The following is a 72,089-nucleotide window of genomic DNA, read 5'->3' as shown; positions in this document are numbered from 1 at the left end:
TCTGGATTTCTCCCTTTGTGGACCAGTGTATCCCCCAAGCTCCCTTCCTGTCCTGGCATCTGCAAGCAGTAGATCTCCTTCCACCAGATTGCTGCATTCTCTCAGCCTCAGGCCTCTTCAACCCCAACCAAGGGAAAGCTTGGCTCATGCTATCAAAGGGTGGCCAATCAGAAGGGGTTGCTACTAGGCTGCCGTAGGTAATTTCAGGAAAGCAAATACTAAAACTTCTTTCCTGCAATAGTTGTGATAAATACCACCATGGCACTTTGTTGGTTTACTGTAATTATTAATTTGATGGACTTTTTAGAGATGAGCTCATGATTGTGCAGAAGGGATGGGCAGCTCAAATTGTAGGTAAATAATGCATGTACTAAAGCTTACAAATTATTACAACAACCCAAATGCAGGTGCCACACTTGATGGAGAAACACATTTGAGGACACTCTGCTGCTATCGGAAGTGAAGACAATTTGTTTCACCGTTGTTGATGTTGCACGTCCATATCTAAAGAGGAGGAGAGAAAGGAGCGTAGCAAGGTGAGGGGAGGATGAAGTAAGCAAAGTGAGCTGCTAGCAAGGGCGAGCCACCTGAGCCGCTGGAGCTGTGTGGCTCGTGACTCGCAGTATGCTGAGGTGAGGCGCTGAGGCATGAAGGATCTGCCCCAGGCTGTTTTGGTGTTCAACCTTGCTCTGGAACACCAACAAGGAGAAATTATGAGAGCAAGTTTAAACCACTGTGCTAGTAGTATAGGCACCTACAGTGGGTCCGGAGTTTAGTGTCTCTTCTCCTCGTCCCACCCACCCAGTCTATTAAATACCTGATTTCTGGGCATCATTTGGCATCTTCTGGGCATCCAGATGGGGCTGTGAGCAGTGTGGGTGCTACGATATGCAAGTTGGCAAGTAACCTGCAGTGAGCAGCTAAGCCATTACCTCCAGATAATCACAGTCAATCTCTTGTTAAACATCACAGTACAACCTTAGCGTTCAGCCTTAGCCACAGCTCTCTGCCCCGTCCCCGTGTTTCAGCTTTACTGCTTTTGCTCGGCATTATTTCTTGTTGTTTTTTATAAAATTCTATTCCATGGACTGTGGAAACCCCCTGAGGCAGCAGAAGCGTGCGCAGGTAGGGTTGGGTGAGACTTGCGGTCAAAGGGGCAGGAGGCCTGGTGTCAAGGACATCGCCAAAAGCATTGTGTCTATATGGATACGCAGTCGGAGGCTTGGCTGGGTTGATGACGGCTGAGAGCCATTGTTATACCATTAACATTCCCACCAACACCGCCATTGCCACTACTTGATTGATTTGGGGTAACTTGATGGCACCTCATTAGGTGCAGGAAGGATGTTGCTTCCCTGTGGGGCAGTCAGCGTAGGTGTTGGTGCTGCTTGCAGATTTTGTGCCCTCCCCTTATAAGGATCTAGTTCTTCAATATCTTGTACAAGCGTGTTGGATCCTAGGCAACTTTTGTGCCAGTAACTGCAGTTGTACATTTGTGGTCCTTAATCAGTGAAAAAGAGTCTGAGTAGAGTGCCTGTGATTTATTGGTTACAAATCCTGCTCCGTTAACTATATCCTGGTGAAACAAAGAAAAAGACTGATTTAATTGTTTAACTTAATCTTTTTCCTCATATGCATACTTCGAGATTTACCTTATATCGACCTTGCATATGTTATGACAGCAAAAAGGTTAAGCTCTGGGAGATTAATTACCTTAAGCTGCTGTCAAAAGACCAAATCAAATTCAATAAGGATGTAAGGTACCTCATTTGGGGTTTTTTAAGGAAAAGTCAATGATACAGGCTCGATTCTTTAGATCTGATGATGAGCACCTTAAGACGGAAGCTGATTTATTACCAATGAAATATGGTGTGAAAATAAAATTACAAAGAGATTCTCAATGGGATGGCCCTTTGGATGCACTAAAGGATAATGTTCATGACTCTTTAGGTAGTAAGATCACGCCTGATACTTCTTTACTTTTTCTCGTTAATGATCCAGGCACAGTTGTTAAAGAGCACTCAATCCAAGCCAACTCGGTTTTAGATTGGCCTGTGTCTCCACATGAGGAAAGCATGATAGTTCCACAGAGGGAATACTATAGCCTTATAGCTCGCCGTAGCAGGCTATACCGGCTATTAAAGGCCCGCTCCCTCGTTAAAGGTCCGAGCATGAAGGCGAGGGACTTCAACAAGGGACGGGACTTTAATATCCATTATAGCTCTGCTACGAAGGGCTATTAAGCTATTAGAACATTCTGCCACTGGAGGGCAGATTGTTCTAACAAATAAAACAAAGGCTTCTCGAAGCTCAGGGGATTTAAATCCTCTCGAGCTCTCAAAGACCTTAAAAAACATTAGAATGTTGCTCTGTGGGCCTTTACCGGCCCGTAGAAGCAGAGAACACTCCATTGTCTTCAATGGAGCTCCCAACATTCCAATGTTCTAATACAGAGATACCTCCCTAAAGGTAAAATATTCCCTTCCAGAGCTTTCCCCGTTAAAGGAGGCCCCTCCTGTGTGAAGTAAAAGTTTGTCAGACAGAGTTGTCCCATCAATACAGAGAAAGAGAAAGTCTTTGGAATTCTTCTGTAGGTGTCCTTGTATTAACATCTTGTCAGGGCAAAATCTCTCTGTAGCATCAGAATTAACGCTTTATTCCCAGACAAATCTCCCTGGCGACTAAGTTTGTTTTTCCAGAACCCTTCAGGGCCTTGAGAGGATTTTGTCCTCCATTACGCAATTGTTTGAAAAAACTACTGATAGCTCAGATCACAATATGGACATTTAGGGGCACATTATGATGGCGGACGGACCTGAGTCCGTCCGCCACCATAGAGTAGGAGGGAACCTCCGCTTTCCCCGTTAAAGAAGGTCCCTCCAGTGCAATTAGGATGTGACTGCCACCCTGGCGGTCACATCCTCTATTTTTAACATTGCGGCGGGTGCGGCTTCAAGCTGCACCCGCAGCAATGTTAAAAATGCACGCTTTGCATTTGTATGTAGAAAGTGGCAGGCACCGCGCGGTGCCTGCTGCTTTCTGCATACAAATGCAGGGGGGTACCATAGGTACCCCCATGTGCACCCCCCACCCCCCCCCCTTCAGCTAGGGGGCCCGCAACGGGCCCCGCTGTAAAGTTACACATGCTTTTCCACGGCGGAAAAAACCGCCGCGGAAAAGCATGTTTCTGAGCGCATCCTAATCCTAATCCTAATCTGGCTGACGTTGTCTGAGAGACACCGTCACCATATTAGTGCTTTTCCGCCGCGGTTGTAAGCCAACCGCGGCGGAAAAGCAGCGGACGGAAACCAGGACCCACCAGCCATCCTAATGTGGCGGTGGGTCTTTGGTGGGTCCGCAGAGGATTTTCCGCATCCTCCGGGCCGGCGGTGGCTTCCGCCGGCCCGGAGGATGCGGAAAATCCTCCATCATAATGAGGCCCTTAATCTGTAATTCTCAAAATACCTCCAATAACATATGCAGGAGTTGATGTAACAGCTGGTAAGCAGATTACTCATGCTAACTCTACTCAAAAGCACGATATTGCACTACAGGTAGGTTGCCCCATATCCAAATTACAGATGACTCCTCAAAAATCATAGTGGGAGGTAGACTTTTCTTCATCGGAGCTTCTCTTTACCAAGAAGGACTCCTCTCTCCAAGTCTCACCAAAGGCTGCTTGCTGTAATTACAATCCCTTTGCAATACAATCCATTGGATTTGATGTTTTTCTAAATTTTCAAACAAAAGAAAGAAGAAGAGGGTCTGATGAAAGGCCATAGTCTCCAGCTGTAAATCCCAAAAAAAGGAAAGGCAGAAAAAAAGTTTCAAGAAATCTTAGAAGTTTGAGCAAAAGAAGGGCTTGAAAATCAAATTCCCTGAGGAAACTCTTCCTACTCTGGGATCTATTAGGATGTCGGACGGATGGCCGCCGCCGGATCGGCGGCGGACATCCACCTGCGATCGCAACCCGGAAAACTGCTGGTCCCATTAGCATGGCGGTGATGACCGCGGCAGTGAGATTTTCTGCCCACCACTTTTCCACCAGTTGCAGTCCACACGCCAGCCTAGCGGACAGAACTGGACCGCCACAATGGTGCCGATGGAGGGCCAGGCTCCGCCGGTATTGTTATGATGCCGGTGGTAGCCAGCCTTTCCGCGGCGGTGGGATCGCCATGGAAAGGCATGCAGAGAATGTCTCTGGGAGCCTATTGAGGGCCCCCAATGTGTGTGGGGGGTGTGGGTGCACTGGGGGTACCCATAGTACCCCCCTACATGTCCCTGGACCAGGTGGCAAACATTGTGCAGTGCCTGCCACACAGTGCAGGGACATGCAGGACATGCTTTTTTATTTGAAAATAACAGGGACCCCCTGATTAAGGATAAGATTCCTGGGTCAGGGTAAAACAATTTGTGTAAGGTAACAAGCCCAGGCAAATATATGGAGAAAGGCAATGTAAGCAAAAAGAAATGAAATATGCACTCAAGATAACAAGAATATTCAATTTAATGAATTTGATAAAAATGATAAGAATACTTTGCCATATGTTCATTTTAAAATACATAGAGTTGAGACATTCTTTAGGTTAATAATTAAATACAGTTTGATCAACAATATTGACGATAACCCAATTGATGTGGGAAGACAAGACGGTTTCTTCTACGCGTTTCACAATCAAGGAATCGCAAATACAGAAAATTAAGAAATCCCAAAAACTTTTAGGATTTCTTGATGCATAGGATTTTGCAATTCCTAAATTGCAATTCCTTAATTTTCGCAATTTAGGAATCGCAAAATCCTACAATGATGCATGTGGACGATAATTTATAATGTCCCAGATTTTTATAACTTTTTATTACAAGGTGCCCTAACCTTTGCTTACCTAAATAGAGCAGTCCGATTCGCCCAAGGAGCTTTTTTTATTTTGGCAATCTTGTGATAGCGAGTGCCAGACTTCCACATGAACGAGCACTGTGATTGGCTGCCAGGAATACGAGAAACATGTTGCTGGCAGTCATTACAGGACTCATGAGCTTAGTCCCTGTCCTAAAGTGTGAAAAAACATAATATAATGAGTCAGGGTAGGGCTACCCTGTCCCCTTAGGCCCTGTAGGGGGAACCCAAAGGGACCCCCCCTGACAAAGCCAAAATATAAACAAAAGCACCAGTTTCAGCTGCAATCTTGGGGACACCCGCAGGATCACGCCAAAATAAAATGTCATAAATTATCTCATAAAACATTTCATGAGTGAGGTAATATTTGAGGTCATAAGCAGTGAATGGCAGGAGCGCAAGTTATAGTTTGCTCTGCTACCTATAACTGGTGAATTTCTGTGTTTTTTTAGTTCAAATCTTTATTGTTGTCACTGAAATAATCATCTAACTGTGAAGTTACTTTATTTTTTTTTAGTGAATTCAACTACTGCTGTTTGAATTCTCAATCTTCACCCTGCAAAAAATGGTGTGAAGTGCCTGCATTCTACCTCCAGATTTCCACATTTAACCATTCACGCACACACCCATTCACCCAGTCATTCTACAATGGACTCAGATATTTTGCCATTCTCCCAGTGGGAGACTCATTCCCACGGCTATATACTAATAAATCTACACCAATCAACTTTATAATCAAATAAGATGCATTTTTACTCACAAAATAGGCAGACCTTTTGGCTTTGTCTGTGTTTGTTGAAGATAGGTTTTTGAATTGCCTCATGCAAAGTAGCAAAAAATTGCCTTTTCTTGCTAAAGGGTAATCGGACAGTTCCCGATGTGCTTGCCTGACAGATTAGTGTTTGGGGCATATTTTTAGTTCTTTGTTGGCCTGTTTTACAGACTGATTGGCTGGATCTTAATGTTGATTTTTTCTGATATTACCACTGACATTGCCTGTAGCAAGCACAAATGAATAGCTTCCCATACCTTGCAAAACCCTTATATAGCTTGTCTTTACAAGTTTAAAATAGTAAAGATTTGCAAATGTGGGGGCATATTCTCAAGGATTTATCGCCGAGTTATCATCACTTTAACGCAGCCATAGTTGCAATAAATGTATCGCCCGATTCACAGGCTGGTGCTAACAGCCCATTTCACCTGCGATAGCAACCGCAAAAATCATCAACACAGATGACCCCGGCAACTATCGCTAATGAGATGCAGAGTAGGCATTCCTGTGCAAAAAGCCGCAATAACACTGCTCCACAACATGCACAATGACCAGTCTACTATAGAGTCTGAGAACTCATAGATAGCAGCTTACATTTAGGAAACTAATTATTGTAAATTTGATCTTGAACAACTGCAAATTTTTTATGTCTTAAGAGGTTGACATTATTTCCTTCACCGTTAAAAAGAAGGTTTTGCAAGTATGTGTGTGGAGGGGAATTATTTGCCATTGTCGTGTCCTGTTGAAAAATGTTCTGTTTCATAGGAAGAGATGGCTAGCAATGTAAAATTAACATCATTCTCATTTAAAGCTGGTTCTAGGGTGATTTCATGCAACAAGTATAAATGAGGTGTGATGTCTAAAAGTGGTGATGTATCCTGGCTGTATCCTGAGCCTGGCTAGCTGGTTGGTTAAACTCTGAAAAAATTGGCACTCGAATTGTGCTGAAGTGGGGTATTTAGTAGTGTGTCCCCCTCCTTGAAAATAGTTTCATGTAATATAGCGGGCTGCTGGAACAATCTGGAGAAAATGCAGAATTTCGATGTATTAGGTCCTACGGAAATTTGCTTGCAACAAACATGGTTTCCTGACACTTTTGAGGTTGAAAATGTCTCTGTAATTTATTGCAATGCTCACCTTGCAATTATAGATCGACAGAACACCCGGTTAAATGCCACAAGAAAGATATTTTCAAAATGTGTGTTTTCTAATTCAATAGAATTGATGGAGGAAAATAATATTATTCCTTTGGAGCAAGCAGGGTGTAGAGCTGGTCATTTGACCTTGGACAATATAACAGTAATCCACGTTATATTGGAAAAATATGCCAGACAATGAGGGATGCCTGTCTTTGTGGCGTTCATAGATTTCTCAACTGCTTTTGACCACGTGAGCAGGCTGACCCTTTGGAAATCATAGAGTGCCTTGAGAAAACCAGGGTTTTCTAAAACATGTTATTGCTATATACACAGCTAACTGGTGTCATGTTATTTTAGGAGGCAGGTGATGTGTGATGCCCGAAAATTCCAACCAGTAATGGTTTGAAGCAGGGATGCCTTTTGGACCACCTGCTTTTTTCTCTTAATATGGCAGACCTGCCCAATGAGCTGAGCAAGGCTAATGGTGATGCCTCAAAACTAGGCTTTTATCTTCTAGGGACACTGCTGCATGCCGCCGATATCGTTTTGCTAGACTTGATGCTCAAAGGTCTCTAAAAAATGTCCTGATCTCTTGCCAACATACTGAGATGTGCAGTTCCTGATGGTTAATATAAACATAAATAAGATTATGAGGTTCAGTCGAAAGGGGGGCAGGGGCAGACCAATACAAATTATAAGTGGTCCTATAATAATTCTACCTTAGAGGTAGCAAAGTCTTACCCTTATCTTGGAAGACATATGACTCCAAATTCAACTGATATGGAACCTATCGCACACATATTTTCAAACAAGGGATATGCATGTGGAAATGCACTGAAGTCACTTTATGGAGCAACAGGTCACAGGCACTTTAATTATCTCCTAACCATACACAAAATAAGGGTTGCATCAAATCTTTTGTATGCAATAGAGACAATAAACATTAAGCATTGGCACTTTATGCATAAGGTAGTGGGGAAGATTCTTCTGTAGTGTAGCTCCTATTTTCCCAATAGGCTCTGCGCATTGGAATAGTACCTACAGCAGTAAAGGCCTAGGCCAGACGTTAACTAGGTCTACTACTGTCGATACTAGACTTAATTTTTGGGTTTGCCAGCTAAGCTCAGAGTTCGCTAGAAACTTTCTCGAATGTTCAAGGAAGGAATTAACTCCCCTGATTAGACAAGAAGGGATTTAGTTTCTGACAACCATAGAACATGACAACTTTGCTCTCCCCTAATCAAGAGTCAATCTCAAGAGTCGTGTGAGCACAAGGCAATTATTTTACTCAGTCAGTACGTGCATTCTTAGTCTCATCAGAATGTAGAGAAAAGGAAGAGACGGGCGTGTTCAATAAAAGATGTTATTTATTGATCAGTCTCTTTTCTCGTACAAGAGAAATGGATCCATATTATTGCAATACTTATAGTTAAGTAAAGTGCATATATTAAAAGCAATAGTATAAAATAATACTGTAAAAACATTGATATGGTTTCTGAGCCATATGATGTTTAAAATGATTAAAATATATTTACATACACATATACATTTGACTAAACGTACTCAACTGGTGTTTCTAAATACGCCTACCCCGTGTACCTGACCTAAGTCTAATGCGTGGGCGGGAATAGAAAGTTACAGTTTAAGTTAAGTTTGTTTTTGCCAAGTGAATAACTAAAGAATTCTCTGTGAGGGGTTATTCAGTTCTGTACCTGGAAGTTTAGGATGGATGAGGAATGGTATCTCTTTCTCTGCTCTCGATATTCCAGGCTGCCTGCGAGGGCTGCCCGAAAGCGCCGGTGCTGGGTCTCTCGGCTTGAGATAGCAGCGCGTCTCTCAGCGCGTCAGGAAGGCGGGGCTGCTGCCAGCGGGGTCTGCTTCTGCTCTCGGCTTCGGCAAGTATGGCTGCTCCGTCTTGTCACCACGCGTGTGTTTGCATAGGGCAAGGTCGGCAATATTTATACCTTAAAGGTGCCGAGATTGACGTAAGGATGGACATAGGTACGTCAATAAAGATGTCATGCGACTTGCTCGTTAGCACATTCTTTACTAAAGTTCTCTGTGAAATCAAAACAATGGCCGCACGGATTGTCCAGGTTGTCATAGGTTTGATTTGTTATGAGAACGTCGTATGCCTTATCAGGGGCTGGAGGAATGTCGCTTGTCTAATTAGATCTCAAGCGTTATGACCTAATCAGATAACACGTTCCTGTGCCGTAGTGTGACTGCGTCAGATAACGGTATCTGCATCATGGGGGTTTTCTTGCCTCATGGGCTGACTGTTAGTTAACTTGATAGTTAGTTTAACCAGAATAGGGTCAGGAATAGGGGGACTGATTCAGAACCTATAGAAATACACGACACCCACTCCACGCTAACTATGGTCATATCTACTAATCTATGCATAGTATAACATAGTACAACATACTATAGAGTATAGTGTATACCTTACCACCCCAAAATACATAAATGCATTTCGAAATTTTCAAATATACTGAAAAATTGCAGTCATATATATTGTATGCACATAAGCTATGAATTAAATGCAAAAGTAAACACGCATTTTTATGCACTATTGCTTATTGGTATATGAGAAATACACATGAAATGGCTCTTAATATGGCTATACAGAAAGGAAGTTCGAGACCATTTCATCACATAATAAAATATTTGTGAACATCCCAGCGGGCAGCTAAAGTCTATAAAGTATCTAAAAATAGAAATTTTAGTTCTCTAGGAATAGTTTCTTACTTTAAGCAGAAGATCAGTGTCCCGGGAAAAAATATGTAGAAAAATATTTTAAGGGGCTTGCTGAAAAAAATTGCTGTCCGTGAACTGGAGTGAAATTGTTCATGTGACTTTATTTTTAAAGTTGAAGGCCGAATTCAGGGAACGCCGTGTGCGAGTTTACTCAAAAGTCTCTATTTCTGTTCCGGAGAGAACATCATATCATTCAGGCTTTCGAAAAAACTGTCAACAGCTTCATGGGAAAGTTCCACTAAGTCGGAAATAGGGGTAACCATGCATTCGTGCGCATGATTGTCTCCATTGACATTCTGATTTGTATTGCTGACAGAAGGTCGTACCTGTTCGATGTTGCTTTCATCTTGAACTTCACTACTCTTCAATCGTAGTGGTGAAGATTCCAGGAATGCCGTCATCAGGATTGGCAGCCTTTGAGGGCAGCACAAAGCGTGAACCTTGGTAGGAACCAACAGTGTATCTGCATCCACTGGCGCATCCGATTGTAGCGTCAGACAGGTGTCTAACACGCATTCTTCTCCGCATAGCAGACACCTTAGTACAGGTAAAACACACCTTTGCCACATTGGTCGAAATGATAGAAACCAAGTCATGTTTAGGTCTCTAAGCCGGGGAGAGTCCCAGGATTTTTGATATCCGGTCCCGGTATCCAATGGCTAGGATCGTATCTTCCATTGTCGCGAGAGTTTGATCTGTGACATGGGTTGCCATAACGAAAAATAAGGACTAGGAATAGGATTCCTGCAATTAGTCCCAGGATCAGGGGAAGTCCGCCAAAAATCGAATGGACGAAATCTGGAAAAATACCCAGTATGGCTTTGAATGGTGTTAATGCCATCGAAAATACTGTCTTAAATACTTTTGAGACTCCAGTGGTATCAGAAATATTTAAGATTTCGCTTAGGATTTCCGCGAAATGTACGGGGGAATTAGTTGATAATAATGTATGTATCTCTGCAGTCTGCGACTTGTAGATCATACGTTTCTTTTGATGACGTGAGCCTTGTAGGCGTCTGAAGAAGCACTGTTTTCATTCTGCTTAAAGTGTCTATTCGAATAGAAGTAATTTTCAAACTGGGCCATGCCCTTGCCTCCCTGTCTGGAAAGGAGCTGGGGAATAAAGAACGTCCACAGCACTTGACCTTCGCCGTTGTAGTGACTAGATAAGGAGTCCCGGGCATAAGACTACAACATCTGCGGTCTACAATAAGAATGTAACTCCCATTATAGAGTCTTTGAAAGAATGGTTCTATTTCAGTTGCAGGTGCGCCTTGCTGGTGACATGAAAGGTTGTATGAATTCCCTTCACAGGCTCCGTGCAAACTAATACCGTTACACAGAAGCGTGCCGCTTAGTGACATAGCACAATTGTTGCCACTAAGAAACACTTTCTGTCCTTTATTACTGACACATGCATGTGAATAGGGCAGGTTCCAAGTTGTTTTAAGGTACCCCTTTCCCAATTTCTCGTACATGCCAGCCTGTATATATTTTTGGCAGTATTGAAACCTGAAGGTTGAGATTGGAATATTTATGATTCCGTGGATTATCCATTCACTGACAGGTCGTTCTGACAATGTCATTGGTAATCTTTCTAGTTTTTCAATGCTCAAGATTGTATAATCAGCACCCTTTTGCGCCATACCGATTTGTCTATCAGTAAGGTTAAAGATTTGGAATAGTGACGTTGTGTTGATTAAACGCCAAGGCACATAGCCTGAACGCAGATTTTGTAACGTCCAGCCAAGCTGTACAATGGAACGCAATTGTGACTGACCATGTTGTAATAACAGTAAGTCTTGCGATAATATATCGATTGCTGAAGACACAATGCTGTCCAATGAAAAAATTCTGGAGGACAGAGTCATTAACCCATTGTCCACTACAGAAAGTGATTTTTCCAAATTAATACGGTCAATTTCCCGTATTCTTTCTGCTGTCTCAATTTGAGTAACCTTCCAGGCCTCATTGTATGCTGCATATACAGAGGCTGCTATGAAACGCTTTTGACGCTGTTTGCGTGGTCCCATTATGAAATCACGCAAGTCAGCACCATCAGTAAGTAAAGTTAGGTGTTGCTTAATTTCAAGCAGTGTGGAAGTCTGTAGCCATTGAAGGCATAATTTGCCCACACTGTAGGTTGTTATTATCCCTGGGTGATGTCTTTGGGGATATCTAGGGTCTGGCCTGGTCATTTTGAAACCCTGTGTTTTATTCAGGAATCTATCTTGACAGTGATTTGTATCTGTGGGCCAGATCAACCATTGTTTCCAATCAGGATGTGTTCTGTTTTGGTTTAGTATATGGTTTACGTCTATCTCTTCATCTGTATCAGAGCTATTGCTGAACATTGTTGGCTTTGGAATAGACGGTTTAATTAAATCTTTGATTTTGGCTAAGCCAAGACAGGTGGTTTGTTGAACAGTGTCATTTAAAAATATCATTTGTTCTGGGATCATGCAGGCTCTAAACAAAGCTTCTATACCCTGTACTTGCCATTCTTTTGTACCCCAAACACTTTTCAAATCAACATTTTTGTCCCAATAATCAAATCCAAATGTATTCATTTTTTCGAAGAAAGAATCTGAATATATCAATTTTGTGTTGGTTATCATGGTTTTCATTCCTGTCTTGTTTGACAATTTAAAATAAAATGTTTCAGCATTACTTATGTTAAAACCTGAAAAATATGAATATTTGTCATACACGGTTCTAGAGCTTCCTTTTGGAGGTGTAGCACAATGTTCCCATTGATTATAACTTAAAACATTTCTAGGTTGTGCAGATTTATGTAAAAAATGGTTACCATAATGGTTATAGCAATACATACTATCATAATTTGTAGAACCTTGCAAATAATCATGTTTTGTAAATTTAGCAGACATTACTAAGTCCGACATCATATTGTTGATGCTTTCGAAGTCCCAATCATCAGCAAATGAGTTTGGTTTTGCAAAATCACTCAAGGAGATCTTGATTTGGTGTGGATATTTCAGGATCTCGACCGGACCATAAATTTCATAGTCAGTGTTGTCCCAGGCTACCCCACCAGGTATAGGATTGGCTGTGAAGTTGGCTGAAGAAAGTTCTCTTTTCTCGACGTGTGAAGATGTGTGTGGTTTGAGGACCAAGTTGATGTTCTGACTTGCTGTGTCCATTTTAGCATATTTTCCCTCAATGAAGCGTCCCAAAGTAAATACCATGATGAGCCAAAGTATGAGGATAAATGCACCAAAACCCACCCAAAATTCAATCCATGGAGAAACCAGATATGTTTCTTTCAGTTGTTTCAAAAGTTCCTTAGCTTTGTCTTTAAAGGATTTTGATGATGACTGTGTCTTTGATTCACTGAAGCCGTCAGAGGAATCATCGAAGTTGATGAAGTAACCGGATGCAGTTCTGTCAATTGTTCCAATTGGTTCAGGATTATTGTTTTTTGCATTTTTACTTGGTACTTCAGTATAGATTGGTGTGTCTCTGCTAAATGTCTTTATTTGGGTTTTCAGAGGTCTGAGTTCTATTGCATTGTTGCATAGTCCTTCTTGTTCTTCTGCAGGCGTTTCGAATGTGATGAGCCTTTTTGATAGGACCTCTGTACTGGTAGCAAACCTTGGTGTTCTGCTACTTATTGGGAGTCCACTTGGCCTACTGTTTGTTATCGGCCACATGTTGTGGTTTTACCAGGTCGATGGATACAACTCTGTTCTCCTTTTTTCCAGCAAGTGGCGGTAGTACAACTGATCTTGTCCCGTTGACAGACAAGACAGGAACTGCTTTTCTGTAAGAAGGCCCAAATTCCTTCTTTACCGCGATCTTCTCCCTGACTAGATCCCCGACTTTTGGAATCCAGACAGGTCTTGCTGGGACAGTTGGTGATTCTTCAGTGGTTGTTGGCTGTTGCTTCAACTGTATGTTGCTCAGGTCTTTTCTTGTTTTGTTTAAGTCCTGCAAAATAGCCAAACGGTCTTTGACATCAAAGGTTTTTTCTATTACCACTGAAGTCTGACTATCAAGGTCAGAGATCAACATCCTAGTTCCGAATAATAATTCGTACGGACTGAATCCCTTCAGAGAATTTCTTGGCAAGTTATTTAGACTACGTTGGACACTTATTAGATGTTTGACCCACCCAGCTCCCGAACCTAATATCCTTTCTATTATAGATTGCTTTCTGCCTTGGTTTTTTCTTTACACCATCCCGTACCCTCAGGAAGGAAGTGAGAAGATTCCCGCTGGGCTGTGCTCATTTGGCCATGTTTCCCCCCCAGGCTGGATTGCCTGAGTGAAAACAATGGTCGAACGTAGCATGCTCTTAGCGTATATGCCATTTAGACTCGCGAATCTTGTATAATAGTCCGGACGTCAGCCGAGTGCTGTGGATCTACATTATAAGTGGAAACTAGCCTGTATATGTTAATCGCAAGCCATTCTTTTTACTGGTGATATTATCTGCCTTGATACAGCGAGGTATTAAACTGCTTCTCTCCCCACTGCGATCTCTGTTGCAGTTTGGGCAGTTTTTTACAAACATGGTGTAGTGCAGGCTCATGCCTGGCCACCAGTACCGTGATTGTAATTCTTCCAGAGAATCTTTTAATTTAAGGTGTCTGAGACCCTCGCCCATGTGTGCGTCTGCGATTAACAAGCTTCTCCTGTCCATGTTTGGAATCACTCTATCCCCCACTCCAGGGATTCGAGCAAAAGGGACGGAGTTTGCATCGATTATGTATGTATAATTGAGTGGATAGTTGATCGGTAACGCTGAGCAGTCGCCTTTTGATGACGTTTTCACCGCCAGCAATGTTTCACCGTCAATGTATTTTAATGTACGCTTTTTTCGATCTACGGGAGCCGATTTAGTGGCTGCCGCTGCGGCTGTTTCAGCCAATGAATTCCCTACAACGTGAACGCCATCACGTTGATGACTCAGTGAGTGAGTCACGTGAGTCTTTGGTAGTTCTTTTTGTAAAAGAGCTATTTGTTCCCAGAGCAGTCTCTGATTTATTGGTGCATCTGTGTCATCCTTGTAACCGTTCTGAATCCATGTCTGCAAATCCTTGTTATATGCTTTGACGCAGTAATATGAATCTGACACTATAAGTGTCGGGAATTCGCGATCCGCATTATCTAGCGCCATTTTCAATGCGATTATTTCAGTTTGTTGTTCTGAATTAGTTTCTACTGAGTGTGATTTTGTTAATAGAGGTCTTAGTTTACCTCCGCGCCACACTTCTTTTGTAATCTCACATGTGGGATTGTATGCATGTTCTCCCCAAACGGAGGGTTGAGCATGTCCGTCTGTATAGATTACACAGGCGTAATGTCGTAGAGGCAGAATGTCGATTGGCAGAGGATACGTCTTTTCATATTTTAGATTTTTTAATTCTTCTAGTTCTGGATCAAAGTAGTAGTATACTTTGTCCGTTGTGATTGAATTCACCCATTGTATCCATTCCGGATTCAATGTTGTTGTTGGTAAATTACACGGTGTTGTTAGTGCCTCAAAGGCTGATTCTGCTGTTCTGACTGTGATATGTCTACCGTCAGCTATGTCTTTTTCTCTAGCTATTGCGGTTTGAACTGCACGAATGATTTTTTCTGTATTACTGAATTTCTGTTCAGCTTCTGTGTACATGTGTGATTTAAATGCAATTGGTACCTTTTCTCCCTCATTAGAGGTCAGGTACGTGAATCCGCATCTCCCTGGGATGACTCGAATCACAAGGTTGCGTGTGTTATCACGTGTTTCTAATTTTGTTTTAATTAGCATGTCTGTTTGTAAGGATCTCAAAATTTCTGTGTGTGTTTCAGTCCAATTGGATCTTTTAAAGTCTGGTTTAATTAGATCATAAAGGGGTTTGACCCTTTCTGCGTAATTTGCAATGTATGTTCTTCCGAAATTTAGGAAGCCTAGAATTGACTGTAGGTTTTATTGTGTTTTAGGGGCTTGGATTACGGCACATTTCTCTAGGAAATTGTCTGCCAGGCTTTTGCCTTCACTTGATAACTCATATCCTAAGAATAGGACTGTCAGATGGGCAATTCTGGATTTTTTGAAGTTGAATTTGTAACCCTCTGCAGCGAACCCAAGTATTATGGTGTTCACTCTTTTCAAGTGGGTATCCAAGTCATCATCTGTTAAGTAAATGTCATCTACATAAGATAATGCCTCATCATCATATAGTTGTAGTAATTCTGTTACTCTCGCTGAGAATACCCCCGGGCTGTTCTTGTACCCCTGGGCTAACCGACAGAATTGCTTTTGAGTGCCATTTACTGAGAATGCAGTTAAATATCTGCTCTCTGGTGCTATGTTTTGACAAAAGAATCCATTGGAGATGTCCAAGGTTGTTTTGTATTTTTTGCGCACTATGTTATTCATTAGTGCAGCACTGTGTGAGTTTTGCACTGCAAAAGTTTTGCAACATGTGTTAAGGTGTCGGTAATCCAAAACTAGACGATATGAATTGTCTGGTTTGGAGACCGGAAACAAAGGATTGTTCATTTGTGAGGTGCAAGTTTCAATCACCCCCTGGTATTCTAGCTGATCTAGTATTTCATTTACTTGTTTTTTAGCTTCTTGCTTAATTGGGTACTGCCTTTGTGCAGTAGGTTGTGATTTTAACTGGATTTTGTGAGGAGGAGAATCCTCATCCCATCCTACATGATTTTTATATAAAGCAGGTGCTAAGGCCACTGCCCACTTTCTAGCAAGTGTGTATTTTTTATGAATCGGTATTTGATTCGAGAAGGCAGGCATAATTACTTCTTCGCCATGAGGGCACTCCCTGACAAACTCTGGTGGCCAGTCTTTTTCAGCTAGAAGGATGTCATAGCCTTTGGAGAGGTTATCCCAAAATAGTCCCCTTATTTTCCTAGTCTTATCTCCCTCTATACGTAATGTTATCTCGTATATCTTGTGGGGCTTGCTAACTCTGGTGTCTGCAGTTTCCACTTGAAGGTATTCATTCGTGTCCACTGTCTCCAGATGATTCATAAGGACTTTGCGAGCTATGCTCACCTCTGCTGCGCTGTCTAGCATTGTCTGAGCCCATTCTCCGTTTTTCAGTTGTGTCCTCAGTATTCTCGGCATTGTTAACTACCTTGATACTGGCTACCTTCTATTTTGGAAATTGTAATTTCTTTTTTAGCTGAGCAGGTTCCTTGTCTTTGGACTTGGCGTGCTCTTCTGATCGTCCTCTTCTTTCCGATTTCTGCGAGGAAGTCTGAAAAGATTGAGAGGGACGTGTATCAATGTCTTGATATCTATAAGGTTTTTTAATATTATCCCTATTTCTAAGGTTATATCTATTCCCAGGGGGGGTCACTCTGCGGTGACCTCTGTCTTTGGTTTGGAGATTTCTCTCTTCGCCTGGGAGACCTCCCTCGGGACTGGAATTTCTTTTCTTTAGGATTGGATTGTTTATTTCCATCCCAGTTCTTTTTTGGTGAATTATTATCATTAAAAAATATTTTTTCTGGACTTGTAGTCAGTTGCGGTTTTACTGCTATTCCACCTAGACTATCTCTGCCTAGTTCTTCATAGGATTTTTCTATGATTCTGGCAATTTCAGCTGGTTGGTCTGCTATATCTGTCTCTTTTAACCTCTGGCGGATCGCCACGTTTGCTGCTTCACCTTTTATGTTGGCTAATAATATAGCCGAGACCTGCTTGAAGTCTTTTAGTAATTTCATACCAAGAGTTAAAGCAGGTTCTGGACCGTATTCATCTTGAATTTGTTTTAGCACATCTGGTATTACCGAAATGGATGGAACACCATGCGTTTTTGTGTAGATGGAAGCAAAGACTGTACCCCAAGTGTCACAGTCCTCAATGTGTGGTGCGATTCCCATTGGGAGACATATAGTCAGAATCCTGTGTTTTTCTAATGGGGTGGTGTCAGGAAACACCGCCTCTATTTGGGTGATTTTCTGTGCCAACCAGAATGGTATTTGTTCCCGTTTAGCTGGAACTTTACCTAGGCAGGATTGGATGTTCTGTGGTGTAATTTTATTTGTGTTCCCCTGGTGAGGGGTCAGCTGTGGAAGTTTAATCGCTGGCTGAATTGTTGAAGTCCGCATTACATACTGAACTAATTGTCTATGAATTTTTAGTAGTTGTTTTAGCTGTATTAACAGCTCTGCTGTAGACATTCCTTCGATGTCTGGGTGTGGTGTGTATCCGGCCAAGACCGGCCACGTTGCTCCTGGTCTACCTAAAGGACCGAGCCTTGTAATGTGATTATTATGTTTTAGGGCGCCATCAAATAAGAGCAAATGCTCTTGGAATTTGAGTGGTACTTCCACCTCCTCGAAAGGAGTGTACGTTTCAGGAGGTTCCTCTACTTTGTAATAGTGGAAGTACTTTGTTACAGCATTTGCTGCTGGAAAATGTATCCATGAATAGCATACCTCTGTCTGCCGATATTCGTGTGCCTCGATTACGAATATGACTGTGCCACCTCTAGGTGTCAGTCCATTTTCTATAAGTTTTAGAGTTATAGATCTCCTTTTGATGACCGGAATGAGTATTATTTCCGCGTCTGCTGCTTGCATGGTAGCATCAGCATCTGCGAGTTCAGTTGCTAATCTAACTGCCTCTCTTTCATCATCACTCTCTGCCATTTTACAGACAGGATGGTATTATGTTTGTTTGCAGATCAGGTTTCTTTATGGAAACAGAGATTAGATGCACAATATTTTGGAACTGTTTTTATCCTTCAACGTTGACTAGACCAAGAACCATACATAGGAGTTCCCTCCTGCGAGGTTTTGGAGGATATAACCTTTCACCCACTCCAGACGTCTTTGGAGTATTTGGAAAAAGGGGTCTGAGTGAGAAAGCACGACTGAGTTACTCTAAATGTCTTACGTTAGTTTTATCGCCCTTTCCAAACGCGTTGGGCGCCATGTAGTGTAGCTCCTATTTTCCCAATAGGCTCTGCGCATTGGAATAGTACCTACAGCAGTAAAGGCCTAGGCCAGACGTTAACTAGGTCTACTACTGTCGATACTAGACTTAATTTTTGGGTTTGCCAGCTAAGCTCAGAGTTCGCTAGAAACTTTCTCGAATGTTCAAGGAAGGAATTAACTCCCCTGATTAGACAAGAAGGGATTTAGTTTCTGACAACCATAGAACATGACAACTTTGCTCTCCCCTAATCAAGAGTCAATCTCAAGAGTCGTGTGAGCACAAGGCAATTATTTTACTCAGTCAGTACGTGCATTCTTAGTCTCATCAGAATGTAGAGAAAAGGAAGAGACGGGCGTGATCAATAAAAGATGTTATTTATTGATCAGTCTCTTTTCTCGTACAAGAGAAATGGATCGATATTATTGCAATACTTATAGTTAAGTAAAGTGCATACATTAAAAGCAATAGTATAAAATAATACTGTAAAAACATTGATATGGTTTCTGAGCCATATGATGTTTAAAATGATTAAAATATATTTACATACACATATACATTTGACTAAACGTACTCAACTGGTGTTTCTAAATATGCCTACCCCGTGTACCTGACCTAAGTCTAATGCGTGGGCGGGAATAGAAAGTTACAGTTTAAGTTAAGTTTGTTTTTGCCAAGTGAATAACTAAAGAATTCTCTGTGAGGGGTTATTCAGTTCTGTACCTGGAAGTTTAGGATGGATGAGGAATGGTATCTCTTTCTCTGCTCTCGATATTCCAGGCTGCCTGCGAGGGCTGCCCGAAAGCGCCGGTGCTGGGTCTCTCGGCTTGAGATAGCAGCGCGTCTCTCAGTGCGTCAGGAAGGCGGGGCTGCTGCCAGCGGGGTCTGCTTCTGCTCTCGGCTTCGGCAAGTATGGCTGCTCCGTCTTGTCACCACGCGTGTGTTTGCATAGGGCAAGGTCGGCAATATTTATACCTTAAAGGTGCCGAGATTGACGTAAGGATGGACATAGGTACATCAATAAAGATGTCATACGACTTGCTCGTTAGCACATTCTTTACTAAAGTTCTCTGTGAAATCAAAACAATGGCCGCACGGATTGTCCAGGTTGTCATAGGTTTGATTTGTTATGAGAACGTCGTATGCCTTATCAGGGGCTGGAGGAATGTCGCTTGTCTAATTAGATCTCAAGCGTTATGACCTAATCAGATAACACGTTCCTGTGCCGTAGTGTGACTGCGTCAGATAACGGTATCTGCATCATGGGGGTTTTCTTGCCTCATGGGCTGACTGTTAGTTAACTTGATAGTTAGTTTAACCAGAATAGAGTCAGGAATAGGGGGACTGATTCAGAACCTATAGAAATACACGACACTTCACACTATTTGCACTTTAGCTTCCATGGACATGGTCTCGATAATAACACTAAGGCTTGAATTAGGATTGGTAAACACTTACATGAGAGGATTAGCCACGATTCTAAGATGTGTATAATAGTATTTTACATGGTAAGGAAAAGTCTTTCAGGAGTCCCATGGCCATGGAATTTCTCATTCCCACTACTAAAGCCCATATAGTTGTAACTAATACTTTAGCAGTACTTTAACACCTTTCCCTGACTAAATCATTGATTCAGAAAATGATCTATGTTTACCTTAAAATATTTGTTAAGCTTGCTATGGCAAATTCATCGATGGAGAATGAAATGGTTCTATGTAGCTCGAAAACTCATTTCCAATGTGTCACTCAATCATGTCAAATAGCAGTACCCCAAGCATATTTGAACTGAGACCTGGAACATGGGGTACAAAGGATTATAATGCTTTGTGGGTTGAAATGCTCACCGTTAAAAATTGTGATACATGAATGGCAGATTGTAGTTTGGGGGGAAATAATTAGCACTTCATGTTTTAATGTTATACAGACTATCGAACATTTTATATTTACCTGTCCTGTTTTAAGAGTAAACCAACAGAGATTTTTAAATCAATTTTTTAAAATTATATCATTACAACAGCTAAAGCTGCTATGGAGATGATAAATTGTCCTGTCAATTGAATAATGTGCTGTAATATATTTTCCATTTTAGCTCTTTTTTAAAGCTATATTCATTGATGTATTTTATTTATATGTCTTGTAGATCTCATTGCAATATGCAAATCTTCAACAAAAACTGTCAAACGTTATTATGATATGTTGAATTATGTTGCTAACTCACTACTGTCAAAAGTTGGACTTTATTAAAGTTTGATAAAAACCTTTCCATGTTACCCTATGGAGCTAGCATTAGTACAATGGAGAAAATCGACTTTAGCTGTTTTTCCCTTACCAGGTCATATAAAATGTACACCCACATGCATCAAGCGATTTTGGAGTCGCAAACGGTGCGAATCAGAAAAATCGGCTGTTTGCGTTTCCAAAATCACTTTTTGGGATGCATTAAACAATTTTTTAAAAGCCGCAATTTTTAGCGATTCCTAAAAATGCGATTGCATTTAAGGAATCGCATTTTTGCGATTCCTTAAATGCAATGCATGAATGTTTAAAAAAATGCAAATTCGGAAATAGGAGGAGCAAATTAACACGAGGTTGACCCTCGTGTTAATTTGCGAAATCTTTCAAAAAAGCATTTTTGAAAGTGTCATGTTACACACACACATGTCCACACACATGTCCTTTGGACATGTGTGTGTGAAACTTGCACTTAAAAAAACATTTCAAGGGTGCAGGGGGGGGTCCTTTGGACCCCCCTCAGCACCCTTGAAATGCATCAACAAATTGCAATTCGCAAAATAAAAATTGCGAAAAGGCTTTGATTCCTATGGGCCTCTAGGCCCATAGGAATCAATGTAATGCCATTCCTTAATTGCGATTCACAATCAAGGAATCGCAAATACAGAAAATTAAGAAATCCCAAAAACTTTTAGGATTTCTTGATGCATAGGATTTTGCAATTCCTAAATTGCAATTCCTTAATTTTCGCAATTTAGGAATCGCAAAATCCTACAATGATGCATGTGGACGATAATTTATAATGTCCCAGATTTTTATAACTTTTTATTACAAGGTGCCCTAACCTTTGCTTACCTAAATAGAGCAGTCCGATTCGCCCAAGGAGCTTTTATTATTTTGGCAATCTTGTGATAGCGAGTGCCAGACTTCCACATGAACGAGCACTGTGATTGGCTGCCAGGAATACGAGAAACATGTTGCTGGCAGTCATTACAGGACTCATGAGCTTAGTCCCTGTCCTAAAGTGTGAAAAAACATAATATAATGAGTCAGGGTAGGGCTACCCTGTCCCCTTAGGCCCTGTAGGGGGAACCCAAAGGGACCCCCCCTGACAAAGCCAAAATATAAACAAAAGCACCAGTTTCAGCTGCAATCTTGGGGACACCCGCAGGATCACGCCAAAATAAAATGTCATAAATTATCTCATAAAACATTTCATGAGTGAGGTAATATTTGAGGTCATAAGCAGTGAATGGCAGGAGCGCAAGTTATAGTTTGCTCTGCTACCTATAACTGGTGAATTTCTGTGTTTTTTTAGTTCAAATCTTTATTGTTGTCACTGAAATAATCATCTAACTATGAAGTTACTTTATTTTTTTTTAGTGAATTCAACTACTGCTGTTTGAATTCTCAATCTTCACCCTGCAAAAAATGGTGTGAAGTGCCTGCATTCTACCTCCAGATTTCCACATTTAACCATTCACGCACACACCCATTCACCCAGTCATTCTACAATGGACTCAGATATTTTGCCATTCTCCCAGTGGGAGACTCATTCCCACGGCTATATACTAATAAATCTACACCAATCAACTTTATAATCAAATAAGATGCATTTTTACTCACAAAATAGGCAGACCTTTTGGCTTTGTCTGTGTTTGTTGAAGATAGGTTTTTGAATTGCCTCATGCAAAGTAGCAAAAAATTGCCTTTTCTTGCTAAAGGGTAATCGGACAGTTCCCGATGTGCTTGCCTGACAGATTAGTGTTTGGGGCATATTTTTAGTTCTTTGTTGGCCTGTTTTACAGACTGATTGGCTGGATCTTAATGTTGATTTTTTCTGATATTACCACTGACATTGCCTGTAGCAAGCACAAATGAATAGCTTCCCATACCTTGCAAAACCCTTATATAGCTTGTCTTTACAAGTTTAAAATAGTAAAGATTTGCAAATGTGGGGGCATATTCTCAAGGATTTATCGCCGAGTTATCATCACTTTAACGCAGCCATAGTTGCAATAAATGTATCGCCCGATTCACAGGCTGGTGCTAACAGCCCATTTCACCTGCGATAGCAACCGCAAAAATCATCAACACAGATGACCCCGGCAACTATCGCTAATGAGATGCAGAGTAGGCATTCCTGTGCAAAAAGCCGCAATAACACTGCTCCACAACATGCACAATGACCAGCCAGATCGGCAATAAGAACTCAAAACAGGCGATATGGTGCGTTAGCAGCAGGAAATTTACACCTGCTCTGACCTGGTGTAAAGTTGAACGACAGCCTGCACCAGAAAAGGGAGCCCAGTTCAAAGCCACACCTGAAGACCAACAGATGCCATGGAGCTACTGAACATGCAGCTCGGAGCATCAACAGGGCCACAACACCCACTGCCACCACCCCCAGGCCTGCCACCCCTCCGGGACCACTCCGCACCCCCTGACCACTACAGAGGCAATGCAGACAAAGACAGCGGACCTTCAGGAAATGCACCAGCCTCACAGACTTAACACCAGAGAATGTCATTCCCACTACAGGCGCAAAAGGACAACTATCCTCTGCATCCTGAACATCATTGCCCACAGGCTGACGGTACCAACACAGTGGACAAACAACATCCCACCTCAGACAAAGCTGCTGGCTGTGCTGCACTTGTTGGCCTCTGGTACCTCTCAACCATGAACTGCCAGAGTCGGTGGAGTCTCACAGCCAGCCCTATCCAAGTTCCTCACACCTATCCTGGATGCCATCATTAGCTTGGGACCCCAGTACCTACACTTCCCCCACAATGCGCAGGAACAGCTGGAGACCAAGCAAGGCTTCTATGCCATAGCTAGCTTCCTGCATGTGTTAGGGGCAATAGACTGCACACATGTCCTATTTGTGCCCCCTGCCGACACTGCACACTATTACCACAACAGAAAGCACACGCATTCCATCAATGTGCAGGCAATAGTGGACCACCGGGGACTCTTCACCAATGTAGTTGGCAACTATCCAGGCAGCGTGCGTAATTCCTACATCTTTTGATAGTCCATCATCAACCAGCACTTCCAGGATGGCACCTACAGAAATGCACTGTCGTTGGTAAGAACCAAATGAACACACCACACACCTCAACTCCACAATCATGCAAATCACAACTCTGAATGCACATGTTACAAACTCACATACAACATGCCAAACAACATGCCCACCCACCAGACACAACACCACAAAATACTGTGGGAACCTGGGCCAACCTTGTACATAAGCCCTCTACGGCATGGCACCTCAGCCACACAATAGCAGATTGTGGGGAGAGGTGGGGACCAGGCATGTGCGAAGCAGGCAAGTGACCCATGAATGAGAATGTACACAATGCCAAGTGTGGTGTGGATGTGATGGCGAGACTGCAGCATGCAGACCACACATATATCCATGTCGACACACCCCACTGGTGTATGGAGTGTAGTGGACAGTGGATGCAACCATGGCACCACATCAGTGGGGAAGATCGCAGAAATGTAGCTTGTTACGTCCCCCCTTGTAAGCGTGAGCAGAGTGGGCTGGCCTGGCGTATGCCAGGACAGCGTGGGTGTGTGAATAAAAAGCACGTAACTCTGGGAGTGGTTCTCTTCCGAAATGCCCAATGTCTCTGCCAGGGTGGCGCCTCTCGCTAGGAGGCAGGTGCCATGAGCGGTATTGCCTGCAATCCTGTGTGCCTGCTGCACCCCGGGCCACTGGTCCCTGAACCTGACTTGTCCGCCCCTGCGCACCCAGGTCACACTGCTCACCTGCAGACACCAACGTGTGTCAAAGAGGGCCCGCCACATGCCGGTGCAAGCTCCAAGCCCAAGGGCCGCAACCTTGGCAGCCTCCTCAGACCATCACAGGCCCGCAGTACTTCTTTCTTATTGACAAACTCCACTGGCATACACAGTTGACTAGGAGGTCACACATTTGGAACTGAGTCTTGATTACACTATGGCAGAATGCATTTATTATGGCTGAGTTGATATCACTATACTCCCTTCGATGTGGTGCTATCAACTCCGTGCATAGCATTCCAACTGCAGATGTCTGTGAGCCCTTGCAGACTTCTGACTTCGGCCAACGCTGGGGTCCAGCAGGCCCCACACCAATCCAATTAAGTAAGGCAGTACTAGGCAGGACACAGCATCGTTCCAGGCTGCACACCCGCTCAGCTCTGGTGCCTTTACCTCCGTCAAACACAAATCATCTCCACATGCCATTTCTACATAGTCTGTTAGAGATCCAGCAGGAGCTAGCTGAACAACTGTTGACCCACGCTGACCGCTGCCTCTGACCAACACTGCAGTCAAGTAGGTCACACATTCGGAACTGAGTCTTGATTTCATCATGGCACAGTTCCTATCATAGTACACAAGGGGAGGAGTAAGAGGAAGAGGCGGTTCAGTCCGGAGGAGAAAAGGATCTCCGTTACGGAGGTGAACGAACACTACCAACAACTGGTGCCACTAACTCTGATCCTTGTAAGCAGAAGACACGTGGCTGTGGGCCACTGCTGACCGCTGCCTTCGGCACACACTGTGGTCAAGTAGGTCACACAATTGGAACTTTGTCTTGATCCCCTCATGGTAGGATTCATATCATCGCAGACTGCATCCCCTCCAGCTCTGGTGCCACTGACTCTGTGCCACGGAAGTCATGGACACTCTCTGGTTGAGCTCTGGTTGCATCTGAGTCTATGGCCTGGGGTTGTCTACATCAACATATATCTGATACTGACATGGTGGTACAAAGGTGTCTGTAGCATTCAACTCCTCCATATGCCTGTTTGTGCTTGCTCCTGCCCTCTACATCATGCCCTGGAAGGACACCATCCACTCTCCCCCTTAACACTAGACAACATTCTTCTTGGACATCAATGAGGACCCGCTCAGATCTCGTGGCCCTACCTCAGTGCATCGCGAGTCACCATCCCGCGCGGTGTGCTTGTGCCGGCCGCAGTGTATCCAGGGCCACTAACTCTGTGCAGCTCAAGTCATGGACCCTTGCTGTTTGTACTTTGAACTTCTGATTGTCTGATCACTGTTGTAGTTGTTGCCAGCACCAACTGACCCCTGAGGGGTGGTTACACTCACCCCAACCCATCCAGCACAGGCGTCACTGGACATGTGACCCTGGCAATAAAGGTGTTGGGCACACGTGCCTGTAGCCAGTGCCACACACTGTATAAGTGTGTCTGTGTGGTCATTATGTATGCATGAGGGCCCCAGGCCCTACCACATGGCAATGTGCTGTGTACAGCAGACGCAAACATGTCATAGCAAGCTGTGGGGTAGACCTGGGACATGTAGCTCTGTCGTACCTCCCTGTGAGCGTAAACGAAGTGGATCGGTGTACCGGTGTACCGCAGTACAGCAAAGGGCTGTGGTTATTCAACACGTGGCTCTGGGTGGGGGTAAGTTTAGGCGTTGCCAAGGAATAAAGTAATGCATGTGTCTCTGTTGTAGTGTCTGCGTCACCCGTCACGCAATATACAATGTTGCTATATAGCATGCCCCCGAAGTGCGGGCTTGGCTAAAGAGGTAAATGAGGGAGCGCAAGCCCACTCGCGGATCATACATGCCAACTGTTGTGTGTGTTGCTATTACCACAGCATAAGCAAAAGGTCTAATCTCAAATGCATGGTGACGCCAGCCAGGCATGAACTCTACATCTGTGTCCGTCCTGTCATTACCATAGGCCCACACACACGTGGCCACCCACCTTCAGCGCACAACGTCACTGTGACATTGTCAGGCTTCTGGACATGTGCAGACAGGCATGACAATGGTGTGCCTTGGGAGTGCAGGTGATGCAACCGCTCTGCGCACACTAGTGAATAGGCTTGGGGGAGGGAAGAGCAGCAGTGAGGCTATGTGATACACATTGATGCGGCACATTTGCTACATGCAGTACACGTCATACAAGAATCACTGAGTCACACATGTCTCACACCAATGTACCAGTGAGCCTGCCAACACATCATGCAGAATGAACCATTGACTCATATCTCTGTGCACTGTCACAGGTGATCAAGGATATGCACTCTGCGCTTGGATGATTACACCCCTCCGAGCCCGGAAAACACAGACCCAAAAGCAGTACAATTTGGCCCACAAACTCACCAGGGGCATCGTGGAACACACATTTGGCGCGTTGAAGTCATGTTTCAGGTGCCTGGACTTCACATGTGGAAGGCTCCTGTACAGGCCAGACATCGTGTGCAAGATGATAGTTGCATGTTGTGTGTTGCACAATGTATATGTAAACAGCAATGCCCCGTGGATACAAGTACCAGATGCACCGGACGATGATGATAAAGATGAGGCAGGTGGACCACACCCCACTGCATCCGCAGCAGGAATAGCCCAGACTAACACCATCATTGACAATTTCTTCACATGAGCATGTTACATTGTGAAAATCCTTAGCAATCATGGGACGGTACAAAATAACCACAGACACAGCGTGTGTAAATAAGTGCATTCCTAGACACATTGCCTGGGTGCATGTCACTCATCTGTAAGTGCACATAACTCAGGCACGTGTGAGTGCGACATGTAGTGCTGACAATTATATGAATTTGTTGATGGATGGTGGGTCTGTCACCTCTGGGCAGTGAGGCTATTTAGGGTGTCACGTATTCGACCTGCAGTTCTGTGTGTCACAGTTAGTGCGGAATCCCACTCGTTGGCGTTTCACATGTGCCACAAATCATTCAATTTTGGCTGTCATTTGTGACCTACAAGTGACAACAGTGCTCCTTTTCGGGGTCAGATGTGTGCAACCATGATGCAGGGATGCACCCTGTGACTCAAGTCCCACAACATGGACAACATGTACGTATGTGGGAGTCACTGCCCCAACATTCGTCCACGCTTACATGATTGATTGACCATGGACATGACACGTCTGGATGAAGGAAGTGTTGATTGTCCCTTTACAATTGTGCAGGGGAGATCCGGTTTCACAGTGTGTTCCATATATGTTTCCACATTGGCCCAAGTCACATGCAGACTGCATGTCAATGTGCATTTTGACTTTTTTTTAGGAGATGCCTATGGTCATTTGTTCGACGTCAGTGGTGAGAGGTTGTGCTCGTACATTGTCATCTCACTGTTATTTTACTCTGCTTTTATGGAGCCTTTTCCCACATGACGCGTGGGTATTGCAGGCCTGTCGCTGGTTTTCGCGGATTCTTGTATCGCCATTGGCCTCATCTCAACTTTTTTTGCGTTCGTGTTTTGCATTTTTGCGGCTTCCCAGTTGAGTTTATTGCAGACATTTGACGCGTTATCGTGAGCCTATCGCATTGTACCGCCGTGTTGTGAATATAACGTTAACACAGCGTTATTTTTCAGCGATAGACTGAGTTGTGAAGGGTTGCGTTAAGCTAATTTTTGTGGTAATTATCACACGTTCTTGAGAATATCCCTCGTTGACCACTATTTGTGCAATCAAATTCGCTAATGGGGGCCACTTCTACATGTGGTGCCAGGGCGTGTTTTCTGTCCTAGTCCGCCTCAGTCATACAACGTATGGACTCATGAGTGTCAGCTCTTCTGTCCAGTATTTTGGATTAATTATGATTGCTGCAGTAATCGTACAGTGTAATTCCGCTCCACTGATTTAAGTAATTCTATAAATATCTTGATATTTGATATAGAAATAGAGTAAATGAGGTCGGTATCAAATCTCCAAGAAAGCTGCTTGCTTTAAATGTGTTCATCTCTCTTGTTATTTACTCGGCTATTGGATGTTTTTTAAGCACATGAATGGCCTGTAACTCACAACAGACGCCCTCAAATAAATACAAAAATAATAACAGTTCATCATGAACTGGAGCAGCAATTGCTTAAATCTCATTTTAGATGATCAGCAAGCGAATCGGGAAGTATACGTGTAGAAAAGTTGGGGGCAGATTTATGATAACTGGCGCATCCCCAGGGATGCGGCAGTTATTTTGCGCCGCAGCTCCGCCATCCATGGTGCGCCACATTTACAATGCGGCGCACCATGGGGCAAAAACGGCACAGATGCGTGACGCACCTGTGCCGTAAAGGTGGCGCATTGCTGGAGTTGCATCGCAAGCGCGACGCAGCTCCAGCAAGGCTCGGGGGTGCCCTATCTGTCCAATGCTGCGTCAAGCCTTACGCCTGCTTCAAGCAGGCGCAGGATTTTGACGCAGCATTGGCCTGAAAGTGACTGAGTGAAATCTTATAGATTTCACTCTGCCACTTTTTCGAGGTGCACCTGCCCCGGAACGCCTACCCTGCGCCTGAACGCCCACATGTGACGCAGGGCCTTACAACATGACGCATCTGCCTAGATGCGTCACGTTGTAAATGGGTCGTAGGGATGCGCCACGTTTACGCCGCAGTTGCGTGACGCAAACGTGGCGCATGACCAACATAAATCTGCCCCATAATGTGTCCGCCAATATACGCATTCAAGCCTATTCCGGTATCTAAATTAGTAATTATTCATGCGTCATTTCCATACATATTTTGGTAAACACATTCTTCTCCTCCCCGTTTTATGCGTACACCTATTTCTGCAAGATGTACACTCTTCCAAAAGCATCCCTATTATACTTTAAATATTTCAATTTTCAAATTTTCAATACATGGAAATTACACAATACTCAAAATCAATAAACGCCCTTAAAAAGTCTTTCTAAACATAAAAGCACAAAATGCATTTCACGTTCGATATTCGATAAGCGGCCCTGCATTTAATGTTATCCTTTAAACAGTTAAAAGGTTTTCCTCTCTCTGTGAGCAGATTATTGAATTAATACTGACCTGCCTGGTGTTAAATGTTCTTCCTGTTACATTCACAAATGTCTTGTTGCTTCAAGCAATGAAGAGATGTACAGTTCACCTTAAATCAATTTATAAGGTGCAGTGTGAAATATAAGCAAGGTTTGAAGCTTTCTCTGGTTTCATTGCTGCTAGCATGCAGTGATAGGGCGCAATAGCTGTTGAAATATTACTTTATTTCTGTTCCTGCTAAATTACACCTTTGCAATATTCAAATGCAGAGGATTTTTTCAGTATGAAAGATGTGTAAACTCGTCTGTACATAATCTTATTTTCTTTTTATCTGTTATATAAGGGATAAAGTACTCCCTGGTGTACATTATAAGGATATTGCAAGGAAAGAGTCAAGGTCGAGTTAATATATAAGATCATGGAACTCTGAGTTCCAAGAATATGCTTCCTATATTATTTGTTTATTACATATCAAACCATACCTATGGTATGCCTTTATGAACAAACTGTCAATAAGTTTGCATAAGCATAGATGTAGCGCGTATAACAAGTATATATCGAAATAATCAAACATTATGGAATCAATGTCCGATGCCTGCCTTGGGAACCAAAAAAAACACATTGGCAATTAGACCCAGAGCCGGGGAGTCTTCGTGGTCAGGAACTTATGGTTCATATTATAATGAGCATTACATGACAGTTGTTTTGGTCACGTTCCTACCCCATACTTCAATTATTAACAATAGGACATGATATTATTAAGTGGAGTCCCACCTAAATTGTTAGGAATGACACAGAATTTTCAATACTGATGCTCGAATATGAATTTACATTGAAAAAATTAAAAACAAGAGGCATTTGGCAAAAAAGACACTGTTAGTTTACATAAATGCAGCCGCCGTGACAACAGGCAACAGAGTTGGGGTCAGAAAACTGTCTCAAAGCACATTGGTTTTGGCCATCTTTTTATACATTACATGAAGCGTCCTTAAACAATTTGCACATTCTTTTGGAAACAGAAATCTGGGCCCAGCCATGGCTCATTAAATCTGGTCATTTGATAAGAAGTGCAGGTAGGTCTCAACCTTGCGTGGACACAATGTGAGGCTAGTGAGTACTTCTGCTTATGTCCGGCATGGGAAGTGAGTGATCACTGCGTGTAGTGTGCATGCTATATTCTGATTGGCTGAGTGTTCCTAACTTAGTGTGGCAGCTGACTTTATAGTGTTTTAGGAATGGGCACACCTCTGGCCAAACATGTTTTATCGGGGCCAGTCTCCTATGACCATTATGATGTCACCGCTTATCTGTGAGCTTGATCTGGGTTTTCCATTTCACACGTTTGTCTAAGGGATACATGTCATCCCACTTGTGATCTGTCAATCAGTTGCTTCAGGTCTAGGTCCCAGGGCTTGCCTGACCATGTATTTCTGACTCTGGGTTGTTTGAGAGGTCATATCGGGTTGATTCGATAACAGCGATGCTAGTTCGTTGTTATACTTACATATATCATGGTGTGCTTCAACAATGTATTGATCATATTAACAATAGCATCAATTACCTAAGTCAAAATGGGATATGAGGGGTCTAGTGTTATGAATACAAGTATTTTCTTACCTCCACTTAAACAATTAGGAACAATGTACATCCATTAATCAATGTAATATGTCCACTCCTAAAGCTTATCAATCATCTTTGAGTGGGAAGCAGGTTGACCCATATTTTGCCAAAGGTAGGTAGGTGACCCTCCAGTTTCTCTGTGACTCGCTCATAATATGCCACTAAAATCCTCTATCTAATCCATATCGCAGCAGTTGAAAGGATGTTAGTTTTCGAAAAATGGGGATCACACAGCTTTCAAATTTCTAAAGCTGTGGGAAATTAGTACCAACTAACAAGATTGGAAGTAATATCTGGGTATAGTGGAAAATCAAGAAAGAAAACCCAGACATAGTTTTACTTTTTGCGAGACACTATCCCACTAGGCCCTTAATTTCTGGCATTCCAACATTATATGGACAATATCGCTGTCTGGTAGGTGGTCCCTCCAGTAAGCTGAGTTGCTGAAGGTCTCTGCCTGAATTAATTTGTGAAGGGACAACTGCCACTTGTGTAAGCTTTTGTGGCACACTAGCTATAATCTGGGCTTCTTTAGATATTTATCGTGATGCAGAAGTAGTTCTGACTAGTGTTGATCAGTGTATTCCAAGTGTAATTGAGTGGATCACCAATCTTTGAGCTAAGTGGGTCACCAATCTTTGAGCTGAGTTTGTGTTGGGGATAAGAAATCAGAATGTATTAAGATTTTGTCAAGCCCCTAAACCATTTCCTTGCAGGTGCCATATGTTTGTAGGTAAGGTCTCAGTGGGACATTGGGACCATGAAGGGTTGTATGTGCAAAATACATTATTCTGCCTTCTGTCAAGAGTTGGACTATCTTGGTCACTTCTTTGCCAATGAAGTCTGTTCATATGGGTTAATGAATATCTATTCAAATTTTACAGTTGCCCCATAGTGGAGCCACCTCATGTAACGCCTTGTCAGCCTTTAACAAGCGGGTTACGTTCTGCCACACAGAAGATGTGGCCTGCAAAACTGGATGGGTTTTGACTACTTTTTGTTTAGCCTTTGAGTAGAGTGTACCCATGTCCCCAGCTTTACATATCAATTTGTTTTCAAGGGAGTCCAACCTCTTTTTGTTTTAGAGGGGCATGAAAAAAGTAACCGAGTTGTGTCAGATGGAACCATGGGCAGTAAAATTCTGGATAAGCAATATGAGGCCTCCACATTCTGTGGTGGCGTGCAACTTTCCATTTTCAGCCGTGGACTCCTCCCCCAAAATAAACAATCTAATTCATGTGGGACAGGTCTGGGAGTATTGTTTTAAATATTGTCATAGGGAGCATTGTAAATACATAGTTGACCCTGGGCGCTACATTTGTCTTAACAGTAAACGTCTTACCACATACAGATAGGTTAAGAGTGAACCATCACTCCATATCCTGCTGGATCTATAACTTTAAAGAGCTGGGGTTCAGTGGGAACCCTAAGTATTTTAGGTTAGTTGGCTTCTATCCGAAGGTGATGGCAGAGGTATGGGTTAGCATAATCGCTGCACATTTTCCCTAGGTGATGCAGCAGCCAGAAAAGACAGAGCTTTGAAATTGGGGTCATGAGGGAAGCCTGGAGTGTGGCTGCGGTCAGAGGAAGTCAACAACATAAAATAATGTTAACTTATTGGTTGGGGTGGGAATACCTCAAATCACTGGATGGTTTTTGATAGCTATCTCCAGCTGCTCAAGGACAAGAAAGAAAAAACAAATGGGAGAGTCAATCGATCAAGGGTTTGTCAAGCGCACCTACTCACCTGCAAGTGTCTTAAGGTGCTAGGGGTGGCTCTGTTGAGTGATTGGGTCATCCAAAGAGCCTAGTCTTGAGGTCCTTCCTGAAGTGGAGTAGTATAGGGACTTGCCGGAGGGGGAGGTCGTTCCAGGCCTTGGCTGGGAGATAGGAGAAGGACTTTCCACCTGTTCTGGTCTTGTAGATGTATGGTATGGTGGCCAGTGAGAGGTCAGCTTATCGGAGGTGTCTCTTGGGTGCGTGGAAGGAGAGGTGGTTGTTTAGGTATGCTGGTCTGATGTTGTGAAGGTCCTTGTATGTGTGAATGAGTTGCTTGAGGGTTACTCATCTTTCAATAGGGAGCCTGTGGATGTCACAGAGGTATTGGGTGATGTGGTTGTGAAGGGCGATGCCTAGGATCAGTCTGGCTGCAGCATTCTGAACGGTCTGGAGTTTGTGGAGTGGTTTCTCGTTGATTCTGGCATAGAATGCATTGCCTTAGTCCAGTATGTTAATAATGACGCAGTGCATTACAGTTTTTCTGGTTTCAGATGGGATCCTTCTGAAGGTATGTGGAGGGTACTGAAGCAGGCTGAGAATGCAGCATTGAGCTGGTGGTTCATTGAGTAATGAGTCAAGTATGATGCAGAGGTTTCGTGCATGGCCCGTTGGGGTGGGAGGGTTTCAGAAGGCAGGGGCAGACCAGGTGTCACGACAAGGATGAGGACTTAAGTTTTCTTGGAGTTGAGTTTCAGGCAGCTCTTCTTCCTTAAGGTGATGGTGTTTTTTATCCCTTCTTGGAAGTTGTGCCTGGTGATGTTGGGTTCTTTGGTGAGGGAGAGGATGAGCTGGGTGATGTCGGCATAGGAGACGATGGTGAACCTGTGGGTTCTGACTATGGTTGCGAGAGGGGCCATTTAGATATTGAAGAGGGTGTGGCTGAGGAGGATCCCTGGGGCACTCCACATCTGGTCTCTGTTGGGTCCAAGAGGTAGTGCAGGAGTCTGACTCACTGAGTTGTGCCTGTGAGAGATGAGCATACCCAGTCAAGGGCCTTTCTGCATATATTGGTGTCATAAAGTCCAGTGGCTAGTGTGGCAGTGAAGAGATCCAGGAGGATGTTGTCTGCCATTTGGCCCTGGTTGAGGAGGAGGGGCATGTTATCAGTGGCGGCGAGTATGGTGATCTTGGTGCTTGGTGGCTGAGGAATCTGAATTGGGGGATATCCAGGACGTGTTGGCTTTGGTGAAGTTTGCTAGCTGGGTGTTGATGGCCTTTTTGATGAATTTGGCTGTGAATGGAAGCAGGGAGATGAGCATGAATTTCTTGAGGTCCATCAGGTCTGTGGAGGGTTTCTTCAGGAGGGGGTTGACTTCTGTGTGTTTCCAGCCATCAGGGTATGTGGTGTTTTCGAGGGAGCAGTTGATCATCTGACGCGATGACCGTGGTGGCTCTGTGGAAGAAGTGGGGTGGGCAATGGTCTGAGGGTGCTCTGGAGTGGATGTTCCTTATGGTCTTTAGGGTGTCTTCTGCCATGAGCAGGCTCCAGGTGAGCACGGTCTGTTGGGTGGTGTCGCTGGGGGTGGGATCTGGAGCAGTGTGTAGGTCTTGGTTGTCAAGAGTGGGCATTCCTACTTTGTTCATCTGTTGATTAAAAAAAAATAAGAGGTGTGGTCATTGCAGGATACCACTGCTGGAAGGTTAGTAAAAAGTAATTTCACTTTTGTCAGGAAATTTTGACCTGGTCAATCAGTCAGTCAAAATACCTTTATTCGGCCTAAATAAAATCTGTGATAGTTCAGAAATCTTACACAAATGCATTAACTTAATTAGGAACACTAAATACTTTAGACAACAATTAAATAAAACATACAATGGATTAAACCTTAACAAGCTAAAAACTACTTCTTGTCAAGCAGTCATGTTAAACAATACATTATGCACAAGTAATCAAATTTCATGATACTGCCAAACCACATAGTTTCTTTTCATATCAGTGCATTTTCAATACAATTAATTATAGCCAGGCATATTTTTTTACTCTAATTGTTATTGAGCCAATATTACCTGTCTGGCCCTCGTTATCTTTAAATCTCACCATAATGGGAGGAGAGAGCATTTCCGACTCAACATATTACATTTACAGAATATAAAAGTGCAAAGTGCATAGTGCTTTATGATTGTCACAAGAGAATACAGTGAGATTCTCAAATCAAGTACCACAATTAAGAAACAAGGCCACAAAAATGCACCATATTTAATCTGAGGGGCTGCTGTCCTGTCCCAGTCAATAGGTCTAGATGACACTGGGCAGAAAATATACTTGATTCTTGTGCTAATCTAGAATCATCTAGGTTAGCAGCATGACCTTACTTGATGACAATATTTTTTCTGCTAAAAATGCCAGGTAGCCCCAGCAGGTGTAATTTTATTTTACATATGCTAGCCAAGGAATATTCAAAGCCACGTGGAAATGTAAACAATCTTTTATAATCAGTTTTGTAAGCTCAACTCCTGTGCAGCCAAACAGACACCCACAATAAAAGCACCCAGATCGTTACTTGATTTGCAAGAAAAGGCAGTCCCCATTTACTGTGAATTATACAAGTAAAACAGCTTTGATGACTGCCAATGGTCTCCAAAAAAAGTGATTCTCGACTTTCTGAAGTTGGTCTGCCACTTCATATTTCCACAAACCTGCTCCATTTGTGGTGATGGACAGTCATTTACACTTTCATAAAGTGAGCATTTCATTAAAGAGTTTGTGACCAAGTATTTGCTCAAATCTAACAATTGCCCCCAGAGAGCTAGATAATTGTTGAGGTCTGATGTTCATCAATTGGGCCCAAGCAAGTCAAGAATGAAAGCAACTACCTAAAAATGTAAACTGGCCCACAGCCGAGTCCTCTATTAGCTGTAAACACTTTTGTGTATTCTTTGGACCACTATTCATAGTAAATGTATTTCTAAGGTTAGTAATATGATCTAGGTTATTCAGTTTTCAGTTTCAGTAAGATTTATTGGATTTTCACAATGTTAAAAATCATAAAAGCAGGTGCATACAAAAATACATCTATACAATACAACAATAATAAATAACAATTAGATTAAAAAGGTATTAAATCATTGCAGTGAAACTATCGAATATTTAACTATTCAAATGAATTCCGTAGTCTTAAAATACTTTTTAAAAACACTGTCATGGTCGTTATACATACAGGGTTCCCCGACTGCTGCAAACTCAAGTACGCTGGCCTACATTGCGCCAAGCACCGCATCTCAAATATTGTTTAATCCATCTGCAACATTCTTTTTTATACTGTTTACAAAACAAAACCAGATGGAAAGTAGTTTGAGATGACATGTTATCACATGGACATAAGGCAAGAGTTCTGTTCCAATCATTTTTAGCTGGGAACGTCACTAGGCGGTGGAATAAGTTAAACCTAAATCTGGTCAAGATTAAGCGTTCAAACCCCAAAGTCACAAGATTTAAATATGGTTGTATTTTATGGGTGGTCAGTGACAGTTGATGTTCAGTCACTGTTTTCTTAATGACCTCCCCTACGCGCCTTGTCAGGCTAAAGTGCTCCAGACATAGTTGTTTCAAGACTTTCTTGGGGATTTCCCCGATTAGTTTAGGGTTACTATACCACTCTGGCCTTTGTGGGTCGGTTAAGACCTTCCTGACGTACTCAAGCCATTTAATGCGCATTACATTATCAAGGGCCATAACGTCTCTGATTATACCCTGGTTTAGGCCAAGTTCTTGTGTCGCCCAAACTCTGCGCCACAGCAAAATTGGTTGGATTCTAATCAGGTCAGTTAAATGGTCCATACCTAATTCGGCGTGGCAATTATAAACAGATGTGCCCTTAAGAAGGGCAAGGAGGTATCTAAAAAAAAATTTTTCTGCAATTTGCAGTGATGTTACATCCTGGTACCCTCAAATCCCTGCACCGTACAGAGCAATACTTCTGCATTTTGCCAGATAGATACTAAGCATAATTGCAGGCTGTTTTTTACCTAATTTGCTTGAGAAATGTATTAAGGCCGCAATCGATCGCTTGAAGGCCAGAGTCCTATTCTTCACCTCCGGGCCCCAAGCACCCAATCCTTCAATTACAACCCCCAAATATGGGAATGTTTTAGTATGTTCTACTTGGAGGCCTGCCACTTTTAGATGTTTACACCTGACACCACCTTTACCACAGCACATCACAAAAGACTTCTTGGCGTTAACTCTAAGACCTCTAGCCTCCATGAATTCTACATACTTAGATAAGGCCCTTTGTGCGCCCACCTTCGTCCTGGCCATTAATACCGCGTCGTCCGCATACAGAAGGGAAACAATCTGCCTATTACCATACCTCAGTGAATCGATGTAACTGGCCCCCAATTCCTTCTCTAGACTGTTCGTATATAATGAGAAAAGGAGTGGGGCCAGCACGCAGCCTTGTCTCACCCCCTTCTGTATGCGGAAAGATCCCGTGCATTCCCCCCCCAGCCCATACCTTACTTTAGCAGTTGCACTTGAGTATAATTGTCTCAGAAAGAGTACTATAGCGGGGTCGACTTTCATCTCCTCTAATGTTTCCCATAATTTTGAGTGCACTACGCAATCAAAAGCAGAGGAGAGGTCAACAAATATTGCTTACAAGCAACCATCTTTGGCCCTGGTGTACTTCCCTTGTAGCATTACAAAGTTTAAGACCTGCTCCACCGTACCCATCCCTTCCCGGAACCCGTATTGTACAGGGGTTAAAATATCATGTTCCTCAGCCCACGTTTGTAATTTAGTCAAGACCACTCTCCCTGCAATTTTCATTAATGAATCTAGGAGAGATATAGGTCTGTAGTTAGATGGGCTCTCCCTGTCACCCTTTTTGTATATGGGAATTATCACTGATTCCGACCATGTCTTGATAAAACCTTTGGCACAGCTAGCACCCAAGACCCGTGTGCAGAGTGGGGCCCATAGATCAATATTCATCTTATAAAGATCACTAGGGATCCCATCTGGTCCCGGGGCTTTGTTATTCTGAGTTGAGCTTATGGCCATTTGTACCTCTTTAAGGGTAAACTCAATTGGGATGGGGAGAAAGTCACTCACTATTTGCGGTTCCTCTTGGGTGCTTCTATAGGCATTGGAAAATAATTCTATCCAGGACTGTTCGTCGATGGCTATTTCCATCCTGGCCATCTCGATAATATTTAGTGTTAACTACCTGCCAAAATAGTTTCGCATCTTTACTCTGTGCCGCCTTCAGTAGATCCTGCCATGCTTTTTCTTTAATTCTTTTCTTGCGTTGGCGCCTAGCTAAATTGTATGCCTTCCTATGTACCCTTACTGCCTCATGATCCCTAGGTTTTTTACTTAAAGCTAACTTAAGGGCCCAATACGCCTTGGTGCAATGAGTCAAACCAGCCCTTAGTTTTATTGCTGGGACGGGTCCTGGTTAGCACCCTCTGGATAATGGTAGTAATATTGCTAAATGCCTCCAGGATTTCGCCATTTTAGGACTTCTCCTCTAAGCATACCATAATGGAAGATAAGGCGTTTTTCAGTATTTCCTTAAAAGTTTTTATTGGGTCTACCGAGCTCCATTTCAGAGCGAGACCATTTTGGCGTGCTACTTCAAGGTCTTGTGTCCATGCCAGGGACTCAATAGTGGGGGTATTTTTACTTCCTGGGGCACTAACAAACATTTTTAAAGGTAAATGGTCGCTCAGTCCGATGGTAGGGGTCTCATACTTAACCACCCGGCTGGCGAACCTATTAGGCATAATTATAAAATCAATGACAGAGTGGAGCCCCCTTGCTAAAAAGGTAGAGGTAAACTCCATCTTGGGGGAGCATATCCTATTAGCAAAGCCAAGATCAAAGTTGGCCATGATACTATTTATTATTTCCCCTTTCTCATTGTGTTGGAAGTGGCTCCTTCCCGCAGTTTCCCCCTCCCCATATTCCTGGAACCCACATGTTTCGCGATCACATAGATTTAAGTTAAAATCACCTACCCAAACCCATATTAAATCTTTCCCTTTCACATTTTTTATGCCCCTTAACTCTCGTGTCAGCTTTGTTAATACTTCCACAAAATCAGAGTTCTTAATATTATTGTAGAAGTTAACCACAACCAACACATCAAAGGGATTTAGTGAGATAGTGACCAATTGAAAATAATGTGAACTCGTTCTTCCAGGGGTGATACTAGCGTTCAAAAGGTTGGAAACAGAGACACATAGCCCCCCTTATGCCTCCCATGGCTGGAACGTACTGCTGGGATATGGAAGGTCTTAAAACCATCTAGATGTATTTCAGTTAATACCCAGGTTTCCTGTACACATAAAATATCAATGTTATTAACAAACTCCCCCCCACGCTGTTTCATGTACTTTATTTGCCAACCCGCAAACATTCCAGGACACAACACTTACTTGACGGCCTGGTGTGCTAGTTCATTTAAGTTTAGATGGAATTTTGTCTTTATTTATTTTACATCAACAACAAAAATAATTAAGGGGGACCCAAGGGCAGTTTATTGACCAGCTCTTAATACACGCCCCAATTACATGAACCACAAAAGTATTAGAGGGTCAGAATCTCAAAGGTGATTACCAAGAACAGAGGTGGTTACCAGAAAGCCAAACAAAAAGAACTATAGCAACCAAATAAGGTTTGTGTCTAGTCTCTGACACCCATCAGTCACCACTCGGAACCGCCCTTCATCATTTGGGGCTCCGAGGACAAACACCAAACCTGTTGTTTACTCCGACAGAGAAGGACTAGCCCTCCTGTGGGATGAGGATGGTTGATGTGAGTTAGGTATATACTCACGAATGTGACTGTGGGGTAAAAAAAGAGTGCAGTGCTGGGGATAAGTAATACCAAGAGTGATAAAAGTGAGTAAAATTGGTTTAAAGAGCAAAAAATATATTTTATTAAAGTACAGCTCTTGACACCAAAGTTAAAAAATAGCCAAGACAGGGGAAAAATAAGCTGTCTAGCTGTGGAACGTGGTCGACATGTTTCAGCAAATATTGGCCATGTGGCCTTGCTTTCTTCAGGACCTCAATTTAAACGCTACTGCAAACAAAAAAAACAACAAATGTGAGATAATATGTTCTATACATAAAAAATACTAGAAAAATACTGGAACGAATTCATTATTAATTTAGTATGTCACCTGAACCTTCTAGGTGTACTCGTTCCGTTACTCCTTACCAATTCAGTAAATCACTGAAAAAGAAAGACATGGCATAAACACCGCAACCACCACCTGTCCACCACAGTAAACTACCTTATACACCATTGTACATTCTTAGCTTAGGTGAGATCCATATCCAGGATATTTAATCATTACACACTGTATAGTACTAGTGTCATACGTGAAAGTAAAAATGTGAAAGAGTTTAAGTACAAATTTCACATACTACTTCTTACCTGATTAGTAAGAAGTAAACACCTCACCCCACCTGGCTGCGGCTCAGGACAAAGGCGAAGCACCGCTCTGGAAAAGGTGAGTAAATCAAGCAAGTGAATCACTCACCCACGTGTCAACAGAAGATTCGCTAGAGGAGCTGCCGAGACTAGTCATCTAAGTATAGATATAAGTATAAGGCTGGGACACACCAGAGTATGACAATGTGCCAGTGTGACCCTATTGAATGGTATGCCCATTCACAGCCTCTACAGTCAAATGTTCATAATAATGTCCACTCATGGTTTAAATATGTTAATCTTACTACCACAAATATTTCAAGGTCATGATTCCATATCAGTAGCAGTGACTCTCTCGTTTGTTTTCTCAAGATGCCAGGAGTCAAGCAGTGCAAGCTGATATGCAATTGACCCCTCATGACAGACATAGTGCTTCATGACACTAGGCAGCCCAACACACTGAACCCTGTAGGCAGACGCCGTTACAGTCGGCAAAACACGTAATTCTGCAATGACCCCCGTAATATAAGAAGGAAAATAATTCCGCGTTCACCTTACCTGACCGTCGGTACTCCAACGCGGCATCTGTGCCGTCTGGGGAGGTACCGGTAGAGTGTTTACACTCTCTTTTTATTTCGTACCTTCTGATTGGCCAGAACTCACAACGTGATGTGAGGGAGAGGCGCGTCAAGCGTCGATGGTGTTAGACGCGCTATGATTGGTTTGACGCTACATGCAGAGACCGGGGAATGGATAACTGGCCGGGTCGACTAGCCAATCAGTGGCAGTCACCCCGTTGTTCTGTGAGTGTTAGTAAACACCATAGAATGAACACGCGTCTAAATGACACCGAGCTATGGTATCGGGCTAAAGCAAATCAGTGTAATGCTTAACCGCTAAACATGCGTGAAAGCACTGTATAGAAAGCACGAATGGCCAGTCACCACCGCGCTGACCCAATCAAAATGATGTTTCCATTGGACTCAGATGTTAAACCTGGCTGACAGTCTACAAAATACTTAGCGAGCAACAGACATCGTCCCTATGTGCCTTGAAAAGGTGGTAAAAGTCACTCTAAGATAAGCACATCACCAAAAACAGTCTACATAATATTTAGCGAGAGACAGACCGACATCGTCTCTCTATGCCTTGCAAAGATGGTAAGAGTCACTCTGAGATAAGCACATCACCAAAACAGTGGCAATATAACCTGTGTTACCGCATTACCCTCTAGCAATCAAGGTATGTTGTCTGGGAGACTCCTTGAATCCAAGGAATAGGAAAGGATATAACATTTACATCCCAGCAAACCTTAACAATATTTTTAACACTATTTAAGACCCAGGTCACCCCGCAGAGTGTGAATGATAGTGTCAAAACGAGGACCACGGTATGTCGTCGTTTAACCCTGTGCGGTCAGTGCCAAGGGTCAAAACCCATTTTTGCTCCTTCTTCAACAGGAAGTTGCCCACATTGGTGACATGGGACGGGATGAATGGTTTTTCAAGAACCGTCCATTTGAATGATGTAGAGGGATGGTTCAAGGTGATAAAGTGATTAGTTAGTCTTGTAGCCTGCCTCTTGCAGTTGATGGTACTTCTGTGTTCAGACAACCTCACCTTGATCTTACGAGTGGTCATCCCTACGTATCTGAGGCCGCAGGGGCAGGTGATCAAGTAGATTAACTTATCGCTATTGCAATTGGTGAATCTCAATTGCCTCCATGGTCTAGATGTACCAATGTCAATCTCTGTGGTTTTTGACGTCTGGGCACAGGATTGACAAGTGCCACATGGGTGATGACCGGCTACCGGGGGGAGGTCCCATAGAGTACCTACTGCTCTCGGGGTCTCGTCGCGTGGTCTAGTATGGACCATCCGGTCTCTCAAATTAGGTCCTCTCTTGAAGGCAAATAATGGCTGTGGAATTGAGTGGGGTCCTGAATTCAAGATAGACCACCGTTTCTTTACTGCTTTCTTGATGTGATTTGATAATGTGCCAAAGGTATGCACAAAAGTGAGTCTCTCCAGAGGGGGTTTAGGTGGAACAGGTTCCAATATTGCAGCTCGGCTGTTGTTACTAGCCCTTTTCAAGGCTCGATTTACCAGGCGAGGAGGATATTTCCGGTTGATAAGTTGAGTCTTTAATGCCGTTGAGTGCGCCTTAAAGGCCGTGCTGGTAGAACAATTTCTCTGGACTCGTAAGAATTGCCCAAATGGCAAATTATCCCTTAATGACTTAGGATGATGGCTGTCATAAGCCAAAAGGGAGTTCCTGGACATGGGCTTCTTGTACAGCTCTGATTGTAAACCACTGGGGGTGGCATTAATCATAAGGTCAAGAAAGGCCAGATTCCGACCACCAATCTCAATGGTAAAACGTAGGAAAGCATTCCTGCTGTTAAGCCAACCGAGAAAATCCTGACAACTGTCCTTTGTGCCCCGCCAAACCACCAATATATCATCGATATATCGCTTCCATGTTTTTATGTGGTCAAGATATGGATTGGACTCAGTAAGGACATGTCGTTGTTCAAAATAGTGTACATAGAGATTCGCCAGGCTGGGGGCATTTTTTATTTTTTAACTTTGGTGTCAAGAGCTGTACTTTAATAAAATATATTTTTTGCTCTTTAAACCAATTTTACTCACTTTTATCACTCTTGGTATTACTTATCCCCAGCACTGCACTCTTTTTTTCCCCCACAGTCACATTCGTGAGTATATACCTAACTCACATCAACCATCCTCATCCCACAGGAGGGCTAGTCCTTCTCTGTCGGAGTAAACAACAGGTTTGGTGTTTGTCCTCGGAGCCCCAAATGATGAAGGGCGGTTCCGAGTGGTGACTGATGGGTGTCAGAGACTAGACACAAACCTTATTTGGTTGCTATAGTTCTTTTTGTTTGGCTTTCTGGTAACCACCTCTGTTCTTGGTAATCACCTTTGAGATTCTGACCCTCTAATACTTTATTTATTTTACACCACATCTTATCTAGAGAAATATCTAGCCTTCCTGCTGCAATATGGTTTGACTTAACCTCTATGGTTGCATTACCCTTTCCTGAAATATCAATTCCTAACTTTTCATTAATCTTGTTCCTAGGCTTTTTATCGCTGGTTATATTTGCTTTAATTTTAGAGAACAACTGGCTGCAACCATACAGGGCGTTTTTATCCTCCTTGGGAGCATTATCACCTAGCATGGGCTGTTTGTTTTTATATTGATTTAAGTTCTTCCTGGGACTGTAACATCGTACCTGATATCCCTCATAGTTAGTGGATTTAGATGGATCATTATTGTTTGCTTTGGTTATGCCATCTCCAAGTCAGTCACAGTCATTAAGACTGGACAGGGCTGCAAACCTGTTTGAACCTTCGAAAGTTGGAAATAGGTCCGTGGGCCTCTGGCTCGCTGGATATGTATACCTCCTCCCAATATATCCCCATCCCTGTCTTTCTGCAGGTTGTAATGGCCTATAGTACCTCCATTCTCTCCCTCTTATAGGTGTCATAGGTCCCATTTTGTTTAGGTCCCTGTAGAAGTATTCTAATGGCAGGATCTCGATACCTTGGGCTCGTGTCACTCCTCTAAACATGACCTCACTCAGTATCCTCCTAACTGGTTCCGGTGTGTTAAAGTTTATTACGATGCAATCCCCTATTTTGCTTTTACGTGTCCTGCCTAGCCATGCTACTCTTCTAACCATTATGATGTTATGCCATACCTTGTGTCCCTCCTGTGTATTGGACGCTATCCAATGTGCCACCTTATTTTTAAGTTGGGTATAGTTTTCGCTGGATCCCTTATTTAATTCGGGGACATTTCCCAGTACTAAAACCAATGGTGACCCCTCTGGTGGCAGATTAATGGTAGGTAGAGACACCCTATCAGCTGCTTGTTTTGGTCTGAGGCCAACGCCATTACTCAAATTCGGTGCCAATAGTCGTGGGTTCTCGGGGCTTAGCTCCATGGTATTACCTCCTGTTTGGGCACAGTTCTTATCTACAGTGCTCTTAGGGTGTGGCTTCCCATTCGTGACTGAGGGTTTAGGCTTTTGGGTCGCCTTCTGTGATAAAGTTTTAGCTACACTTTTGTCCTGCTGCTTCGGTGGATCGCTATTTCTCGCAGGGAGTGTTTTAGTAGTCAGTTTGTGTGTGTTATCACGAATTGTTTCGCTTAGGGCATCCAATTTTGCATCAATGACCCTTAATCTTTCAGTTAGGGGAAGTATAAAAGACCTCAGGAGATTGGTCACATTACTAATGGACATCTCAAACTCATTACTTAGGATTTTTTCCTTGGAATGCAACTGGTCAGCCTGTTTATCGGGTATTGACAGACTAATTGATTGTTTTTTGGGTTTAGTAAGGGTAATTTTAATCCTAACAACAGGTGAAGAGCTAGACAAACCTGAAAGTTTTAACATTTTTGGTTTCCTGCCCCCATTTCCCCCCTACCCCTCTTTCTTTTCCCCACCTGTGTGTCACACATAGATATCCCTGTTTCTAGGTCTGCTGCCTGGACACTCTTTCTTGCCAGGAAAGGGTGGAAATCCTCAGAAGATATGCTATTGCATGACGATATGCTTGATGATGATATGTCCTCACCCCATTCTAGCGAGTAATCCCTATTCTCCTGTCCTTCCTGGATGCTTATAATGGGTTGGACTAGTGTTTTGGGCTCAACATACTCGGGGCTAACAGCATTTTTCAGTGCTCCCAGTGATGATCGTTTAGCTTCCAATAATTCTAGGGATAGGCGTGTTTCAGTTAGAACGATCTCTCTTTCAACAACCCCAGCCGCTCTTATGAAAAAGTCATCCAAAGTCCCGGTTAGGCCTCCCACCGTTGTGCTTGACCCACCTTTCCCCTTCCCTCCAGTATTTCGTACCATTTTCCCTCACTATTTCAATCTTACGTCCACAATAGGAGCTATGGGGGCACAAATATGTCTCACCCAGATTTAGAAATGCCTAAGGGGTGGCCCAGTCCAGTCTTATCCGGTCTTAGACGGCCATAGTCGGCCCGCCCTTTGCCCAGGCTAAGCCCGGCGTTGCTCCCGCGCGCTCCCGCGCAGCGGTATCCCTGTTGCTTTATATAGGGCTTGTGGCGTCCTGTGGGCAAGGCTGGAAAGGGAGGCGTATCCAGGTGTAATTGCTCATGCAGGGACTCCTGGGAGACTGAGTCCCTGCTGTGCCTCTCACCAATCACAGCCCACTCACGGCGCTAGGTCACTCAGCAGTCCACGACCCAGCTGTGGAGCGCCCGTTACGATGTCCACACGAAGCGGCACCCGCGAAGCGGGTGCGACAAGGAGTAAAGTGAGTCTGCTTTTCCAACGGCGTCCCAACAGAGTTCCTCACCCAGTTGGATGCAGGTACGAGATCTAGGTTATTCATAAATTAATTAAATTGTTTTGAAAGGCCCTGGAGAGAATTTGCAGTTCTGACCAGCAGAACTACATCAGCTGCATAAAGCTGCATTGGGAAACACCGGTTGCCCAAAATTAGTAAGCCCTTTCTCCACTTAGTTAATTAGTCCGCCAGCCCATTAACATAAGATGCAAACAAAAATTTCCCTAGGATACAGCCCTGACGGAACAGTCCAAATAATTAAATTGGCTCAGAGCATTCTCCATTTGTGCCAAAACCTTCCCTCGCTGAAGCATTCCAATGAAATTCAGAAGGCAGATCAGTGAAACTTCCCCCCTCATCTCAGTCATAATAAACCAGACCTTTGAACAATTGACTGTGTCAAATGAAGTAGTCAAGTACTGCCACAACGTTAGTGGATTTTGCTGCTAGCAAATACAAATTTAGGAATTGTTCTACTGTCCCTAAGCCATTACAGAAGCTGTACTGGAGGTCTGGGAGAATTACATTCAATTTTGCCCATTTATCTAAATTAGCCAAGAATCTATCTAAGATCATAAATGCATAGACCATCAAAGATATTGGAGGGCAACTGCTAGGGTTATTCCAATTACCATTTGAAAATATGGATATAATTGTAGCTTCCAGCCACTTGGCAGTAGCAGTCACTTGGTAGCAGCCCTTAATACATGTGTAATCAAGGGGGCCTAACAAATCAGTGGGTCTTGTGCCTTTCAACTCAGACTATTATTTATAGCAGAAACCATCTCAGCAACCTCAACTGGATGACTAAAATACCCATACCCCTTTTTCACGATTTTCATCCTTTATGAAAATCCCCTCATCACTTCCATATTTGGATGATTACAGCTGCCTACAGTAGTTAAACTACGATTCAGCTGAGTTCAGACGTTCCCACTTCAGAGTATGTGGCTCATTTGAAAATGGGAGGTTAATGCTATTTCAAACAGTTCAACTAACCTTTAATTATCCTGCAACAATAACCTTTTCCCAAGTAATATTTCTAATAACACCCTTCCTGCAGGCTATCACGTCATTATATTTCTTTGTACATTCCCCAATTTCCGCGCGTTCATGTTTAATTTAAAAGCTACTAACAATTTACTGTGGGCACAAAACAACCCCTATCAAACCATCTGTGAGGCTTCATCTCTCTTGAGACTCTGATCGCAGTAATCAAATCTTTTAGTGATCAGCACCCACTATTCACAAGTGATTCCAATAATGTATCAAAATTAAGATATCACATTTAGTAGGTCGTAATTAGATCCATGGAGACATCTTAATTTTTTACACAGATTAATTCCTCCAAAACTATTTAGCCAACGCATTTTGTCCCGTCTTGGTACTTCTTCAGGACTTGATCTTATATATTGATATCCTTAATTACAATGTGCTGTGTCTTTTTTATAAATCAGGTCATGGGATTTCAATCTTAATGGTATAAGTGTTGATTACCAAATATTGGTTGCAGTATAATTCGTCTGGAATAAATTCAGGCCAATGTCGGCCACTGCTCCTAGTATTTACGTTAGTCAATGGGCATAGCCAGTCTCCGCAAGCCGTCTTCGCATTCGTAATTGTCTGTAGTCATCAAATCTTTTAACGATCACACAGTGCAGTATACGAATCAATGATCTTGGATGGTTCTGCACTGTGGTCTAAACAACTCTCACACGACCTTGCACTTGTCTACATAAAACCCTGTAATAAGTAGTTATCACATTTAATCAATATCCCTTTAGTTTTTTTTATTATAAAAACCTAACTTGTTTGGGTTCCACCACATATCAATTCAAACTCAATTTCATTCTTACAAAAAGTGTATTATGGATTTTGCCATAGTTTGAAAAAATATTAAAATCAGACTTTGGAGGAGAAATCTCTTAGGGGAATAGTATAAAATCAATTGTGCCGCACGCCCCTCTAGCTGTAAAAGAGGGTTTTCATTTATACGCCGCAGGGCACACCTCTGAGGCAAAAAAGTGAGCATATTTCATCAACAAATGATTAAGCAGCTCGCCTTATCCATAATGACTAAAGTCCATGAAACCCTTTCTATTTATATCTGTTGCTGCAAAGACCTAAGCTGTCAGAAGTGTGCACAAGGAAGAGTTGAAGTGTCCCACTCAGGTAATATTGACTGCTATCTGACAGTTCAAAATGAACCTTGGCAGATCAGGTTTCAGCTGATTTATTATTAGTGGATAACTTCAAAGAAAAATATTATCATAATACAAGGTGATCAATAAAACATTGTTTAAATGAGATAATCGAGTGTGCATCAATTAGTAATAGGGTGCGGAGGCAATGATCTAAATTTTCTTGATTGGGCTAACAATAATATTAAAATACACAAATACCCTGGGCCCTTCCTGGGTGTGATCATTCAGCTGAACTACAAAAGGAGTGGCACGTAACCGTGGCCACTGCAGGTAAGAGCGGTGGGGTAATGGGGCCAGCTGGGGGGATTTCAAGAGATGACCACAAGAGAAAATTAATTATTTTTTCAATTTTCCCTTGTGATCATCTCTCAAAGATCCTCCAAAGCCGCCTATTTGCCCCACTGCTCTTACCTGCAGCGGCCCCGGCTGTTGGTACATGTCTAAAAGAAAGGGTCAACTGCATATGTATCCTTGCAGCAGATGATGTCAAAATGCTTGATGAATCTAATCCAGTCTAGGTTATCTAACTTGGTAGAGATATCTGCAATATTCCAGGAAGGTATCTGAATACTATTATCCCTATTAGTATTTGGTCTTATTAGACTACTCCCAATATTGGGAGAGTATTCACTATAATAAGGTCTGTCAATGGGTGGCTCTTTTTAACAACTAAAAGGGAACGTATCATCCTATCAGGGGGTGGATGTCAACTGATCACTTCCAGAGCTTCAACTGGGAAAAATTCGTTTCTGGTTTCTATATTATAATTTGTGCATAGCAGGCCACTTGTGTTCAACCCTACCACACTATTCCTCTATATTGTCAGCTAATCATGCCTGAAAAAAACCGAGGGGAAGACCTCTGATATTACCTGTTTACTCAAAAACCTAATTGGATGTGTACAACAAGTTCTGTACAATAAAAGGCTTCTTTAAATTTATTAACACACAATCATCCAGAAAAGGTTTTAGGGCCCAAACCCACACAAACCACTCTCCTTACCATGTTGATTTCAATAAACAAGTGACGCTTTATATCTAATTGCCCATCAACCAATCCACTACTTTCTTTTTTAAATCTCTGTAATCTTCTCCTTGCTTTTTTGCTGGGATGGGACACTATTGAGATAATCACATATGGTGTAGATGCTGGTGGTAATTGCAAATGATCCCTAAAAGGCACAGAATCAGATGGAGGTATTGGCAACACTTTAATAATAGATGGTATGACAGTATTTTCCCAAGGAGGGTTTATCCTAGAAGCAACTTTAACTGCCTCTCATCCGGCCATGTCTGAAACTTCCCTCCCTCTACTACAGTTCTCCCCCACAAGGAACAATAAAGAAGGGGTGACAGCAGAGTAAGAGAGAGAGCGCAAGAGGACAAGACCGAGGAGTGTGGCAGGAGCATTGTGAAGCTGGAGCTGTGTTTGGGGGATCTTGACCATTCAGAGGACTAGTCACAGGTACTTCAATAGGAGCTTGGCTGTCACTTGCTAAATGGCTGGAATGCACTGGGTCCACCATAAAGTAGGACCTGGGAGGGATGTAAGGGCTATGGCTGGGTGTCACAGGAGGCGGCAACTGGCACAGAGACTAAGCAGGCTTTATCAGTCCTTCATCACACTGATGGCTAAAAACGTAGCTTCATGGCAGCGAGTCACTTTTAAGTATTTATCATTTTTTGGGACGTTATGCTCAGTGGCATAGCAAGGGGGGGCTGTTCACCCAGGGTGGCACAAGTTTTGGGGGCGGAGGCCTCCAGTCCCCCCATTCTTATCTGCGCCCGTCGCAGGGGAATCAACAGCACCCCTCCTCTTAAATTCTGCCATCGCGGGTGGCAAATACAGGGTTTGCCACAGGCAGCAAAAGCCCTAGCTACGCCACTGATTAAGATTGACATTGCTTTTTTCTTTTTAACTAAATTCTATTTGAACCCTGCTATTTCCATGTAGCTGTTCTTACACGCATCAATCAGAATTAATTACTTCTCCTTTACAAATAACAAGTTCAATATTTTAAAATATTAGTATATCCCGCGCAGCTCATCTCTTCATGCACTTTCCACAAACTAACTAAAAAGATGTTTCAAAGCGCCCCTTCGAGACAAATGTTGGTGTGAATGAGAATGATGCTCAAATATTATATTGCATGCAGTACTCCAGAATGTTAGTTTTAGATCACTTTTTATAATAAAAATTATTTCCAATTTGTTAAATATTCAATTTTTTGGGCTTTATTTAATATTTATTGTAATTTGGATTTCTTGGCTTCAAAGTTTTAAATATTTGTGTTTTTCATATTTGTGGCTGGGTGTTCGGTATACTATATTTGTCTTTCATTTGATTTTTTAGAGTAGATACCTGTTTTTGGAGACATCAATATGATGCCTAGTTTTAGATATTTGTTCTTTTTATTATTTTTATAATTTTTCAAAATTAACCAAATCTTTAAAAGTTTAATGTACTTACTATTTTTGTTGAAGTTCGTGGTCTTTTGTTATGTACATTTCTATTAATGCTACATTGCAATCTGGCAGAGTTATGTTGTTCTGCTGTTATTGCTTTTTAACAAGTATGTTGTATGGTTTTGTATCCTTTTACTATTTTTTAATTGAAAAAGTTTAATTGTATTTGGTTATCTGGGGAGCATTTTTTTTAGTTTCAATACTTGTAATATTGTCACAATAGTTGGTATTTTTGTTTACAATATTGTTGTATTTTAGAGATTATTTACCACAATATTTAGTTTTTGATAAATACTTTTTTTCTTGTTGAGGTGTTCGAACACAATATTTTGTTTGTCGACTTTGTTTGTATAGTTTTTCTTTGATATAGCGTCATACAGCCATTGCGAGTCAGCCGGACGACAGCTTTCCTGGCCTTTAGAGAAGCCTTTCATGTCTTGAGATTGAAGAGCAAACAGGTGTCAGCAATCCTCAGTGAATCAGCAGCAGACAGGCATTCTAACAAGTAGGTGGTTGTCTTACTTCACAAACCCAAGCATACCTCAACCATGAGAGAGTTACTAGCAGTTGTTAATGCACAAGGAAAAGTCACATTTCCCACAAATTAATCATTTATCAATGCCTGAAAAAGTCCCTCATTTCTTTTTCAGCAACAGGACTGGCCTATGACAATAGCAAGTCCATGAAGGTGTGTTTACCAGTTTACAAAATGCTGAAACGAAGATTAGTGAAGGGTTTTCTCTTTCCCTCTCCTATCACCTCCCATCAAAACTAACTTACTCCTACCACTCAAGGATCAAAGCAAAACTACCAACCATCTACATTTTCCTTACGACCTCTGGAACAAGCTACCACAATTCTTAAGATGACTTGTCTTGGAAGATGGTAAAAGCACTGAACTTACCTTGATCTTAAATTGGAAGGCCAGTATACCTCTACCAGGAAGAGAGTAGGCATGAAGGAAATCAATTTACTTGGAAGCCACATGAGGCTAAGCTGCTAGAAAGGAATTAAGACCACAAATGTATTTGGGAATTGAAAGAAAATGTTTGAAAGCGAAAAAATGCACAGGCTAGCTGCAGCCTTTAACACTGAACTAATGTTACCCCTTTTAAAATGATAGTGTAGGCGCACATTGCTTTTTGGATTTTGGATTGAAGAACTACCAGATAGCACTAACATTTACAAGAATTAATAGCAGCTGACTATGCAGATTACGTTTAGCATCTCAATAGCAAATACAGGTTCCCTTGTAACTTTAAACACCAAGGCCTAGCTACAAGAGGAATTTGTCTGTTCCATCACCCACGTAGCAGCACTCGCAATACAGGTTGTGGCAAAAGTGTTCTCTACAGGTTCACTTTTAAAGTTATGCTTTCAAGCAGATTGTGTTGTTAATATCCCTTTTGCAGGTGACTTATACATTGTTTGAAGGAATGTCAATTGCAATTGAGGGTCCAAAAATCAAACAAGATTAGCGACCTACCATAAAAAACTGTTATTCTTCCTGTGAGCTTTGTACCATGAAATAGGAAACAGTTCAGATTTCTAAAAATGTCAGTAACTATGCCCACTGGTACCGTGAACTGTTAATTGCTGCATGTCTTGAAAGAAATAAGATGCCATGATTCACTCTGTCAGTCATATCTCAAAATCTTTACAACTTTAATTTGCAGCTTGATTTTTCTATTGATACTGATGCTCTGAAAAGACTCAAAAGAACTCTTTAAAGAGCTTCGGCATGATTGTAGTCCATAAAAGAGATAAAAAGATCACTAGGCTTTTGAAGCCTCCTATGAGCTGTCCCACCTTTAGCCCATATTTACAAAACTGTCACACAATGCACAAAATGAAGTACAGCACCAAAAAGTGCTACCCTGCATTGCCTGAGAGGAAGAGAGCTGGAAAAGTGGAATATATACTACTATATTGCATATCAGGCTCTCTCCCTAGTGCTGGTTCACAATGAGTCTGCTGAGCACTACACAAACACCTTTGCACCATAGTGCAAAGATGCCTTTGCTAGTCTAGCACAGGTTTTGCACTAGAAGAGTCATCTTCCAATAACAAAAACTTTGACTGGTCAACTTTTAAAACATTTTCCTCTACGGATATGTGATGTACAGTGCAGCACACATGCAAAGTGCAAGAAGTTAATCAAGAAATAAGTAAACTAATTTCTCCTTTTGTTGTGTTGCGTCATAGGCTCAGATTAAATTTTCCCGATACATTCCCTTATATAGGCATAGAAATCAAGTCCTTATTTAGGCATGGCCCATGCTACCCAAATACAAGCATGGCTACTTCCATCCGTTCACCAAACGTCACAACGATTTCTTGGGAAACCAGCTTAAGCTGTTAGGGAACTTCCCCTTGCTTGAATATTGATTTCTCCAAGAACTCAGTTACTTTACAATGAAAAACTATTCCCCAGGGGTTCATTTATGACATTCATATGCCCGACTTTATGTCAAAACTATGGCATTCCTAAACACCTTCAAGGTATAAATATACCTTCACTTGCTATAACAAGATACTGTGTTTCAGAGCAGTTCAAAGACCTATTTGCCCGACACAGCTCGCTACAGCAAGTGCCGCAGGAAGTCGACTCTCCGCTGACGCACTGATCAGGAAGCTGCCTTTCTCCTGCTGAGAATCCAGCTCCAGTGTTTCCGGCTCCCCTTGCCGGGTGTTGGGAAATCGAGTCCCGAGACAGAGATAGCAGAACTCCTTCATTCTAAGGTATGGAGCTGATTAGATCCTAGAGAAACCTTTGGTAGATTCTTGGCAAAACTAAACCTATGCAAAAAGACCATACTTACTTCCTCCCTTGTACTAGACCTAGATAAGGTACATTGGGGTAGGCGTATTTTAGAAGCACCAGTTGAGTATTTTAGTCTATGTTATATATGTATGAATTTTTATATGGCTTAGAAACCATACAATGCTCTTAAAGTATTATTTCATATTACTGTTTACGCTGTACGCATTATATTTGCAGTCTGCCTAACGATTCTAGCAGTTCACTTCTCTTGCATGAGAAAGAAAACTGTTCAATAAACCCTTTAATTGAAAACGCCCATCTCACTATTTCTCTGCAACTCTGTAGAAACGAAGCATGCACGATTGCCTAGTTATCTATTGTTTCAACGATTCTGAGAGATATATTCTTATTCTTGGGAAACAAAGTTGTCATGTTTACGCGGTTGTCAGAAACTAATCCCTTCTTGGGTAGTTGAGAAAGTTTCTAGTGATCTTTGAGTTTGCTGGCACACACACAATTAAGTTTAGTATATTCGATAGAGACCTATTTACATAAGTCTTACGTCAAATCTATAGGATATATTATTGCAATGCTCAGAGCCTATTGGGAATATAGGAACTACACTACATGGCGCCCATCGCTTGGTAAGGCACTAATTTAACGCTAGATACTAAAGTAACTGTGTCGTGCTTTTCCCAGAGACCCCTTTTCCGTAAATACTCCAATAGACGTCTGGAGTGGGTAAAGGGATAATATCCGCCATTGCTGAGTAGGACAAAAATCCTATGTATTCGTTTTTGGTTTGTTCAACGTTGAAGGATAAAGTGTTCAAAAATATTGTGCACCTTATATTTGTTTCCTTGAAACTTGCTTTGCAAACTCTCAGTCAACAAAATGGCCGACAAAGTACTTCCTGGGGCCAGTGGATCTGCGGCTGATCCCGCCGATGCAGCTCTTAACTATTCAGGTTTCCAAGAAGCCTACGATGATGCCATAAGCATTTCAGAACATTTAAGGAAAGCCATCACTATAAAACTCATAAGAAATGGCCTATCATCAAGGGGTGGTAGGGTAGTTTTTGTGATAGAGGCACGTGAATATCACCAGACAGAGGTATTCTATTCATGGATAGTCTTCCCTGAAGCAGGTCCAAGAACAAAAGTGTTTCACTTCCAAAAAGAAGATGAACCACCAGAGGAATACATTCCTTTTGAGGATAGAGAAATTCCACTAACTTATCAGGAGCACGCCCTCTGGTTTAAAGGCGCCCTACAACATATAAATCACATTACCAGGCTTGGTCCACTAGGTAGACCAAGAGCAACATGGCCGGTTTTAGCCAGCTATACTCCGCATCCTGAAATGAATGAAAGGACAGATGCGGAGCTATTAGTTCAACTCAAAGAACTAATCAAAATCTATACATAATTGGTTAAATATGTCATGCAGACTCTTACAGTTCAACCGGCAATACTGATTTCACAGCATCCCCCTTACCAGGGGAACACAAATAAAATTACACCACAGACTTTACATTCCGTCGTTGGTAAATTATCCGCAAAACGAGAACAAATTCCATTCTGGATAGCTCAGAAAATTACTCAAATCGAGGCAGTATTTCCTAATACTAACCCTCATGAGAAACACATAATTTTAACAATCTGTTTACCAATGGGTATCGCACCACACCGGAGGACTGCGACACTTGGGGTACAGTCTTTGCTGCAATTTATACTAAAACACATGGTGTTCCGTCTATGGCGGTAATACAAGATGTCCTGGAACAGATTCAAAATGAATACGGGGCAGAGCCTGCTTAAAATCTAGGTATGAAATTACTGAAAGATTTCAAACAGGTCTGAACAATAATATTAGCTAATATTAAAGGTGAAGCAGCATCCGTGGCGATCCGCAAAAGTTAATGGGATCTGATGTAACTGAGCAACCACAAGAAGTGGCCAGAATAATTGAAAAATCCTATGAAGAATTAGGCCGAGACAGTCTGGGTGGGAAACCAGTTAAACCCCAACTGTCAGAAAGTCCCGACAAGGTCTTTACACAAAACACTCCTACTCCTCCTAAAAAGAAGTGGGAGAACACTAAACAAACTTCTAAAGAGAAGCATTCTCAATCCAGAGGTAGATCTCCTCAAAAGGAGCCCTCTGAAAGGCGGTACAACCTCAGGAATAGGGATAATTTGAGAAAACCTGGCAGATATCAAGATACTGATACACATTCCTCTCTTACCTTTCAGACTTCGTCACAGAAATCCGAAAGAAGAGGACGGTCAGAACACAAGGAAGAAAGCGTGAAGTCCAAAGACGATCAAAACGTTCAGAAAAATAAGAAAACTCAATTCACCAAAAAGAAAGTAGCAGGTATAAAAATCAGACATGCTGAGATTCTTGAGGACACAACTCAAGAACGGGGAATGGGCTGAGACAATGTTGGACAGAGCAGCAGAAGTCACCATAGCTTGCAAGATCATCTGGAAACAGTGGACTTGAATGAATTCATTCAAGTTGAAACTGCAGATACCAGGGTTAGTTCTCTACATAAGTTATATGAAATAACACTCCGGATGGAGGGAGACATACCTAGAAAGATAAGAGCACTTTTTTAGGAGCGACTCTCCAAGGGTTATGACATTCTTCTAGCTTAAAAAGACTGGCCACTGCAATTTGTCAGGGAGTGCCCACATGGTGAAGACATCATTATGCAACCACATTCCAATTCATTTAAAATATACTTATGCCAGGAAATGGGCAGTAGCCCAGGCTCCTGCATTATATAAAAATCATATAGGATGGGATGAGGACTCGCCTCACCAAAAAATCCTACTAAAAAATCAACTAACTGCACAAAGGCAGTATCCTGTTAAGCAAGAAGCTAAAAAACAGGTCAGGGAGATATTAGATCAACTTGAATACCAAGGGTAATTGAAACATGCACCGCATCAGTGAACAATCCTTTGTTTCCTGTCTCCAAACCAAACAATACATATCATCTAGTATTGGATTACAGACATTTAAACTCTAGTTGCAAAACCTTTGCAGTACAAAATGCACATAGTGCAGCACTAATGAATAACATTGTGTGTAAAAAGTATAAAACCACATTAGATATTTCTAATGGTTTCTTCTGTCAAAACATTGCACCAGAAAGTAGGTATTTAACCGCTTTCCCAATTATGGGGACACAGTGTCACTTCTGTCGTCAGTCAGTCAGAAAACTTTATTTCGGTTTTTGTTCAAACCATAAAAGTACATATATAATAATAACACAGTTAAAAATACATTTGTTATAGAAACATATGTGATAAAGTGCTAAAGAGTGCAAAAGATTACTAGCTTCGTTACATAAAAAGTCAGAGAATTAAAAATATTCATTGCAAGAATCCACTACTGATCCAGAAAATTTCTCAGTTTAACACATAATTTTAAAAATTCAGTAATTTGGAGAATACTATCACTGTGCAAAAGTTGTAAGTAAATTAACGCTGGTCTAATCTGAATAAAATTGAGTTTTTTTAAAAGAGTCACCAGATAGCGCTTGGGGATATTCATAAAACCTACATAAAAATATGAAATGCAGAATATCCTGCGGAGACTTCCCGTCGCAGCCGCAAGGTACTACAGTATTATTAAAATTAACCATTTTTGGCCTAGCCAGCAGATGATGGAAAACATTCAACCTGAACCTTGTTAGCAGGAACTTTTCATGAGAGGTCAGGGAGCCCAATAAATATGGCTCGGTGGTTACACAAGTTTTCAACATGACAAATTTTCTCACACTTTGTTTCTGGAGCTCCACTCCTTCCCTCTGGATCTTCCTATCCAAAAGGAAGGCCTGTTTGATTACCTCCAGATCCCCCTTGACAATCCGGCTTGGATGTTCAAACAAATCAGGACGCCCCAGCCTGGCAAAGCTGGATTTCAGGTAATTTATCCATGGGATACCCAATGCCTTGTCCTGGGACAAACAGTCCCTCACAATCAAATGTGTCAAAGGAATATCCGGATTCAGCCACAGTTTTATCCAGCAAGTCAACGGGCCTAAGGGGAAAATGTCACATAAATATTGCATCCCCAATTCTTCGTGTACTGCAAGATTGGACGTGCCTGCTGGGACACACAGGAGACGCTTCATAAAAAAGTTTTCAGCGATCTGCAGCTGCTCACCACCGACATGCCCCCATATTTCACTACCGTATGTAGCCGTGGCACAGATTTAGCGTTGTATAATTTCAACATGGCACCGGTAGGTCTCCTCCCCAGTTTCGAGGCAAAGTTAAAAATGGAGGCATTCACCCTGACCAATTCTCCTTTCTTTTTAGCAAGATGCAGACCCCAGTTTAGTTTAGTATCAAAAAGAACCCCAAGATAGGAGAACGTTTTTGATATCGGGATTACTGCTTCATCAATTTTAAATAAAAAGTTCCTACTTGGTTGTTGCCCAACTTGCATGACAAATGACTTCGATTTAATAATCATAAGGTCTCTGTCTGTCATGAAGATTTCAATAGCATTTAATAAAGCTTGGAGGCCCCTTTCAGTTCTAGATATTAAAACTGCATCATCTACATATAAAAGTACTGGAATTCCCCGCCTGCCGACTCTAGGGAAGTCAGCCGGTACCTTCTGCAAAACACTATCAAGATCATTGATATAAAAATTAAAAAGGAAGGGGGCCAAAAGGCATCCTTGGCGAACACCCTTTCTAATATCAAAATTGTTTGTTACACTCGAATCTTGAGCGTATCTAACATTAGCTCTGGTATTGCTGTGAAGGTCTGTAAGAAAATCAACAATACCACTGTCCACCCCCTTCGCCCTCATGAAGTGCCACAACTTCCCCCTGTTCACACAGTCGAAAGCTGAGGACAAGTCCATGAAGGCGAGCTGGACGGTGCCCCTATGTGCCACTGTGTACTTGCTAAGGTTTAAAAATAGGTTAAGACATTGGGTTATTGTTGAGCGACCACTACAGAATCCGTACTGAGAGATGGACATGATGTTATTTTCCACCACCCAGTCTGAGAGTCTCTGCAGTAGTATCCTTCCTATTATTTTAACCATAGAGTCTATTATTGAAATAGGTCTGTAGCAGTGTGGACTACACTTGTCACCCTTTTTAAAGACCGGGACAATTGTGGAGACCCCCCACAATTGTGGGCAACCACTTTTCACTGCAGCGTTGAAAACAGACTCTAGTATAGGGGCCCAAAAGGTTGGTTCCGACTTGAATAAGTCAGGAGGGATCCCATCCGGCCCGGTGCTTTCCCGGCTGTTAATCCCATAATACCCTCAATGACTTCACCCCTATCAATACTAATCTGCTCCCCGGTAGTACATGGCGATGGGTTAGAAGTTTCATCCATCGGGCAACAGTATAATTGCTTGAAGTGTGCTTCCCACTCCCCCAGGCTCATGAACCAGAAAAAGTTTTTTCATTACAGCCCGGAATCTTGAGCTGCACCTCAAAACAGTGGGATCAAGGATCTCATCCCAGGCCTCTTCCCTTAGGAGTTCCTTGCGTTTGGCAATAGTAGATTTATGTTCTTTTCAGCAAAGTTGAACAATCGCCTGTATTTTTGGTTTAGCTACTAGAGCCAGCCTAAGATTACTTGCTGCTTTAGTACAGTCATGATTAAATCACTTTGGTCTCACATTGACTACATTTTTTGCTGGTTCCGACAGCAGCTTAGAGACCTTATCCGAGAGTCCTTGGAACGCACAGAGTACCTTACTCGGCTGTATGCCTTCTTGAGTGCAGATAGTGATTTCATCTGCACAAATAACTTTAATATCTCTGTACAGCAGATCTGGGGTGATCGTAGACCATCTCAGTCAGCGTCTCCCATCAGTTGTACCCACCCTACCCTGGATATGATTCGGCCCTTCTTTGGCTATCCATGGTCCCGACAAGTGCACAGTGAGCGGATTGTGGTCGCTAAATTCACTGTCTTCTATAGTAAAATAGTCCACAAAGGACTGCATTGATAATGAGATTAATATATAGTCAATGAAAGTTCCCCTCCCATGCCCCTTAAAAGTTGGGATCTCAAAACACTTAACAGGATTCATCAGGGCCATGGTCGGTGTCACATCCAGATCATTCAATAAGTCATTAAAAAGTTCCCCCTCAATCGTATGTTCAAAATGTAGACCGTTAGATCGTGCACAGTTCAGATCCAGGATACATTTAAAAAGAGGGTCACCACAGGGGTGGACATTAAAGTCACCCGTAATCATAAGGTTATGAACACTCTGTTTCATCGATGTGCTAATGAAAAGATTTAACACAGATACATGGCTAGATTCTGAGCATAAATTAACAGAATTATAGAAATTAACCAGGCCGGCTATACAGTTTTCTCCAGTTAAAATTAAACCGATAATACAAGGGTTGGCAGATGGTACTCTACGTACTTCACAAGTCAATGCAACCGAGATGTACGTGACCATCCCCCCCTTAGGTCTTACCCTGGTGGTTGCAATGGCGGGGACGTAAAATGCCTTATAACCTTCTAAAAATTATTGCATTCAATGGACCAGGTCTCCTGCAAACAAATTATGTGATACTGTTTTATATAGCTAATCCAATTGCAATCCTGCATCTTAGCTCCCAAACCCGCAATGTTCCATGAAATTACATTATTATGACTCTTCTTTACCCGTGTGGCTTCTATGCCTCCCAGGTCAGTTGATATCTCCCTACCCTGTTCCACAGAATCCTCACGTCAATCACACGCCTCTAGGCCTGAAAGTAGGTCAAATCTGTTTTGTGTCACAACATTAAACCCATTCCTGCAGTAGTTATCAGGATTGTTAAATTGTGTTACTTCAGGGGCAAGACGGTGAATAGGAGTGAATGGTCTACTTCTACTAGGATCAGGAAACGCTTTAATAAGATGAGTGTAGAAGTAGCCGAGAGGTCGTACACATTTACTATTCACGTCGCAGACTAGGGAGGCTGCTCTTAACAAGACCGTAGCAACATGTTGCGGGTATTTTAAATTAACGATAACGCAATCCCCACTACATGTCTTTCTAGACGGGCCAATCCAGTTTACTCTTCTGGTGGACAGTATTTGCTCAGAGTAAGTAATTGGAAAGCCACATCTCTTGTTCAGCCATGACACTGTTTTATTTTTAAGTGATTCGTGAGATTCCTCATGGGGTTGAGCAGGATAATGATCAGTAGGTGGGACATTGGTTAGGACGACCACGTAGGGTGCACAGTCAGGGGGAAGATTAATAAAGCGGCTTTTCCTCACCTCTCTATAACCCAGTTTACCTTCTGGTACTGCAATAGCCTGTTTATTCTGACACCCTGTTAATGTTGGATCAGGTAAAGCAGTTTCAATTGCTGGTATTAGCTGGGTAGATTGATGTGGAATACTTTTACTAGTACCCTGCCCCTCTCCAGCAGGACCCTTAGCAGCAATCTTAGGCCTTTCAGCAGAGGCCAGATGTGATGCTATCAAACCTCCTAGTCTGTTAACTTATAGAGCAACAGTATCCAATTTGAGAACTAGGGGTTTAATCATCTCTTCCATCTTAGCCTCTATCTTGGCTTCTATGGCAGAAATTAGTAATTCAAATTGCTCAGGGTTTATAATTACACTAGCAGCGCGTTTTCTTTCCTGTGGATCAATTCCACCAGAGGGGCTATTATGGGGTGTGTAAGTTGTTTCTACTTGTTTTTTACTACGATTACCCGCTCGTTTAATTTGTAGTTTTCTACAAGCCCTCACTGGTCTGGGGGCTGACGGACACTGCTCCGTTACCTCAATAGATGTGTCCGGGATATCCTGATAAAGCTCAGAGTGCACCTACGCTTCAATCATTCCGGGTACCCGATTACCCAAATCAAAGCTATCATCCACTGGTAGTTCCACCGGTGGAATCGGAGTGGCTAGGTGTAAAGCAGGGGGGCTCCCCCGTCCTAGCGAGGGTCTCCAGTCATTATTGATTTTGTTGACCACTTTCACTAAGGCTCCTCTGCCTTTTCAGCGCCTCCGGGCACGAGTGCCGGTGGGCATGTCGCCGCCGAGCCTCCTGGGGGCTGTAGTCTCCGGCCGCGTGATGGTGAGAGCGGCGGTCGGGGAGACAAACAGCTGGAAGACCAGCGTTGTGGCAGGTATGCCCCCAAATGTCCAGCGGTATTGCCACAAACCCCCGCTTGTCGGCAGGCTCCTCTGCCTTTTCAGTGCCTCCGGGCGCAAGTGCCGGTGGGCGTGTCACCGCCGAGCCTCCTGGGGGCTGTAGTCTCCGGCCGCGTGATGGGGAGAGCGGCGGTCGGGGAGACAAACAGCGGGAAGACCAGCGTTGTGGCAGGTATGCCTCCAAATGTCCAGCGGTATTGCCACAAACCCCCGCTTGTCAGCAGGCTCCTCTGCCTTTTCAGCGCCTCCGGGCGCGAGTGCTGGTGGGTGTGTCACCTCCGAGCCTCCTGGGGGCTGTAGCCTCCGGGCGCGTGATGGTGAGAGCGGCGGTCAGGGAGACAAACAGCGGGAAGACCAGCGTTGTGGCAGGTATGCCCCCAAATGTCCAGCAGTATTGCCACAAACCCCCGCTTGTCAGCAGGCTCCTCTGCCATTTCAGCGCCTCCGGGCACGAGTGCCGGTGGGCGTGTCACCGCCGAGCCTCCTGGGGGCTGTAGTCTCCAGACGCGTGATGGTGAGAGCGGCGGTCGGGGAGACAAACAGCGGGAAGACCAGAGTTGTGGCAGGTATGCCCCCAAATGTCCAACGGTATTGCCACAAACCCCCGCTTGTCAGCAGGCTCCTCTGCCTTTTCAGCACCTCCGGGCACGAGTGCCGGTGGGCGTGTCACCGCCGAGCCTCCTGGGGGCTGTAGTCTCCGGCCGCGTGATGGTAAAAGCGGCGGTCGGGGAGACAAACAGCGGGAAGACCAGCGTTGTGGCAGGTATGCCCCCAAATGTCCAGCGATATTGCCACAAACCCCACTTCTGTCGTCGCCCACAGGGGTTCAAGAATAGTCCAGGGTTATTTTCAGCCAGATTAACAGAGTTACTACAAACCTATGATGATGAGGCATTATCATATGTTGATGACATCTATCTAACAGACGATGACTTGGATAGGCACTTGAACAGGGTGAACACCATTATATTGGGATTTGCCTCAGAAGGGTACAAATTCAATAAAAAAAATCTAGAATTGCCCATTTAAACATCCTATTTTTAGGATATGAATTATCAAGTGAAGGCAAAAGCCTGACAGCAAACTTTCTAGAGAAATGTGCGCTGCTCCAACCTCCAAAAATGCTGAAAAACTTACAGTCATTTCTAGGTTTCCTAAATTTCGGAAGATTCTAAACTATGCAGAGGGCGTGGCTAAGATGGCGGCCTGACCAGACGTGTCCCGCGAGGCTCCCCGGCCCTGAACCCCGAATAGCCCCTTTAACAGAGAGCACTGCCCTTCCACTTACGCACCACACAGCCTCCGGGACCGGTGATCTACCCGGGACCCCTTCTTCGAAGAATTGCGCGGTGCCGCCCGCAGAAGATCTGAGATACGCGGCGGGTGCTCCCTCCGATGAGAGAAGACAAGATGGCGGCGATGGGTGCCCAGCGCTTGGGGTGACTTCTACGCCTCTGTGGTCCCGTGCTGCATACGCAACTCACCGTGTGTGGTGGCCACCACCTCCGGAACAACAGACAATTAACCGGGGCCTCCCGCGTCTGGGGTGAGGCCGAGACTGCCCGCAGCGGTGTCCGTGGGCGGCCGATCGGACTGCAGAAACGCTCGAGCCCCCGGCCTCGAGCCTGGTCCTGTGGGGGCGGCGCGATGCAGCGGCTCCCTCGCCTGGTGTGACCACGGGCTCTTGTTGGTCGACTGCGGACCCTTTGACCCGGTGAGTGGCTGCTGGTCCCGTCACCTGCGGGCGCCTTGGGGAATTGTGCGGACTGTGAACGAGGCGGGCGGCGAAGTGGAGGAAGACCTGAGCCCCGGCCGGGAGGGATCCTGGATGCAGACGGGGGACTCGAGATGGCTGGAACTGATGTGCGCCGCCTATTGAGCAACCGGGGAGCGGGTAGCCCCTGTGCATTCTCCGCCCAGTGCCTCCCTTGGAAACCTTCAGACGAGGAGCGCGCTCCCCCGGCCTGTGCGGAGGAGCGCCGGAAATTGGAGCCCCGGCTTCGGGCCTACTGCGACGGAGCGCCGGCGCCCGCCTGGAGAGGGAGACAGACACCCGGCGGCTGCGGCCCGCGACGGGGCCCTCCTCGGACTGTAGGGCCTTGTCCTGTGTTTGCCCCTTGGAGTCTGCCATCACGCCGGGGCCCCCAGCGGTGGCCCCCCGACTTGACCCCCGCCCCAGCTTTCAGAATATAAGCATAGCCGATCCGCACCCACAGAGCGGAGCTCACCCTCACGGACTCACACCCCTCCCTTCGGTGTGATCACTGCACTGCTCGCTCACAGACTTGGCAAGAGCGTACCGGCTCGGGGTCGGCCCACACCGATTCTTGGACCCCGCGACCGGGTTTTGATATCTGACACCACCCCGGTGGCCCGGTGGCCCGGTGGCCCGGTGCAGGCGCATTCCTGGATCACAGCGTAAACTCGCAGGACACTGTCGTAGCGCCACCTGCGGCCTTCCGGAGAGCACCCATCAAACTTCAACCGGTGCTACACACCGACGAAATGGCTACCACGGGACGCAAAGGATCCCGCAACATCGTCGAGCTGCTTCACAAAAACACTTCCAAGGGGGAGAAGACCCAGGTACCCCTATCCCCCAAGACGCCTGTCAGCGCTCCCAGCCAAGACGACGAGACTGCGCCCATCATGAAAGCCTTTCTTGCCTCCCTCTTCAATACCCTGAGAGACGATCTTCAGGCCCTGAAACAGGAACTGGCCGGGGAACAGCATGAGCTCTGTCACGACATTGATGGCCTGGGAGAGCGCGTTGCCGCTGTGGAGGAAGAAGACCAGACCCGCAGCATGGAGGTTGAGCGGTTGCAACAGGAGATCCTCCGCCTACAGGAACAGCAGGTGGACCTTCAAGCGCACTCGGAGGATCTCGAGAACCGCTCTCGGAGAAATAACATACGGGTACGGGGAGTCCCTTTGAAGGCGGAGGGGAACTGCGTGGTGGGCTACCTGCAGGACTTGTCCCGGGAGATCCTGGGGGAACCCGCAGAGTTTGACATCCGCAAGGATCGCGCACACAGAGTGGGCTTGGCGCGACATGCCCCGGCCCCCCTCCGGACATATTGGCTTTCTTACCAGACTTTCCACTGAAGGAACGCATTTTGAGGGAGGCCCGACTGAAGCAACCCGTCCTCTTCCGGGGGGACTCCGTGGCCCTCTTCCAGGACCTCTCTGCCATTACCTTGCAAAAAAAGAACGCTTTCAAGGTTGCCACAACCTTCCTACGAGACAATGGAGTGCCTTACTCCTGGGGTCATCCGTTTCACCTCATTTTTAAGTGGAAGGGGACGCTACACCAACTCAGATCACTCCGAGATACGTGTGCGTTGCTAGACATTGATCTGCCGGAGGATGCTATATCTAGGGAGGCCTCCCCACAGAGGTCGCAGGACGGTCCAACACGGCGCTCCAAGGATGGGTGGCAGACGGTGCGAAGACGGCGGTCCCCTAGGACTCTTCCGAAGCCTGACCCTATCACAGCTGCTCAGGAGCGGGAGGCAGCGGTGCAGGAGGTGGTTGACAACACTGCGACCAAACTGTAAGGTGTCATTATCACAGGGTTTGTGTTTATGCTATTGCATTGTTCCGGGGGAGGGGCAGGGGGGCCACTGGGTCGGCCGCTGCCACGTCATCCTCCACATTGACATTCTACGAACCTGAACTTTGTTATGCTAGGCCCGAGACTATGATTAGAGTTCCGAGGGGTTGTTGTGGGGGGGATTGGGGGGAAGAGGGAAGAGTTGGGAAAGGGTTGCATGCTGTTTGGGAGGGGAGATGGAGGGGATCAGATTGGGAGAGTTGGTGGGGTTAGGGGGGTGGGGAAGGGGGAGAGACAGAGGGGGGGAACCAGGGAGGGTTGTCCAGTGATCCATACAGGTCTCAGATTCCTGGGATATGCCTCAATACCATTTGGCACTAGGTTGGGAAATCAGCGTCTTGGTCCCCACTGTCACACATGCCGCCCACAACCATTAAGATCCTGACCCTTAATGTTAGGGGTTTAAATAATCCAGTCAAACGGCGCGCGATACTATCCCGCTTAGAAAACACTCAGGCAGACATATGCTCATTGCAAGAAACTCACCTGCTACCACGTGACTGCCACAGGCTCCGCTCTCACAAATTCCCGACTCAACTCTTTTCGTCAGGACACAATAAGACTGCAGGGGTAGCGATTCTGGTTGCATGGCACTTCAAAGGTGAGGTCCTTCACAAATGCGCAGAACAGAGGGGGAGGCTACTTGCTTATCGGCTTAGGATAGGGGGCCTCACGTTCACAGTCGGGTTCCTATACAGCCCTAATGAGAATCAGGAACACTACTTCCATTCGGCCCTGACTGACATCGCGGATACACCAGATAGACACATCATACTCGGGGGGATTTCAATATGGTCTTTGACACAGCCTTAGATAGGTCGGCCCAGCGCACACCCCAAACGGGTACATTCACAACCGGATGTAAGGATAGGATGACGGAACTAGATCTCCATGACCTCTGGCGCCGTACACACCCCCAAGATAGGGAATATTCGTACTATTCCAATGCACATAAAACATACGCCAGGCTCGACCATCTACTGGTCACGGGGCCAGTGTGCGCTTTAGCCACCGCGACAGAGATCGGAGTTATCTCCCTATCGGACCATGCGCCAGTGTCCACCACAATCCAGTTGCCGCCACTAACATCCCCCCCCCCAGAGTCTGGCGTCTCCGAGACACTTTGTTGCATAGGAAAGCAGTAGTGACGCGCATTCAAGACACGATCCGTGACTACTTAGCGCACAACGCCAACGACGACACCTCCTTGGCTACCCAATGGGCGGCCTTGAAGGCAGTCATCAGGGGAGAATTTCTGGCCATCTCCTCTGTGGAGAATAAGGAGCGGCAATGCAAACGTGACGAGCTCACCCAGCGAATCTGCAAACTTGAGTAGATGCATCAGCGTACGAGTGCTCTCAGAATATGGAAGCAGCTTAAAGTGGCGAGGAAACTCCTGACGGCCCTAGACATGGACCTGGCGGAATATGCAGCATTGCGACTGCAGCACGCCTACTATACCGGTGGAGACAGGTGCGGCCGTCTCCTGGCGAATGGACTTCGTGCGGCCTGCCAACGGCACTTGGTGAAGGAGATCGCTGGGCCGGACGGAGCCCCGATCACTGAGGATGCCCAAATAGCGGAAGCCTTCCGCAGCTTCTATGCAATCCTCTATGCGGGTGACCCGGTAGACAACCAAACGGCAGAGAACCCTGGGAACAGGAATTGGGTAGGACATTGAGCTGTAAAGAATGGGATCAAATCTCATATAGAGCCTGACACTCAGCATACCACACGGGGCTCACAGAAACACTCACCAAGATATCTACTTACTGGTACTATACCCAGGAACGGATACAGGAGATGGACCGCAGCAAATCCAATGCTTGTTGGCGGGAATGTGGGCACACAGGCACATTAACACACATTTTATGGGACTGCCCGCTTTTACAATCCTACTGGAAACAAGTGCTGGACGACATAGACACTCACTTTCAAACCGAATTACCTCGCTTCCCCGCATATATTCTGCTGGGACTTCCTAACCGCCTAATGTATCCCTTGCGCTCACGTAGGGGACGGCAGCTTGCTATCGCTCTGGGCTCAGCGGTGCAGAATATCCTTATACATTGGCGCACTACTACGATCCCTTACCTTACGGGGTGGTTGCATAGGCTGTGGCACGTGCTTGGAATGGAGAAGTTATCCCGTACCCTCGCTGGGGATATAGACCAGTTTTATGAACTTTGGCAGCCATTTCACTCCCTGTAGGTCACTGAATTTAGAGAAATCACCTGCCCGAAACATCTTCGTTTATTACGGCTTACCACACCTGATGGGAAAGATTCCTGAATGGGCCCCACATAGGTGGTCCCTCCTTGACGGGGAGAGGGTGGAAAGGAGTGGGATTGGGCTGAGCACTGGATGGAGGGTGGGGGGACGGGAAGGGATGGAGAATGGGGGGTTTAAGGGGAGGGGGGTCTTTAGAGGGAGTTGTTTTCCTTTTTGCAGCACTGCCTATGCCTGCTTTATATTATTAATCGGAATGCTTTTGGACTGTCATCAGGAGGCCCTCTGCTAAGCATGGGCGTAAAATCCGCTCCGCTTGCGTATTTTTCGGATTTTCGGCAAATTCGCAATCCGCAAACTCTCGCGAATTTGTCGAAAATCCGTGAATCCGCTCGCGGCGGATTTTTTGCTTGGTTGCGGCGCGCGGCGTGGTGCACGGCCTTCACTTTCCGTCATTAAGCGTTTGCCGAGTTGTTTTTCTCGATCATATTTTGCGAGTGCCGCGCCATTTTGGATCTTGCTGCGTGATCCCGCGGGAGTTTGGCGCCCGCGAATACGTAATCGCGGCTTGCCACCTTGCACAGCACACCTCGCGAGAGTTCGCAATTGCGAACACGTAGTTGCTGCGGAAAGGAACAATCTCGCACTCGCGAAATAGAGATTTTGCAATTCTGCACAAGAAATCCACCAGCAAACAGGATAAACCTTCAGAAAATGATGATTTTTATCAGAATCACTCCTCAGGTTGACATTTGCATGGCCTTTTTTTTGCAAGGAGTCCATTTTTTTGGGGGGGGAGGGAAGGAAGTGCCCCACAGTCTCCAACTTCCTGTTCCTGTCCAGCAGGCTCCTCCCAGTGCTTTGTCCATCTCCTGGTCACTTTCATTTGGATCTGGAGCTGGAAGGATTACTTTTTGTGGGTGCTGCTGGATATTTGGATTTGAGGCCTTTTTGACTTTCTTTGGATCACTTTTGGATTAGAAATCAACTTTCACAAGTAAGTTTGTTTGGGGCATTACAGTTGCTGCAACTACAATTTTGGAACTTTTTCAGAACATTAAATAAATTATATTGTGGGTAGCCACAGTATCCAGTAGGACCAGGGTTGGTTATGGGTGCATGATACAACTGTTTTGTTGAATTTAAACACTATTGAGGCCATGGATGGGCTGGGATTGTGCTGATTTTTGTTGTTTTTGTCGTTTTTTGGGGGCTGCTGGTGGGGCCCTTTGCCCAGGGGTGGTGAGTATTGCATGGGCCTAGTCTTTCTGTGGGGTGTCTTCTTGAATTTAAACATCATTGAGGCCATGGATGGGCTGGGATTGTGCTTATTTTATTGTTTTTTGTCGTTTTTTTGGGGCTGCTGGTGTGGCCTTTTGCCCAGGGGTGGTGGTGCATGGACTGAGTGTGCCTGTGGTGTGGTCTCACTCTCTTTAATGTAAACATCATGGATGGCATTGGATTGTGGTGATTTCTGGCTGTTTTTCTGTTTTTTGGGGGTGTACTGTTGATGTGGACTGGCCATGTGGGTGGTGGTGGTGGCCATCTTGAGTGCTGCCTGGTACAGGCAACATGTCCTTGGGGTGCAAGGGGCCATTTTGAAGAGAGGCAGTGTCTGAGGCCTGCACTTATTTTGCCTACTTTTCATCCATTATGCCCAGGGGTAGTGAGTGTTGCATGGGCCTAGTGTTTCTGAGGGGTGTCTTCTTGAATTTAAACACCATTGAGGCCATGGATGGGCTGGGGATTGTGCTGATTTTATTGTTTTTTGTCGTTTTTTTGGGGCTGCTCGTGGGGCCCTTTGCCCAGGGGTGGTGAGTGTTGCATGGGCCTAGTCTTTCTGTGGGGTGTCCTCTTGAATTTAAACACCATTGAGGCCATGGATGGGCTGGGATTGTGCTGTTTTTTGTTGTTTTTGTCGGTTTTTTGGGGCTGCTGGTGTGGCCTTTTGCCTAGGGGTAGTGGTGCATGGACTGAGTGTGCCTGTAGTGTGGTCTCACTCTCTTTAATGTAAACATCCTGGATGGCATTGGATTGTGGTGATTTTTGGCTGTTTTTCTGTTTTTTTGGGGTGTACTGTTGATGTGGACTGGCTTGGGGTGTAAGGGGCCATTTTGAAGAGAGGCAGTGTCTGAGGCCTGCACTTATTTTGCCTACTTTTCATCCATTATGCCCAGGGGTAGTGAGTGTTGCATGGGCCTAGTCTTTCTGTGGGGTGTCTTCTTGAATGTAAACACCATTGAGGCCATGGATGGGCTGGGATTGTGCTGAATTTTGTCGTTTTTGTCGTTTTTTGGGGCTGCTGGTGGGGCCCTTTGACCAGGGGTGGTGAGTGTTGCATGGGCCTAGTCTTTCTGTGGGGTGTCCTCTTGAATTTAAACACCATTGAGGCCATGGATGGGCTGGGATTGTGCTGTTTTTTGTTGTTTTTGTCGGTTTTTTGGGGCTGCTGGTGTGGCCTTTTGCCCAGGGGTAGTGGTGCATGGACTGAGTGTGCCTGTAGTGTGGTCTCACTCTCTTTAATGTAAACATCCTGGATGGCATTGGATTGTGGTGATTGTTGGCTGTTTTTCTGTTTTTTGGGGTGTAGCTGTTGATGTGGACTCATCTGCTCATCTGACGAGTGTTGAACAACCACAGCCGCAACAACTATCACATGTGCAAGTACAAGCCCAAGTACATGTGGAAGGAGAGGCAGCGCAAGGAGATACGCAAGCAGAGGTGCATGGAGGGTCACAAGTGCCCACAATAGTTGTTCCTCCCGAAGTAGGGGCACATCAGGAAATCGACAATCAAGGCGAGGTATCATTTGAGGAAGACACTCCTCCTGATGATCATTCATTGTCTTCCACACCCCTAGCAAGGAAGAGATCAAGGGTGGTGTCTACATCTTCTTCAAGCACACCTCCTTCTGATGATACGGATCAAAATTGGGAACCAGCACCACTGCCGTCTGAGAGTGAGGCACACCATGATCTGACAAAGGTAGTTAAGCGTAAAAGGAAGCTCGTCCAAAGTCTCAGACTTAAGGAGTGTGATGATGAGGCTCAGCAAGAAGTGGCGGATACTGCTGCTGATGAAGACTCTGACAACAACAACCCAGTCATCATAAAGGTCACTGCAGCCCCAGCGGGCATGCAGCAAACAGACATTTTGACCCTAGCCCGAAAAGCTGCTGAGCGTGATGATGATGATGTTGTCGACGAGGAGGCAGTGGAAACACCACAATCATTGGAGTGAAGTAGTACACCAACTCGTACCGCTTCATCTGGCATTAGCAGCATGACCACCACCACCAGTATCGCCGCCTCCTCTGGCCCCCACAGACACTTCAAGTCCCCACTTTGGGACTTCTTTACTGTTTGACCACAAAGGGAAAAGTTTGCCATTTGTACCATTTGTAAGCAAGCAGTTAGTCGTGGTAAGTTTGGTACCAACTATGGTACCGGAGGCCAGAGAGGTCATCTTAGGAGACAGCACACTGTCCAATGGTTTACGCACCTAAAGGCGATCAAGGAAGCCCGAATTGGAAGTCAAGAAAACGTTGATGTTTCATCTGATGATGACGAGGAGGAAGAAGACGTGTCAAACACTTCACTTACACCCAGTACCCCTGTCAGCAGCACACCCCATGTGAGGCACACTAAGAGTGTTGGAGCGAGTGAGACACCAACGCGAAAAAGTTCACCAGCGAGCATAATTGGGTCAACGAAGTCATTATCATCCCGTAAATGCTTGGTCCAGGGCAACATTAGAACCATGTTTTCTTCAGACGCGCCATATGAACGCAACCACCCACTGACGCGTCTGTATAACACTAAGCTGGCTAAAATGCTAGCTGTGGACCTTTTCCCTTTTTCTTTTGTAGAAGCGGTAGGTTTTCTAGAATTAGTGGCAGCGCTCTGCCCTAAATGGAAGGTTCCTAGCCGGTTCTATTTTGCCCGAGTTGCGGTTCCAGCACTACATGAAGATGTGCTGGAGGCGATTGGGGCAGCTTTGCAGAAGAGTGCTGTTCACACTATACATCTGACAATAGACATGTGGACCAGTGGCGCAGGCGCTGATTACATGTGCATCACTGCACACTGGGTCTCTTTTTCAGGTGTTAAAGCAAAGCTAAACGCAGTTGTTGACCCGGACCAAGTTTTTAAAGCTGCTCGGAAACATGCAACACTAGCCATGTTTGGCTTGGAGAAAAGTCACACAGCAGAAAACATTTTGGACGAGTTTAACAAAAAGGTCTTTCACTGGCTGTCCCCAAAAAAACGCCAGATTGGTTATGTTTCCACGGATAATGGCGCCAATGTAGTTAAGGCCATGGCGCTGGGTGCATATTTCAGAGTGCCGTGTTTGGCGCACTGTATCAACCTGGTAGTTCAAAAATTCTTGAGTGATAGAGACAGTACAGCGTTCGAGGTAATGGCCACCTGCCGCAAAATGTGCAACCATTTCAGCCATTCTTTTAAGGCCCGGAAGCATCTGAGGAGCCTGCTACTTGAACGTCGAATGCCAGTGAAAGCACTCATCCAGGAGGTGACAACACGTTGGAACTCAACCTTCTACATGCTTGAGCGTCTGTATGAGCAGTATACGGTACTTGATCACTATTTCTTAACAGAGGGTACAGCTCAGAAGGACCTGCGGATAGGTGCGGCGCAATGGGACATAGTTAAAAGCCTGACAGACATGCTTCGTCCTTTTGAGTTCTTCACGCGTGCAGTCAGCCAGGAGGACTGTAATTTGGGAAAAGCTATCCCATTGTTGTGCATGCTGGAGCACCAACTGAAGGCGGTGTCTTCTGAGTTTGAAAAAGATGAAAAAAAAAAGACCCTTTTATTTTGTCGGAGAAATTATTAGAGCGCCTACGTGGTGATGAACGTCTTAAAAAGATCAACTCAGAACAGCATTACATTTGTGCTACTATTCTGGATCCACGCTACAAAAAGGCGCTGGCAGGCCAAGCATTCTTTCCTTTTGCTGATGAAGATGTTAAAAAGTACAAAC

The sequence above is a fragment of the Lissotriton helveticus genome, chromosome 4_1 (assembly GCF_964261635.1).
Source record: "Lissotriton helveticus chromosome 4_1, aLisHel1.1, whole genome shotgun sequence".
Lineage (NCBI taxonomy): Eukaryota > Metazoa > Chordata > Amphibia > Caudata > Salamandridae > Lissotriton > Lissotriton helveticus.
This window is presented reverse-complemented; position numbering follows the sequence as displayed.